Source organism: Cynocephalus volans, chromosome 4, assembly GCF_027409185.1.
Source record: "Cynocephalus volans isolate mCynVol1 chromosome 4, mCynVol1.pri, whole genome shotgun sequence".
In the NCBI taxonomy this organism is placed as follows: Eukaryota; Metazoa; Chordata; class Mammalia; order Dermoptera; family Cynocephalidae; genus Cynocephalus; species Cynocephalus volans.
The window spans coordinates 26625279-26697367 of NC_084463.1; the positions used below are offsets into that span (position 1 = coordinate 26625279).

General features: G+C 42.0%; 2 pseudogenes; both read left to right on the forward strand.

Annotated features, from left to right (window-relative positions):
* Nucleotides 1–10581: 10581 nt before the first annotated feature.
* LOC134375905 (uncharacterized) lies at nucleotides 10582–48801 on the forward strand (annotated as a pseudogene).
* A 15561-nt stretch (nucleotides 48802–64362) lies between these two features.
* LOC134375906 (large ribosomal subunit protein eL24-like) overlaps nucleotides 64363–72089 on the forward strand; it is a 22623-nt pseudogene continuing 14896 nt past the window's right edge.

Genomic DNA, 72089 nt, shown 5'->3' on the forward strand with positions numbered 1-72089 from the left:
CAGGATAAAGGAGCACCTGTGTGCCATACCAAAGAGTCACAGGTGGCTTATGTAGGTGACAGGAACCGATCAGAGAGCTTTAGGGAGAGACTGACACAATCAGATTGAGATCTGGAAAAGTCACCTTGAAGGACAGCCTGGAGAGGAGGCCAGCTGTGCATGAAGGGAGGGGACACATTAGGAGGTGATGGCAGTAACCTGGCGAGAGGGAGGTCTGTGTGCTGGACTCTTCCATGTTGGAGACCCAACAGCACATTCCACCTCTTCATCGTCCATCACACTGGACTGAGAATCCAACCACCTAATATGTCACAGGAGTTCAAGTAGGAGTTGAGAATAAAATTGGAATAAAAATGCAGAAACTCTAGGAAAAATAAATATGCAGCTGTGACAAGAGAGAGAGAGACTTGGAAGGACAAAAAGCCACTTTAGGAAGGAACTCAAGGGAAAAACACACTAAGGAATAGCCAAGCAGAGGTATCCCTCGTGTCCGTGAAGGACTTTGAGCTGTATTCCAGAAGAACGTTTTAGGATCCTCCAGGTATCTGATTGTTAGAGGCCTCAGGTCGAGTGGCCTCCGGGCTGGGGGTCACCTAACACTTTGCCCAAGAAGCTGCTCTTCCAGGGGATTCTAGCCCTGTGGGGTTTGTTCGTAACCAGCCCTGCTTGTCCTCCATGTAGGTCATGAACAGAACCGACCTCCCTGACTCAGAGGCTCAGACAAGATCTCTGCCTCAGGAGGCCAGGTCGCTGGCAAGCCCCGGCCCCCTCGCCACACCTGATGTCAGGAGAGAATGAGGCAGCCTCCTGAATGGACTGGGCTGAACTGGGAGACAAGCCCTTGTCAGTCAAACCCCAACAAGGCAGTTCTGAACCTGCCAGGCAGGGTGAGTCACCACCTTTATAAAACAAAATAGCCTAATAATTAATACAAAACAAATTAATTAAAGGAAGTGGGAGCATCATAGGGCCCACTATGAATTGGGTGATAATTATTAGCAAACACAGGAGGAGGTTTGGGAAGCGCCCCTGTCTTCTGCTTCATTGACAATAAACTAAGTCCTGAAATCCATGCATCTAAAGGTCAGGAAGAAACGCGGAGCAGGGCAGAGCCCACCTGATGGCACTTTGCACACGTGACCGAAACATACGAGGTGACACCTATGCTCAGTCCTTCTCCTGACCACTTTGTCCTGGGAATTTTCTAGCACCTCTGTCCCTCAGTCAGTTACAACTTCAGCCCTCCAGAGAAATAACCACATTTTTGATGAGGAAACAGAAAACCAGCTGGTACCTTCCCCCCTTTTCAGGTAGCACTTCCTAGCCTTGGAGTGATGACCCTAGCTCCCAGATGTGAATTCACATTTGTCTGGACCAAGTCTGAAGGGCCTCTGAATAAATCTTCACTGGTCTTTGGAAACAGGGACTATCTCTAATGTGTCCTGAGTCTGCTCTATTTTTTCTCTCTTGCCATATCACTCCCCCTCTCGCATATTACACCAAATACTTTATGTGCTCATTGGCTCTTCATGCTCTCTAGCCAGGTCATGAACAGACGGACCTGCCTGCAACAACAGTTCTACCCCAGGTTTCCTGACAAGCACTGGCTCTCTTGCCACACATGGTGTCAAGAGAGAAAGATACATCCTCCCGAATGGACTGGGCTGAATTTGGAGTCTAAGCCCTTTGAAGAGCCAAGATACTGCATCTCCCACTATAGTGAAAACTCCACCAGGTGGCAGGGGTCTTTGTTTTCTTGACAGATGTATTCCATGAACCTAGAGCAGTGCCTGGCACAGAGTAGGCACTCGGTAAGTATTTTGTTGAGTAAATCAATGAATATGATTGTGACAGTAATTTTTCAGGAGTACACTCTATAAATTCTGTAGATTTCTAGGGGTGAGACAGCACAAACAGCAGCACTTCTATTTCAGTCTGTGTCACTTTCTGCAGTGGGACCTGCTGGGAAGAAGGAAGGTGAGGGGAGATGTCTCCAGCAGCAGCTCACCAGAGCAGCCTGTGCACCACCCTAGCCCATGGGATCGCTGGGTGTCCTTGTGAACCTGCCAGAGCCTGCGAGGAGGTAAGAATAGACAGTCAGATCTGAGTTTATGACTCTGGGCAGATCTAGAGTTACAAGACGTGCACTTATACCTCCCCCAAGGGTCGCAAGACCATATCTCCAGCAAACTCAAGTTTTCTGTAGCCCAGGCCCCAGGCACTCTGAGTACAGACCAGCTCATCTTGCATTCCAGGAAAACCTGGCGGAAAACCCTTTGTTGGAATTCCAATCACTGGCCCTCTGACACAGCACTCCTCCTGGTCTCCTGTCCTCTGCGCCTCCGGTATTCTTCTGAGACTGTGCCATGCCTCCTGGCCAGAAGCAGCGAAGCCAGTTCTCCCAGTGGAAGAGGAGAACCCTCTTCTCCCAGTTCAAGACTCCAAGTGGCAAACGTGCTCTGCCACTATCTCCCGGGGAAACAGCTGGGCTGCAAAAAAATCGACAAATCACAGAAGAAAGTTTCTTTAATGGAGTTGAGAGACTTTTACCACCAGTCCCTGGTAATAGACACCATCACCTTAATCCAGGTCTCTGGCTACGGGCCAGAGTTTTATCTCTTTCTTCGGTGAGGCTGAAAGTGCCAGAGTATTTTAGTTGTGAAGCACACAGGGCCCCTGAGGTGCAGTGGTAGGTCTCTACGGTCACCTGTGCACACAGGTGCAGCAGTAGGACTCGGTGGGGGAGGAGGTCACAGCGGAAGCGTGCCTCCACGTTATCTGTATTGCTTGAGGGAAACACACCATTATTAATTTTCTTATTTGTCACAGAAGCCACAGACTTACTCTCTCCTAAATATCTCTCGATCCTCTTTGGGCGTCCACATGAACTTCACCTGGATGACTGCAACCACACCTAGCTGGTATCCCTGCCTACAGTCCTGCCCCCTTCCAATCCATTCTCCACGCCAGCTGGAAAGATCTCCCCCAGATCCCTTCCCAAAAACCTTCCAGTGGTTTCCATGGTCCTTAAGGTTGAGTCCAGTCTCCTTAACACGGTCTGATCCCTCCCAACCTCTCCAGCCTCGTTTCTTACCCACTTCTCCATCTCTCACTCATCTCTCATTCATCTCTCCTGCTGAGGAGAGAGTCCCGGGAGCCCACGCCGCCGCCCCCAGCACTCAGTTTCCCCCCCAGTGACCACTCAGGGTCTCCCCCGCTCCGTCCCCACTGCTTCCGCCCCGCCCCTCCCTCGCCAGCGCCTGGCTTTCTGTCCTTCTAGGCTGCCGCCTTCGCCTTCGGAGACCTGCTCTGCCCCGGACTACCTGTTAGCAGGTGCATGTGCCTGAACTCAGCGCTCCTAACGCCGTTCAAGCCCAGACGCAGGTGGTCACTACAAAGTGTGCCTTCACCTACGCCCAGCCCGGCACCAGACCAATAAACGTGTGCTGAATGAAAAAATAAACTAGTTTTCAGAACAGCTGTAAATCTCCACCTCTTCACTGCCACATCCTCAACCAAAACTCTTCTCCAATATTCGCCTTTAGTTCTAGGTTCATGTCATACCTGGGAGCCTTCTTTTATTCAATCTCTCTAGACCAGTTTACCTGTTCTACTCTTTTTTCTATGAAGTATCTGCTGTGGTCACCTCTCCTTATCCCCACGTTAGCTCAGCCTCAGATTCTTTCCCTAGACGTTAAATTCTGTTGCACCTAGGAACTCAGATTCCCAGAAGCACTGGAAATGCTGAAGAATTGGCTACTTCACTTTTCAAGGCTGTAGGGAGGCCTGGCACGCCCCCTGGAGGCCACGGGGAATACTTTTGTAAAACCCGCTGCGCCTCTTCCTGGAGCCCTGCCAGCAATCGTCAGCATCACCAGAATTAATTGCGGTAAATCTGCAAGGATTGTTAGGAGTCCTCTAGCCCAGCCGCCTATGTTTATAGATGAAAACTTGAGGCACCGAGATGTGAGGCGGCTTGACAGTGGTTGCACAGAGCAGGTCTAGAACCCAACCCAACAGTCTAGGTTTGCCGTGAAACATGAATGGCCTCTCAAAATAGAAATCCCATGGGCTTGCCAGGAAATGCCAACGGCTCCCATATGGGACTAGTTAGCTCTGCTTTCTGATGTGCGGGCTGGTGGTGAGAACATGTCTAGGGCCCCACACTTTCCACAGGATCTTGAGGAGGAGAGATGGTGAAAATGCTGGTCTGATATTGCTCCCTGTCCTCCCAGCCACCTCTGGTGTTCTAAATCCACCCACTAGAAATTCAAAGTGGGTCAGCCAAGACAAAGCCCCAGAATGGGCCCAAGTCTTTCTTTCCTTCCTGACAGACAGAGGTAAAGAGTTGTGACTGTCATAAGTTACACAGAATTATGCAAGATGGAACAGTGTTGCAAAATCTCATTTTTGCCAGACATCACTCACCTAGATGATAAAACACCTAGAACTTTCAGCATAAATTCAGTACTCACATGAAATGAGACGTATTTACTTAAAGACATTTTTGTGTCACCTACATAATAAACTGGGTGATATTTACAGATATTTTTCTTAAGTTATACGCAGCTCTACCCCACTACTGCTGAGTCTGAAATGAGATGAACCCATTTCACCATCAATTTCCTGGGGAACTACTAGGGCTTGAGAAAGGTGAAACAGGAGCTGTGGATTTAGTACATACTGATGTGCTGCAAAGTGTGATCTACAGACCACGAAGGGGTCTCTAGACCTCTTTTGGGGATCTGCAAGATCCAAACTGTTTTCAAAATAATATGAAGACATTATTTGTCTTTTTCACTGTGTTCACGTTTGCACTGATAGGGCAAAAGCTATAGTGGATAAAACCGCTGGTGCCTTAGCACAAATCAAAGCAGTAGCACCAAACTACTAGAAGTCGTATTCTTCTTTGCCATGTACTCATGATAAAACAAAAAAAAATGCCAGTTTCGCTTAAGAATGTTCTTGACAAAATAGTAAAAAAATAATAATTTTATTCAATCTCAATCATTGAGTATATACCTTTTTAAAATGTTACACAGTACACATAAAGCACTTTTGCTGCGTATTGAAGTACAGTGGCTGTCTAGAGGATAAACAATTGTGTGATTACTTCAATTGCAAGCTAAACTAGCCACCTTGTTCATGGAACACTGTTATGACTTAACAAACTATGCTTATTCAGACATGCATAGGTAGAGATATTTTGGCAAAAATAAGTAAAATGAGCCTGTCACTTCATAAAAACAATTGATCATATTTTTGCCAATGACAAAATCTGAGTTTTCAAGAATTACGGTCTTAGAAAACTTCTATCCACCACTGTAAACTTGATACCTTCCCACCCCTTAAAGATTTTTCAGTTGAGATCAGTGGCATTATTAATAAATGTGATCATTTTTATCTTGTATAATGAAATGTGTCAACATTTGGAAAATCTGCATAATTCAGTGCATCATTATTTTCTAAATAACCCATGCATGATGTTGCAAAATCGTACATGAGTAAAAGATTCATTCAAGTGCAAGATTGCCAATGGATTTTAAGGTAGCCAAGCATGAAGTTCATTAATGTGGCTTCAGATTCCACCTTGCAACTAAACTTTAAGAAACTTCTAATTGTCAGTTATTCATGTAGAAAAATATCCACAGTTATCTGCTAAATACTTCTCCCCTTTACAACTTCGTGTCTGTGTAAAGTCAGATTGTCTCCACATATTTCAACTAAAACAACACATCACAACACGTTTTATTCATAAGCAAACGAGATTTTGACTGTCTTACTTTAAGCCAACATTAGAAAGAGTTGCAAAAATTAAAAGTGTCATTCTTCTCAGTTAAAATTTTTTGCTTTGGGCGCTGGCCCCGTGGCTCACTTGGATGAGTGCGGTGCTGTTAGTGCCGAGGCCGCAGGTTCAGATCCTATATAGGGATGGCTGGTTCCTCACTGGCTGAGCATGGTGCAGATGACATCAAGCCGAGGGTTGTGATCCCCTTACCGGTCCAAAAAAAATTTTTTTTTTTTTTGCTTTGGAAAATATAGGGATTTGGGGGGATTTTTTTTGTTTGTTTTTTACAAAAATTATGTTATTTATGTCAACATATAATGGGTTTAATCAATATTATTTTTAATTGGCAATTTTTAAGTTTGTTTAATTTCCAATTTATCAGCAAAAGTATACTTTTTTCTCTCTCTAGTGCTAATTGCCACAGTAGATGTAACATAAATTAAGCTGCATCATTCCCCTGCTTAAAATCCTTCAATGGAGTCCAATTGCAATTAGAATAAAATCCAAACCTTTTTCTGCAGCCACCAGGGCACTGACCAAGGCCGCCGCCCACCCTCTGTGCTGTGCTGTGCCTCCACCTGAGCTCCAAGGCAGCCCTGTGTGTCTCGTTGCAGAGCACACCGAGACTGCTCCCATTTTGTGCCTTTGCTTTTGAGATACATATACATAGCCCCAGTGTGTAGAATAATTCCAGGCAAGTAACAGAATCTCAATAAATACGTTTGAATGAATAAATCTTTCCTGTGCTAACAGAGACCTTGGAAAGAGAGAAGGAAGCAAGAAGAACTGAGAGAAAGGACTCTGGAACAAAAGTTAGTTGATACCAGTGGGGAAGTGCTCCATAGATCGCCCTGCCTTCTGTAAACATCCTAGAGGAGAACTCAAGAGAAACCTCTTTACTGTGATACACAGGCATACAATCTCGCTATCTCACACTCAGACTCACACGCCCTGCATTTCACACACATGCACGTTCACACTAACACATTGACTAACGTGCATAAATGTACACGTATGAAAACACACCCACTTGTGTAAACATTCTTTTATTATTCTTTCCTCTTCCTTTCCTGAAATGTTGTCATCGTTTTTTGCTCCTTCCAGATTTATGAGTTTAAAAAAATTTTTTTTAATTAAAAAAATTTTTTAATTCCTTGGGTATTTCAGGTGTCACATTCTTGACAGAATGAACTCTCACGGTCTCAGGCAATGTTTTCTCTTCTCTCTGTCAGCATTCCAGTGAAGCAACCTTGTGTCTGCAAAAAGATGTCCTCCTTCCAAAAACAATAAAAATTGGTTTGATTTTATAAACCATTTTACATACCGATATAGCTTGTCACTGAATACCTTGCAATGTTAACAAAAGGTACAAATTAAAATAAAAACAACTGAAATGCCAACCAGGGTTTGCTTCATTTCCACTAAACTTCTATAGGAGAGGCCCCCACAATAAATTGCTGAAGCATGTGGTCATTGATGGATACCCAGGCTGGATTTAAGAAGTCAGCAAAAAGTAAGGACATTTGTCCAAAATAGATTGCAATTCTTTACCCAAAACCTTTAAAATGTATATAACTGTAGATGAAGAGAGAGGAAGGGAACATAAATGAGAAGGTCTGTACAAGGATCAGGCCAGAGACATGCACTGTGTGAATCGTGGTCTCTGATGAACGAGTGACCCCAAAGGGACAGCTGCCACTCGGAGCCAGCTGATTTTCTGTAACAGAATACAAGCTCTGTGTGACCAGACTTGACAAGATTTCAAGAGAAGCTAGATAACCAGATTTTTATGCAAAATTCCCCAATTTTTCAATGGCAGTTCATATTCTTTAAAAGCACTGTGTTTAAAAACCTACTTATCTGCAGGTCAGATCTGACCTGAAGATCATCAGTTTGTGACTTTTACTCCTGAAGTTCAGAGAACAAAGAAGAAGTACAAAAATTATGGGGGGATAGGAGTGGGGGAAAGAAAAGAAATAAGCTTTGAGCAAAGGTTTGAAATTTCAGGAGTGCAGAGAGGTCCTGAGCCAAGGAGCATGTGATTGTCTCTACCTTAATTCCGATATGATCAAACCTAGCTAGGTCTTTTCCAGGCTTCGTGGTGAAAAAGAGACATGAAGCACTTGAGACTTGAAAATGAGGCTTATGTAAACTCATAAAAAGAACTAGAGTTTAAGAAGTTTTATTGTTTCAGGGCGTATATTTAATTCTTTAATCCATTTTGAGTTGACTTTAGTGTATGGTGAAAGGTGTGGGTCTTCTGCACAGCAAAAGAAACAATTAACAGAGTTAAAAGACAACCAACAGAGTGGGAGAAAATATTTGCAAAATATACATCTGACAAAGGATTAATATCCAGAATATACAAGGAACTCAAACAACTTTACAAGAAAAAAACAAGCAACCCAATTAAAAAATGGGCAAAAGAGCTAAGTAGGCATTTCTCTAAGGAAGATATACAAATGGCCAACAGACATATGAAAAAATGCTCAACATCACTCAGCATCCGGGAAATGCAAATCAAAACCACACTGAGATACCATCTCACCCCAGTTAGGATGGCTAAAATCCAAAAGACTCTGAACGATAAATGCTGGCGAGGTTGCGGAGAAAAAGGAACTCTCATACATTGTTGGTGGGACTGCAAAATGGTGCAGCCTCTATGGAAAATGGTATGGAGGTTCCTCAAACAATTGCAGATAGATCTGCCATATGACCCAGCTATCCCACTGCTGGGAATATACCCAGAAGAATGGAAATCATCAAGTCGAAGGTATACCTGTTCTGCAATGTTCATCGCAGCACTCTTTACAATAGCCAAGAGTTGGAACCAGCCCAAATGTCCATCATCGGATGAGTGGATATGGAAAATGTGGTACATCTACACAATGGAATACTACTCAGCTATAAAAACGAATGAAATACTGCCATTTGCAACAACATGGATGGACCTTGAGAGAATTATATTAAGTGAAACAAGTCAGGCACAGAAAGAGAAATACCACATGTTCTCACTTATTGGTGGGAGCTAAAAATAAATAAATAAATTCACACACACACACACACACACACAAAAAAAAAAAAAAAAAAAAAAACCGGGGGGGGGGGAGACATAACAACTATAATTCCTTGAAGTTGATACGACAAGCAAACAGAAAGGACATTGCTGGGTGGGAGGGGGGAGAGGGAGGAGGGAGGAGGGTTTCGGTAATGAGCCACAATAATCAACCACATTGTATATCGACAAAATAAAATTAAGAAAAAAAAAAAAAAGAACTAGAGTTGGTCAGTCCAAAGGGTGGAGGGAGAACAAAGCTGAAAGATAATTTAATGACACATTTCACAAAGCCAGAATGTAGAAAGAATAGTCATGGACTTTTGTAGAACATGGAAGGAGATACCCTGATTCTCAAGATTTTGCAAGGGGAGTCAAGGGGCGGCGGGGAGGCGCCGAGAGGGCCTTGTCTGTACATTTGCAAAGCTAACTTAACACTTCCGTCTTCTACCGCAGCATTAGCTCTGAATCTCCAGGACAAGATGGAGACCAGTAGCTGCTTAGAGAGGTCCGGGGGGCCCAGCGATGGAATTCAGCCTCAGCAGCTCATCATTCCATCATGTTGAGGCTGGATGAGAAGGCTCCCTACCCCATCTCCCTTTGGCATTTGGAGATAGAATGGCAGCTGAAAATGACCGGGCTTTTGGAAGTGAGGGTAGTCTCCACTATAATTTTTCCTTCCTATTTTTTCCCCCCAGAGTAGACTTTTCCTTATTCAGTGATCTGACAACTTTTCTAGTCTTCTTGGTTCTTTGCAGAGAGAGATAAGTAGTGCTGGGGAGGTAATGGCCCCAAAAGCAGAGACTCGGAAAAATAAGAGCATCTGCTCCTTACTTCTATTGAAAAGTCAGCTGATATCCAAAAGACTTGAATACAGGTGGTCAAGGAAAACCTGTGCATGAATATTTATGACCTGTATACAAATGCTCATATCAGTACTATTCAATCTTGCTAAAAGTTGGAAACGGCCCAAATGTGCATGGACAAATGAATGGATAAATGAAACGTGGCCTATCCATACAATGGAATATTATTCAGCTGTAAAAAGGAATGCGATACTGATTGATACTACAACACAGATGAACTTCAAAAACATCATGCTGCGGGATAGAAGCCAGACACACAAAAGGTCACATAATGTATGATCCCATTTACATGAAATATCTAGAATAGGCAAATCCATAGACTGAGGAAGTAAAATAGAGATTGCCAGAGGCTGGGGGAGGGGAGAGTGAGGAATGACTGCTAATAGATGTGGGGTTTCCCTCCAGGGTGTTGAAAATGTTTTAGAACTTGATGGAAGTAACAGTTTACAAGTAACAGCATTTGAATGTACTAACTGTCACTCAACTGCACATTTCTAGATGGTTAATTTTATGTTATATGAATTTTACCTCAATTTTTAAAAAGCCAGCTTAGTGTGTTGGTTAAGTACTGACTGCCCTGTCTTGAGTCCTGGCTGCCACATGCCAGTTCAGTGACACTGGGCAAGTTGCTTAACCTCTCTGTGCCTCAGTTTTCTCATCTTAAATTGGGGATACCGAAAATGCCTTCCTCAGATTGTGATGAGGAGTAAATGAGTTCAAATTTGTAAAGCACCAGGCCAGTCCTTTCATATTCTAAGTGCCACATAAATGGTTTTTAGATAGGCCCATCAGCCCCATGGCCTACTCCAAGCAGGCCGCTCAGACCTGCGGCCGGCCGTGTCCTTGGGGTCTGTAGTTCTGGGTCTCGCAGAATGGCCTCTGAGGAGCCAGGCGCAGAGCAGAGGCTGCTGGGCTCAGCCGTGGTAACTGCTCATCTCTCTCTGGAGAGTCCCACAGGAAGGAAATGAACAAGAGCTTCCGATTAGGGTCCCAAATTCTCAAATACCTTAGAGTGTGGGATTCTTTGTGAGCAGAGCCTCCTTTTAAGGACTTGGGAGATTCCTGTGGAGAAAAGAAAAATGTGACAGCCTGCTCTGCAGAAGCCACACGAGAAAGCTTAAAGGCAAAAATGACCCAGGCTGGCACCCAGGAGGCTCCAGCTCACTGGTTCAGGCCCCCTTCCAGACTGATTAGGCTGAGAGGCTCTGGAAGGACTGGGCGCTGAGGAGGCACGCTATTCTTAGGCACTGGCCATTTGGAGCCCCAGCAGCGTCCCCACCTGGGAAGGGGCGGGGAATGTTCTTTGCTTCACGCCACCCAAAGCTGGGCATTGGAATGATGACCTCATCGCTGGGCTTGCAAAGTTTTTTCATTATGTTTCGTTTTCATTTCTTTTATATGAAGTGGCTTCTCTTTGTTTTGGAATAGGTTTTACATTGGTTCAAAAGTCAATGAACATAAAAAGGTATACAGTGAAATCTCACTACCAGCCCAGTTACTATCTACCCTCACCTCCACCCCCACAGCTAGTCCATTTTACTAGTATCTTGCATAATTTTTCCAGGAGTCTCTTCAAGGTAATGCAAACAGATATAGACATTTCCTTGTTTTCTCTCTTATTCACAGGAAGGGTAACATATTGTATGCACTCCATTGCACCTGAAATTTTTTCACTAATATATCTTGAAAATAAGTTCCTAGAAAGCTTGCTCTCTTTTTTACAGCTGTATAGTATTCCATTGTAGGAAAGTACTATAACTTGCTTAATCATTCCCCACTTGATAGATATGTGAATGGATTCCAATCTTTTACCATTAAAAACCACTGGTGATTAATATATTGTACACATCATTATGCAAGTGTGTAATATTCTATAAGGTAAATCTCCGAGAATGTTATTGCTGAGTCAAAGGTTACATGGCTTTGTAATTTCGACAGATATTGCCAAATTGATCTTCATTTTACCTGCCAACATTAATATGAGGTCTATTTCCTCACAGATACACCAACACAGTGTATTGTCAAACTCCTGGATTTTTTCCAATCTGATAGGCAGAAAATGGTATCTCAGAGTAATTTTAATTTGCATTGCTCCTATTATGAGTGAGGATAAACATTATTTTTATGTATTTAGGGGCCATTTCTATTTTCTACACTATGAACTGCCTGTTCACATCCTTTACCCATTTTTCTTTTAGATTTTTGGTCTTTTGCTAATAGGTGTCTATGAGTTCTTTATGAGGAAGATTAGCCATTTTCTATGATATGAGTTGCAAATATTTTCCCCAACTTATCATATTTGCAAATGGTATTTAGCCATACAGAATGTTTAATATTGTTTAATTTACCAATCTTCTCTGGCTTCTGTGACTTCTGAATTTCGAATCATAGTTAGAAATACATTATCTACGCCAAAGTTATAAAGGTTTTAACATGGAAATGCTCCCAAGTTTTCATCTAGTGCTTATGTGGATTTTTTTTTTTTTTCAGCTTTTTCTCACACAGGGTGAGTGGATTGTCTGTGTTTAGAAATACATTATCTACCCCAAAGTTGTAAAGGTTTTAACATGGAAATTCTCCCAAGTTTTCATCTAGTGCTTATGTGGATTTTTCTTTTTCTTTTCTTTTTTTTTTTTTTTTTCCAGCTTTTTCTCACACAGGGTGAGGGCACTGCCTGTGTCCTCTGTCCCCACCAGCCACCCTCCCCACACCCCTTCCGTCCCAGCCTGAACTTGGCCCCGGCCCTGTGCTCAGACATCCCAACAGCTGCCGCAGGGCAGACTCCGGGACAAGGCAGCGACCCCGAGACCCCTCCCCGAGTGATCAGAACCTCCCCGTGCGTCTGAGCTGTCTGGGATGAGACAGGGTTTGGGGGGGGATGGAAAGAGGCAACTGAAAGGAGCCCAGTGGCGGGGACCCGAACGGGGGTTGCCTCAGCCACTTAAAATTCTTGGAAGCGCCGAACAGAGTCGCCTGGAAAGGGAGCAGAAGGGAGTTAAAAGCATGTGTTCCCGGCTGGGGGGTCGGGAGGAGGCTGCGCGGGGCCCTGCGGGACTATCCGCTCGCCGCCCCTAATCCTCCCGGACCGCCGGGCTCTCCAGCTGTTGGTTCCTCAGATAAACCATTTGTTCAATCATTCTCGGCCTGGACGGCGCGGCTCGCCTCAAAGGCCCGGGGCCCCTTCCATGCCGAGGCTGCCCCCGGACACGGCCCGTTTGAAGCCGGCAGCGCCCCCCGCGAGTCCCCGCCGCGCCTTTTCATCTCCGCGCAGACGGGGCCGGGGCGGCGACACCTCCCCACGGCCCCGGTGGCGGGGAGCAGGGTCCGCCCCGGGAACGAGGCCGACTCAGAGCATCAAGGCGATACAATAATGACAAAGGGAAGGGGGCTTAGCAGGCACGGTCGGGACAAATGCTTCCAGAACGGTTCCTGACGTCTCAGAGGAGACGTGGCGCAGCTGCCGTCTCCATGGCGACGCGGAGGCGATGACAGCACCGGGTCACCTTCGCGTCGTGCACATGCACCGGTCATTCACTGCATTTCCTTCTGCCCGTTCGTCCGCTGCCGCCCGCTGCCCCCGGCTTCGGTGGGGCCCGGCTCATCCGCGGTTGGCAGCTGCTGAGAGGCGGGTCCGGGCCGCGCCGAGAACCGGGCTCCCGTGGGGTGCGGCGCCCCGCGCAGCTGGAGGGTCCTGAGCGGCCTGGCCGCCCCGTCTGCAGCCGAGACCTCGCCCCCACTCCCCCGCCCCAGCCGCGCCAGTTGCTGAGGTTTTCCCCAGACTTCATTTCAGTTTCTCAGGAGATCCCGAGGCAACACTAAGTGGCTTGGGATAACTACTCCATTTCTACCCCTAATCTCCGTCATTTCCCGAAGACCACCTCCAATAAGCACAGTCTAAGTCACAGCAATGGGGTGGCTGTGTAGCTGCATAGGCTCCCCGAGACACAGCCGCTCCTCGGAGTCTTCTGTATAAAGCCTCTATTAGCAGTGCCTCTCTGCCTAACAGGATATAGAATCTGAGACTCTCTCTTTACATTGCATAACCACGTCGGGCATATTTTATGGGGTACTTTTCCCAGAGGCAGTGGCCATCTCAGCCATCTAAGCAAAAGGTATGAAAAGGAGCTTTCTAAATATGACACAAATGACCCATCTTGAAATAATTAACGTCGTAGAGTTACTGAACTGGAGTCAAAGAAACCAGCCTCAAAGCGCAACTCCTCCACTCACAACTAAAACCCACTATGTGTGAGATTAAACTGTGCGCTCCCTTAGAGTAGAAACTACATAAAAATTTTGTGTATCTCCAATGCCTAGCAAAGTGCTCAGAGCAAATGTCAAAAAAAAATAAATAAATAAAATAAATAAAAAACAAGGAAGAAAAAGAGTTCTGTAAGGCAGGGTACTCCAAACTTGTCGAATCATGTTATCCTTATTAGTAAGTTTTTAACAGGCACCCTCAAAATAAGCATGTTTATTTTAAATAACATGGACTACTACTAACATAATGAGCATTATAGAACATACAGAAGATAGAAATTGAAAAGGGGAAAGATTAAAAATAAATAGAAGTTCTAATATTTCCTGTTATACTGCAATGGGTCACCTTGTCCTTCCCACTTTAGAGACCATTGTTACAGAGGACACACATTTTCTACACTCAAGAGGCTTGAAGTCTAGTTGAGAAGACCTAAAACAAAGAATAAGACTGTACTGCTGTAATAAATAAGTCTAGAGGAAGGAGTGATTTCCAAGTGCACAAATGGGTTTCATGGAGCCCACAAACCCCACTGAAATTGAACACCGAAGTTTATAGGTATCACCTATGTGCATTTTTCTAAGGAAAGGTCCATAAGTTTCACGTGATTCTCAAATGAATACGGAACACACAAAAATTAGAGAATAACTGGCTCAAAGGAAGAAAAGAACAGAGGAGCAAAAGGAAATACATAAGCATCTGTCCAAAGTTGTCCTGCTTTTGCACGTAGAACCACCTAGACCTGATGGAATACTGCTCTAAAAGTTACCCAAGGAGAGTAAGGTATTCCCAAGGACTGAAACTTTGTCTCCAGATTAGTGAATTTTTTCAACTTCCTTTAGAGTGGCCACTTTTCAAATCTAAATGGAACCCACATATATCAAGATAGGCCAACGTGAAGATGCTCTGGGTGGAGCTGGGTTAACCCCAGGTCCTCATGCCCTCAGCATCCCAACCTCAGCATCCTCACAGGGGCAACGCCAGAAGCTGTAGGTCCCATTCGAGTAGAGCTGGGAATCCCTGAGCTAGGCATCCTTGAGCCTGTGATCTGACGGTTTTCCTTAATTTATATCCTGAAGAGGATACAAATTAATCATTTCAGAACCATTCAAAATCACTCTCTGCTTCAGGTCCACCTTTGGCTATTTTCCTTCCTTTGCCTCCTTCGACAAAGTCCCCATTAACATACCCTCCAACTGTTCTCCACCAAGTGTGCTCCAAGTTCCACCCAGAATCACCTGACTTGCTTGTTAGAGGTGCAGATTCCTGGGCATCACCCCAGAGCTCCTGACGGAGAAGCACTGAGCATGAGGTCCCATCGTGTGCAACATTTTTTTTTTAATTAAAGCATAATTGATTATACATATTTGTGGGGTACAGAGTTAAATAGCAACACCTGTGTTCAATGTATGATGATAGAATCAGCATAATTAGCATGTTCTTCATTCCAAAATGTAATCGTTCTTTATGTCCATTAACCAATTTCTCACTAACCCTCCGCCCCCTCCCTCTTTCCCACCTCTAGTAACCACAGTTCTGTTCTCTCCTTCTGAAAGTCCAACATATAATTGGGATTGTTCTTTCTTTCTTTTCTTCCTTTCTTCCTTTTTTCTTTTATTTATTTTTTAGCTCCCACTGATGAGTAAAGACATGCAGTATTTCTCTTTCTGTGTCTGGCTTGTTTCATTTACATAATATTCTCCGAGTTCATCCACGCTGCTGCAAATGACAGTATTTCATTCTTTTTTGTGGCTGAGTAGTATTCCACTGTGCAAATATAACACATTTTTCTTATCCAATGGTCTATTGGTGGACATTTAAGTTGGTTCCATATTTTGGCTATTACAAATAGAGCTGCAGTGAATGTGGGAGTGCAGGCATCCCTTCAACAAGATAATTTCCATTCCTTTGGGTGTACGCCCAGTACTGGGATTGCTGGATTGTATGGTAGTTCTATCTGTAGTTGTTTGAAAAACCTCCATACTGTTTTCCATAGTGGCTGCACTAATTTATTCACATCCACAGTGTAGGAGGGTCCCCTTTTCTCTGCATCCTTGTTGGTATTTGTTATTCTCAGTCTTTTTGATAATAGCCAGTCTAATTGGGGTGAGACGATATCTCAATGTGGTTTTGATTTGCATTTCCCTGATGATTAGTGATACTGTGCACTTTTTCATGTACCAGTTGGCCATTTGTATGACTTCTTTTGAGAAATGTCTATTCAGCTCCTTTGCCATTTTTTAATGGGATTTTTTTTAACTGTTGTTTGAGTTCCTTGTATATTCTGGATATTAATCCTTTGTCGGATGTATAGTTTGCAAATATATTCTCTCAATCTGTAGATTGTCTTTTCACTCAGTTGATTGTTTCCTTTGCTGGACAGAAGCGTTTTAGTTTGATATAATTCCATTTGTTTATTTTTTCTTTTGTTGCCTGTGCTTTTGAGGTCTTGTTCATAAAGTCTTTGCCAGGTCCTACTTCCTGAAGTGCTTCCCCTGTGTTTTCTTCTAGGAGTTTTATAGTTTCGAGTCTTATATTTAAGTCTTTAACCCATTTTGAGTTGGTTTGGATAAATGGTGAGATGTAAGGGTCTAGTTTTATTCTTCTATGCATGGATATCCAGTTTTCCAGGAACCTTTTACTGAAGATGCTGTCTTTTCTCCAGTATATTTTCCTGCTGCCTTTGTTGAAGGTCAGTTGGCTGGCTGTAAGTGTATGGATTGACTTCTGGGTTATTATTCTGTTCATTTGGTCCATGTATCTGTTTTTATGCCAGTGCCATGCTGTTTTGGTTACAAATAGCTTTATAGTATAATTTGAAGTCAGGTAGTATAATGCCTCTGGCTTTATTTTATTTATTTCCTTGTTTACTCAGAATTGCTTTGGCTACTCAGGGTCATTTGTTGTTCCACATGAATGTTATGATTGTTTTTTCTATTTCTGTGAAGAAAGTCATTGGTATTTTGATGGGGATTGCATTGAATCTGTAGATAACTTTGGGTAGTATGGACATTTTCACAATGTTAATTCATACAATCCATGAACATAGAATGTCTTTCCATCTTTCGGTGTTTTCTTTAATTTCTTTCAGCAGTGTTTTGTAGTTCTCATTGTAGAGATTTTTCACCTCCTTGGCCAAATTTATTCCTAGGTATTTTACTATTTTGGGAGCTATTATAAATGGGCTTTCTTTCTCGATTTCTTTTTCTGCTAGTTCATTGTTAGTGTATAAAAATGCTACTGTTTTGTGTATATTGATTTTGTATCCTACAACTTTGCTGAATTCATTCATCATATCTAGGAGTTTTTTGGTAGAGGATTTAGGTTTTTCTATGTAGCATCATGTCATCTGCAAACAGGACCAATTTGACTTTGTCTTTTCCCATTTGGATGCCCTTTATTTCTTTCTCTTGCCTGGTTACTCTGACTAGTACTTCCAATACTATGTTGAATAAAAGTGGTGAGAGTGGGCATCTTTGCCTTGTTACTGGACTTAGAGGAAAAGCTTTCAGTTTCTCTCCATTCAGGATGATGTTGGTGGTGGGTTTGTCAAAGCATTGTGCTGAAATACTTTCCTTCTATACCTATTTTATTGAGTCTTTATCATGAAGGGATGTTGAATTTTGTCAGATGCTTTTTCTGCATCTATCAAGATAATCATATGGTTTTTGTCCTTGATTTTGTTGATGTGATGTGTCACATTTATTGACTTGTATATGTTGAACCATCCGTGCATCCCTGGGAGGAATCCCACTTGGTCAAGGTGTATAATTTTTTTGATGTGCTGTTTTATTCTGTTTGCTAATATTTTGTGAAGGATTTTTGCATCTATGTTTATCAATGATATTGTCCTGTAGTTTTCTTTTCTTTTTGTGTCTTTGTCTGATTTTGGTATCAGGGTGATGGTGGCCTCATAGAATGAATTTGGGAGAATGTCCTGTGTTTCAATTTTTTGGAAAAGGGATGGTGTTAATTCTTCCTTAAATGTTTAGTAGAACTCAGCAGTGAAGCCATCTGGTCCTGGGCTTTTCTTTGTTGGGAGACTGCTGATTACTGCATCAATCTGATTGCTCATTATTGGTCTGTTCGGGTTTTCTGTTTCTTCTTGATTCAGTAGTTTGTATGTGTCCAGAAATTAATCTATTTCCTCCAGATTTTCAAATTTGTTGGCATTATAGTTGTTCATAATAACCTCTAATGATTCTTTGTATTTCTGTGATATCAGTTGTGATGTCTCTTTTTTTCATTTTTGATTATTGTTATTTGGGTCTTCTGTTATTTTTTAGTTAATCTAAAAGCTAATGGTTTATCTGTTGTGTTTATCTTCTCAGAAAACCAACCCTTTGTTTTGTTGATATTTTGTATCTTTTTTTGGTCTCTATTTCATTTAGTTCTGCTCTGATCTTAATCATTTCTTTCCATCTACTAATTTGGAAATTGGATTGTTCTTGTTTTTCTAGTTCTATGAAGTATATGTTAGGTTGTTTATTTGAAGTTTTTCTATTCTTTTGATGTAAACCTTTATCGGAATAATCTTCCCTCTTAGCACTGCTTTTGCAGTATCCCATAAGTTTTGTTAAGTTGTGCCTGTATTTTCACTTGTAGCAAGACATTTTTTTATTTCTTGCTTTATTTGTCCTTTGTCCCATTGGTCATTCAAGAGCATGGCGTTTAATTTCCATGTATTTGTATAGTTTCCAAAGTTTAGTTTGTTGTTAATTTCTAATTTTATTCCATTGCGGTCTGAAAATATACTTGATATGATTTCAATCTTTTAAAATTTGTTGAGTCTTACATTGTGACCTAACATGTGGTCTGTCCTGGAGAATGGTCCATGTGCTGATGAAAAGAATGTATATTCTGTAGTTGTTGGATGAAATGTTCTGTAAATGTCTGTCAAATCCATTTGGTCTAAAGTGCTGTTTAAATGCAATATTTCTCTGCTAACTTTTTGTCTAGATTATCTGTCTATTGCTGAGAGCAACATGTTAAAGTCCCCAACTATTGTCGTGTTGGGGTCTAGCTCTCCCTTCAGATCCAGTAAAAGTTGCTTTATACATCTGGGTGTTCCAATGTTGGCATGTGCAACTTTAACAAGATCCTTAGGTGATTCCCATGAGCCATTAAATTTGGGATCTACCTAGGGCTCTGCCATAAAATGACAGTCAGCCAGCTGACTCCCATCAGCAGAGCCTTAACCTACCAAGAATCATCAAAAATGACTCCACTTTGTGTGAGCCTACCCAAAAGCTAAAGATAGAGCTAGGAGGAGATGAAAACTCCAGGACTGCATGTCCATGGCTCCAAGGTGAACAATAACTGGGTGTCCTCCGAGGTGACAATCCTCTTTCTCCAGTCTGGATGCACAGTGGCTGGGGTTAAATATAGTGCCTAATGCCCTGCAGACTTTTGGAGGGGAATGAAAGCAGCTCAGAGGAGTGGAATTTACTGACCTGGAAGTCAGTCATCTGTAGCCATTGTGTGTGCAGACATTGCAGATGCAGGGAGGGAAGCTAAAACAGAGTTGGACAGTTTGCTTTAGGAGTATTTATTTGATGGACTGAAACTATCCTGAACCTTTTGCATTTGTCCTGCAGTTAAAAAGACAGCAATGGCCTAAGCCTATGGGTAATCTGCCTGGTAAACTGGCACCATGAGAATTTCCCTGAGCTGAGTGGTGAAAGTATTTTTTGCCATATTGACATAGAAGCAAGAAAAATTCAGAGAACTGTAAATGGCAGAGTGTAAAGTCATAAAATCAATTCTCCGTATTCTGCCCCACTTTGGACCCAAATCAAGTTCTTCATCTTTCACAAAGCCTTCTCCAACTCATCCTATTCTCTCCCTCTTTTGAAATCCTGTGACACTTATATGTCAGTGGCATATATTTTAGCACAAACTTGTTTATTTTTAGTATTTTGCTTTTGTCTCCACATCTCCAGATCATAAGCCCCCTGAGAGCAGAGACCACGTCTAATCTTCGTCAACATCCCCTCTGTGCCTTTCACAGTGTTGGGCGCATAACATCAGTGAACACCTGTTGAAATGAACAGAGGCCACATTGAAGGGAGAGGGCTGGGAAAGGAGATGGCAATAATAAAAATAGCTAATGTTCACTGAGGACTAATACTGTGCCAGGTACTGTTGTAAGCATTTAACAGAGTTAATCTACTTAATTTTCATGAACACCTTATGAGGTGAACCCCACATTATGGAAGAGATGATTTAGTTATAGAGGAGTTAAGTGAATTGCTTGAGGTTGCTCACCTACTAAGAGGCAAAGCCAGGATTTGAACCCAAGGAGTCCAGCTCCAGAGTTCATGTTCTTCTACACGTCCTAATACTGCAGGAGGAGAGCTATCCCATATGGGTATGTGGGAAGTAAGGACATCAGAGAAATGGAATAAGTATATGCTTTCCAGAAAAAAGAGAATAGGCCCTAGAGTCCTTACCCCAACACAACTTGCAGTGACAAGCTAAGAAAGGATCTGACCAGCATAAGGACAGTGATTCTTTTCCCCATGTCTCAGCTCTGCTTCCAGCCACTGATAAGTCCATACAGATGGCAACTTTTCCCTCCACCACACTGACCACAGCCTCCAGCTCTCTCCCACCTGCCTCTGCATGAATTGGGGGAGGGGTGTTGGTGGAAAGAGTGTGGCACTTGCCAGTGGAGGGTGACTCCAGATCAGAGAGCCCAGCCTTGGATCTAGGAGTTGCCTGTTGAGGGGTAACCCCCAGCCAAGCTGCACCAAACCCCACCTTGGCAAGAGAATTCTCACTACCCTAGAAAAACAACTCCCCAAATTGAAACAATCCTTCACCCCACTTCTTGTCCCCTGACACAGGCTTTCTTTGCAACCTTACAATGCTAGGTAATTAAAAGACAATTTGATGTCCTACCCTTACACCCCAATCCTGGTTAGCCAAGTCCAAAGCCACAGAAGGTACTCCCACCTCTGGTCCACAGCCAGGGGACTAGGCAGCATCTACTGCCTCACCAGTTAGGACCTGGCAACATTAGCCCAAGGAAAGACTTTGAACGAGGAAAAAGGGAAAGTCTTCCTTTTAAAGGTAGTGACTATTTGAAGGATCTTATATATGAGGAAAAAGAAAACTTCCTGCTCTGGTAAGCATTTTTAAATGCAAACATGTTCATGGACATATACAGTAATGATGAAAAAAAGCACCAGACTAATCAACCAAGAATAAAATAGCAGTATGGTTGGTTTGGTTTTTATAAATCCCTGCATTATGTAAAGTCTTCCTAACTGCAAAGTGAAGCGTGCTTTTATTCATTGATCCGCTCAACACCTACCAAGTGTCTACCAGGTGCTGGACTCTGGTCCTAGGGCTTCATGCTGGAGATACAGAGAATATGCCCTCAAGAAGATGACAGCCCAGAAGACAGAGACAGATAAGTAAATAACCAATGTGCACTGAAGGTTTTGGATTCTGAGATAGACATATGTAAAGGAATCCATCGTGAAGGGAACCAGGAGGGAACTATTAGATTGACTGAGGGGCTCAGGAAGGGCACTATGGAGGGGGCAGTGCTTTTGGAAATCCTGAAGGGAATGTAGGTATTCACTGTCAGAGTAATTAATTGGGAAGCCTCGGCTCCTAGGTAAGCTAACCTGAATCCAACTCATGTAAACAGTAAAACGAAACTGAGACTTAATCAATCAGAAACCGCCAACTAACCTCTAACTAGAAATTTTCCACTGGAATGATCCAAATCCGGTACTGCTCCATTTTGACAATCAAATGCTTTCCTCACTCTGCTTCCACACACACCTGATAAAAGCCTTCCCCTCGTGCCCTTCTCTGGGGCCTGAACCACTTGCACTCCAGAGCCGTCCATCCACGAATCTGCTCAAACTCTAACATTTTAAGATGCCTCAGTTTATCTTTTGACACCACCAAGCACAGATTCAGGGAACTGTGAGTGGTGCAGCGAGGCTGGAGATGGGAGAGCAGAGTGAAAACTAACATTGGAGATGTAGACAGAAGTCAGATCAGGGAATTAAAGAATTATTCCACTAATTTGGCTCTTGTACGTGCCTCCATCTGAAGCAGCAGAGGACTTGATTCAAAGTCCTTTCTTTGGCCTGAATTGTCTGGAATTCTTCATGGGAGGAAACAAGCCCTGCAGACTCACAAAGGAAATGCCCAGCCATGTGGAACATGGTCCTTGGGGACCAACCATGGCCGTCACTCAGGAAGGGACAAGGAGCCTCGCCCGGCCCTGCAGGGGACAGGGCAGAGCAGGCTGCTGTCGACCCTCCATCCTGCTGCTTCACACACCTGATTTTGCCTAAAGTTCAAGGACTTTCTTTCTTCATTCTCCCCACAGTACTTAGTCCAATACTTTCCATTCCATAGGTATTAATTGGCCAAAAGTTTGATCGTTTTTCATGTGATCTCTTTTGGATAATAAGGCACGTGTCTTCTCTGAGTTGTTCTATAAAGGTGAGCAAAGGTACCATACTGAGGGAGAGAAATGTAATAATTGCTATATTAACTGTGTAACCATGGCTTTTTACAGGTATTTTTATTTGTCTCCTCTAATACTCACAACTTAGGAGGTAGACCTCACTGTGCACATCCCACAGATGAGAACATCAGCCTCAGCCTGCAGTTAAACCACGTGTAAGCAGCATCTCAGGGAGTCACACTCGGGCCGGCTGGACACGGGCTCTCTCCTCTCCCTGACAGCCCAGGCTGGCACGGGACCCACACAGGCCACAGAAAGCCTCGGTCACATGTCTAAGAAGTGAGCTGAGTGAATATCGCGTTCCCCTTCTTACCTCACCTTGCAAGTGGGGCAAAGGTTCAGGTAAGATATTTTCTAGAAGAAAAAAACTACCCTTTGCAACAACATAGAAGGACCTGGAGGACATCATGCTAAGTGAAATAAGCCCATCACAGGAGGACATGCACTACACGGCTCCACTTACACGAGGTACCCACAACCGTCAAACTCATCGAGGCAGGAGCTGGGATGGTGGATGCCAGGGGGTGGGGAGGGGGGAGATGGGAGGCGTTGTGCAGGTGGTGTGAAGTTACAGTTCCACAAGGTGAGTGTCAGAGAGCTGCTGCATGACGTAGTGCCTATAGTTAAAAATACAGTATTATACACTTAAAATTAAATTAAATTGTTAACAGGGTAGAACTCATGTTAAGTATTTCTACCATAAACAAATAAATAAAGGGACATAAGGAAACTTTGGGAGGTGATGGATGTGTCTGGTACCTCAGTTGTGGTGATGGTATCACAGGAGCGTGCATGTGTCCAAACTCATCAGATTGTACCCATTAAATATGTGCAGGTTTTTGTATATCAATTATACCTCGAAAAAGCTGTAAAAAAAAAAAAAAAGAAAGAAAGAAAGAAAGATATTTTCTTAGGTTTCTTTCCGTCCAAAAGTTCCTTCGCTCCTTCTCAACTTTCAGATTGGCCCAACCGCTAACAGGTTCACAGCCATTTATGTTCAATATTGGATTTTCCCTCTCCCCGCCTGCCCCTATCTGAGAGACATGAACTTCCTAGAAGTCAAAACCCAGTGGAGGGAAATAGAAAATCTTCTGTCCCCCATGAGGTTGCTGACTTGAGCAGGCACGATGCTGCTAAGCCTGTAGCGTTCTTTTCTCTGCCCGGGGCCTGGTGGAGAAGACAGTTTTGGAAAGTCCTGGATTCCGTGTCTCATGCAGCAGGCGTTCAGCATTCACCTCTGACTGAGGTCGTCCCTGATTTGACAGCCTCCCTCTCCCTGATGAAACTTTCATGCTGCCAACTTGGCAAGAACGGGGGGAAGGTGGTGGTGTGCTCTTTTTGCTCTTGAAAAGAATGATTTGCCAAAGAAACTCATATTTGCGCTGTGATGGCACATCCATAGATCCAGTTCTGTGTCTCCATAACAGTCTTCTGTGGACAGACACATGCCAGGGTGGAGCTGGGACGTCTCCACGGGTCGTTATGTCTGGCTTGTTCAGAATACCCTGCATGCCTCCGCTTTTTCCAAACCTGGCATCCTCTCACCTTTCAGAGTGACACTGTCGTGAAATGATCTCAAACCTGGGATGTGTAGGATCAAAGATATACCCCAGAAGACAAAGGGGAAAGAGAAGAGATGGACTTTTCCCAGTGGCTGGCGTGGGAGAGCTCTGCACAATTTAGTACTTTTCCACAATTGCTGTGCATAAACTGTAGAAGCTGGATGCATAGACTTAACTTGGTCAAGAAGCCCATAAACATAAGAGCCCTGGCTGGATGGAAGCACAGAAAGTTGCGACTGCAGCGTCCCGCCTGGAGGAGATGAATACACTGAGATTGATTCCTCTGCTCTCGCGCCGGCACTAGGGATCGAACTAAGGCGGCGAACTCTTGGTAATATTCGTCCGGGAGCAACACAGCGCCCCCTGGTGGCCGCATGGGTGTGTCTGTTATTACAATATTGTGGAAACAGCGCCACCTGCCGAACGCTCTGTGACATGCTGATTTGCCAACTTAAATCTTTTCTGTAGGTGCTTTCAATTTGTTTATGTAAATTAGGCAGTACTGAACCTGTTGGAGGTGTACTTGTGAAACTAGAAAAATGACAATGCAAGATTTTCCCTTGTGGAAAAACGAGGATCAAAGAAAAATAGGTAGCAATTATTTCGACAAGATGTGCTGCCTCTCTGTGCACTGGGCGTCAGGCGACTGAGACCAAATCCCCACCAGTTTTCTGAGTTTGGAAATCTACTCCACATCTCCGAACTTCTACTTCTCTTACCTGTGAAGGGAAGCTGTATTTGCCTTGCAGTATTCTAGCAAAAGTTAAATGAAATAACGTGCATAAAGTAAATCAGATAATATGTATAACGAATAGGCTTTAAAATATAACATAGAAATTTCAGATGGAATGTTTTAAATTGTTAGAATTTGGAAATATTCCTGAAATTGGTTTATCAAATGAGTAGATGGAATCTCTAAGGTGGTGTTTTTTTTTTTAATAGTCTAGATTTTCCTTTCTGTAGAACGATTGATTCTGACCCTTCTCCAAAAGACAAAGTATTTCTAGGCACAGGTTCTAGAAACAGACTTCTGCCAAATTAAGACTCCACTAACATTTATTGAATGTCTGCCACACGCTAGACGCCTTCAAAGCTGCTCTTTAATTATCATCAGTAAAACCTAAAGCTTCAGGATTCATCCCCTCTTTTCACCAGAAACGGTTTTGCCAAGAATATTAGAACCTCTTATTTTATAGCCTCTCACGTACTTTCAAGATTACTCAGAAAAGCCCAACACTGGAAACAACACAAATGCCCATTAATAGGGAAATCTATTCTAGCACTCGTGTATCCATACAATGAAATACCACTGAGCAATAAAAAGGACAAACAACCAGATAAACACAACAACACAGGTGAATCTCACATCTGAGCCAAAAAAACAAACAAAAAGAAAGCCAAACCAAAAAATATGCATACTGTATATTTTATAAAAAGTTCTGGAATATGAAAATCTAATCTATGGTGGTAGAAATCAGAAACAGTTTGTACAGGATGGGGGTGGGGATTGAATGCAGAGAGGCACTAGGGAACTTGTGGGGTGATGCAAATGTCCTGAATCTGGAGTCGGGTGATGGTTACATGAGTGTACACAGGCCGTGGTGTGCTGGAGCCCACTGGTGCCATCAAAAGAGCCAATTGCTAAATTTTCACGAGGTTTGCAAGCCTGCTGACATCACACTGGTAGCCTGGAGTCTACCGGGTGGAAGTATTTATTCCTCAGAAATTGGCAAACACCACAAAGCAGGGCTTTTTATCCCACTAGACAGCCAGTTGTTAAACATTATGAACATGCATCAAAGCTCATCAAACAATATATCTAAGATCTGTGTATCATATTGTATGAACATTATACCTCAAAAAATGGAGGAAGCTCTTCACCATCAAAGTGTGCAGGAGGACAGCTGGAGGCCAATGCTGAGCGGTCTGTTGAGAGAGAAAGATTGTAACCAGTCTTTTCTGGGATCAAAAAGCAAAAGTTAAGAAGTCTTTTTGCTCAGTCATAGCAGATCTAAAGCAAGACACCTGGGCTTCAGAGAAGAGGGCAAGGCTGGATCAGCGTCTGACAGCTGCTGCACAGGTTAGAGATCACCCCACCCTAGGAAGAGCTAGAGGCCCATGTCAGAACCCCACCATCCGTCTCTGTAAATTTATTAATTCTATTTTTTAAATCATCATACAAGATTTACTTTTTTGGTGTACAGTTTGTACAGATAACTCATGATAGGCTGTGTCTACAGGCCTGTGAAGTCAGAAGAAAATTAGAACGAGAAAGGGGAATCCACCTCTGTCCCCTTAGGACACACCTGCCCGTCTCCTCCATCACAGCACCTGTGAGAGCTGTTTCTGCCACTTCCATGGTACAGGGTCTGTGCAGTGCCTGACCACCTCTTAAGTAGCTAAAGATGGCAGGATGTCATCTGACTCGACATTAGGCTGCCTGTTAGTCATCACACCCCCTTGCTCCCACTTACTCTTCTGTCATCTCATGGAAGGTTCCTAACAGCTGTCCCCAAGTCCTCCCAGGCTATAGAAACTGCTTTTTACACAGTATGTCAAAACACCACTAGTGCCCCTCCACTCACGTCCTCACTTCCTCCCCTTCCTCTGTGAGCCCCCTCTCTCTTCTGTGTCTTCTGCCAGTTCTAACCACATTTATCTCTTCCTCCCTTCCCAAGCTGCTCTCCGACCTGTGCCCAACCCTCCCTACCCTTTCTCCACCTTCTTTCCCAGTCCCCACACCAAGATTGAACACTCGTCAGAAACCGTGTTACCCCTGCGCCCCGCCGAAACTCCTGCAGCACAATCCCCATAACTTCCTGTCCACCCCCAGCTCCCTGGTGGCCCTGGGCCCCCCTCCCGACAGCTGGGCCCTTCCTGGATCCCTGCACATCACCCCGCTAAGCCAGTGTTCCGAAATAGTCTCCTAAATGATGATGACAACTGCACAGTTATTTCAGAAGGTGTGTGGCCAGAGTCCCAGAACGCTGCAGAAAAGACCCTTGTCCCATGGTGAGCACAGGCAGCCCACCTGCTTTTCTTGTGCAGATACACTTGCAAGGCCTGCGTTCCTCCTGAAGGGTACAGAGAATGAGGGGCGCTCAGGACAACACTGACACAGGCTCCTCATACCCCCAAATACACAAGGACTCTACAGAGCTTCTTTCAAAATCGGCCTCATTATTCTTACAGGGTTGACAGGATACAGGGCTTGGACGGCAAGAGGTCAGGGCGTATTCTGAGCACCAGCTGTCTTCAAACTGCAGTTTCCAAAATAGCCCAGAATGAATCCGATCAATACAGGACAATATATTTCTTCTTTATTTTCTGTAAGTTTTATAAAACATACATCGAGAAATGTACTTCAGTCATAAGTTTACAGCTCAATGAACTTTCACAAAGTGAACACACCTACAAAAGCAGCACCCAGATAAAGGAAGAGAACACTGCAAGACCCCCAGAAGCCTTCCCCATCCCCACTGCAGTCATGTCTCCAACCCCTGGGTAACCGCTATCTTGACTTGTCACATTGTAGATTGGTTGTGCCTGTTCTTTGAACTATCTGTAGTAAAAATCATAGAATATGTACAATTTTGTGCCTGGCTTTTTCTCAGTCAACACTGTGTTTATGAGATTTATCCTTCTTGTATGTATGTAGTTCTGGTTAATTCATTCTCATTATTGTATAGTATTTGATTCAATAAATTTACCACAGTTTTTTCATCCATTCTACTCTTGGGCATTTGGGTAGTTTCCAGTTTGGGGGCATTAGTAATGGAAGTGTTGTGAATACTCTAGAACGTGTTTTTTGGTAAATAGAAGCATGTAGTTCTAACAGGTGGAATTGACCTTGGATTCACCACCACATTCAGCTTGGAGTGGGATTATAATTCTCAGAAATATAATTCAAAGAAAAAAACTCAAATCCAAGTTTGATACAGACTTGATTGTTGCAAGACATGGATTCTGTGGTTGTGGTCACAAAAGCTGGTCCTGAGCAGGGAAGGAGCGTGCTTGTTGAAAGGACAGTTATAATACTGGGAGACATGCACAGATCTCGAGGAGACTGTTCAAAGAAGTACCTAATTTATTTAAAATGGTGGGAAAGGGCTCTAAATAAAGGTCATGGAAGCATTCAGACAAAGGTTGATGGGAGGATAACTACCTTTGGAGACTATGTTTCAGGTCATATAGTTATCCTTCATTCTTACGTATGGAACTTCCTGGCAGCGACAGTGTGACACTCTGGTAATGGAACAAACAGGAGGTGGCCTGAGTTGTTATGCACACGTGGGTAATGTGGAGAGTGCGGTTGACTCTACCGCTCCATCTTGTGGTCAGAGCGGGTGACTGCATGTCTCCCGTGTACTCCACCAAGCATCGGTCGGGTGTTCAGTACTGAGCCCCACGCCTCATCACTGTGTCAGGCACAGGGCCTTCAGAGACTAATAAACCTGGGGACAAAAGTATGAAATTCACACAGTTTCTCAGAAGAGTAGTGTTAAGCCACATAAAGCATATAAATATTTGTCACTTAGTTATCACTCAACACGTGGTTACTACAAAGCATGACCCCTTACAGTGTTGTTGCGGGAGACATAGCAAGCGCAGAAAATACATGGTAAATACTAAAATAGAAATTAAAATGCCCAATGGAGATTTCGTACACATACACAAGCATCAAAGCTAATATTACTCTTACTTGTGACCTTTAGGTATTAAGCAGTAAGACCTCTTTGATCTCAGTCAAAAACTAGGTAAATAATAAAATAGCAAGGGACCTTTTGGTGTCCAGCAACTTTCAGGCATAAGTAGTAAGTTATCTAGCATCATTATGTCCTCAACTGATATTTCTCAAGCCTTAGTTGTTCCTTCCCATACATATTAACATTTCAGAATCTTAGTTCATCCATAACAGGTATTCTCTAAGCTCACTAACCTGAGAGGGTTAATATCAGAGAGTATGGTTAACAAAAATAATGGCATTTAAACAAAGTAGCATATCCTCTGGCTTGAGCCCACGCTAGGAAAGACTGTGAAATTTCAGTTTCCCCCCAATCTTGCCTATTTTTATCAGAGTTCCTGGATGGTTCAAGAATGATCCCTGCAGCCTGATACATGAACTACCAACAGCCTTCTTTGCAAACAGCCCGCCTCCTCTTTTCAATTAGTTCCTCCTCTGTTTAGTAAAGCTGCTTTCCTTTCTCTTCCATGGTTAGCTTTTCTGATACTGAATACACACATCACACATACCACACCCACCCACCCACACACACACACACACACACACACACACACACACACACCGCCATTGAGCACTTTTGTGTCCTGAGGCTGGGGCTGTGCTTCTTCCGTATCACTCCCTTTTCTAGTCCTCAGACCCTCAGCTAAGGCACAACATGCAAATGTGTGTCTCAGTCCAGAGTAGGGGCTGGAGGTGCTGCCTACACAAGAGGCAGCCTCGTGCCAGCTTCTCCAGCCACAGTGGTAGCCACCAAAACACTTCCTCTTCTACTGGCCTTTAGTGCAGCACCAAACAGGGTAAAAAACACAATGATTTGCATCCAATCAAAAATTACCAGGCATGCAAAAAAGCAGGAAAATAGAACCCATAATGAAGACAAAAGACAAGCATGAAAAACAACCCAAGAATAACACAGATTACAGGATTAGTGGACAAGGACATTAAAAGAGTTATTATAATTGCATCCTATATGTTTAAGAAGGTAGAGGAAAGACTGAACATGTTGGTAGAGACATAGAAGATGGAGAAAAAAAAAAAAAACAAATTGAGCTCCTGAAATTAAAACTATAATGCCTGACATGAAAATACACTGGATGAGATTAACAGCAGATTAGACATTGCAGAAAGAAGAGTAGTGAACTTGATGACATAGCAATGCAGTCCATCCAAACTGAAATACAGAGAAGAAAAATACTGAAAAGAAATGAAAAGAGCATCAGAGTGCCGTGGGACAACTTCAATCTGTCAAATCTATGAAGAGAAAGATACTAAAAATGTTTCCAAATGTAAAAAGGAATCCTCTAAATTGTCAGAGAGCCCATCAGAATTTTAAAACAGCTTTATCAGAGAAAAACATTTCATTTTGCTGCTTAAGACCCCAGCAAGGTCAATCTTTGTGATGAATCCCTTAGGGTACAGCCACTTCAGACAGGCTGCTGTCAGACTGACATGGCTGCCGTCCTGGGACTTTCCATCACATCACTCATTCGTTAATATTATTTTAATAATATAGAATAATGCTTGACTAAGAAGAGCTCCTTTAGAAATGCAAAAGTTAATTCACAGCAGGAATCCTATCTACATACATCATCACACCTATAAGTTAAAAAGAAAATATACATGATTTTATACATAAATACAAAAAAGGTTTTTCTCCCCTCATATTTGGTAGCATTCGAATAAAAACATCACAGTAGTCCCCCCTTATCCACGTTTTCACTTTCCATGGGCTAAGTTACCCACAGTTAACAGTGGTCCAAAAGGAGGCGAGCACAGTACAGTATGATATTTTGAGAAAGAGAGAGACCATATTCATATAACTTTTATTACAGTATATTTTTATAATTGTTTTATTTTATTATTAGTTACTGTTAATTTCTTACTGTGCCTAATTTATAAATTGAACTTTATCGTTGGTATGTATGCATAAGAAAAAACAGTGCCTACAGGGTTCAGAACTATCCATGTTTTCAGTCCCTCCCCAGATGAGGAGGGACTACTGTAACTAAAATAGGAATAGAAGGAAACTATTTAAACAAGACGAAAACTGTTTACCAGAATTTTAATTTCAATTCCAATGGAATAGCAGAGACCTGATTTACCCTCCCTCCTCTCACAACTAAATGCTGGACAAAATAAATGAGACAAAAGTTTGCACACATTAAACCACAGGCAACACAGGACAGTGATCCCTGAGAGAGAAACAAATGCAACGAGGCCTACAGCTGCCCCCAGCTCTCTACCTGGAGAATTTCCAGGCTGAACACAGGAAAGAGAAACCAAAACAGGGCCAAACAGTCTCAGTGATCAGGAGACAACACTCAGAGTTCCAGAGAGTGAGGTGACAAGAATTTACAGACAAAGTAGCAACACGAGGAACTGCAGAGAGGCCCCTTGAGTCTTTGGCTGAGCACTGCTTGTGCGTGCGTCAGGAAACGACTAAGGCTGGAGAAGAGAGAAGAAGAGGCTGACCAGTCTCAGGAGTGCACACAGGGCCAGAAATAGTGTTCTCACTAGCCAGACTGAGAAGATCTCTTAGTACGTGGAGCAGGGGCGACAGTCCTCGATAGCGTATTGCCTCAGTGGGGCCAAATTAACCCTTGATGAAAAGTTGTTTTAAAGATGCCTTATCAAAGCTTAAAAGCAAGCCTCAAAAAAATCAAATCGATTCCGAGTAACTTAATTGCATTCTAAACAAAGCCCAAAAGTATCTAAAGGAATTCAAAAAAATCAGCACCCAATAACATAAAATGTACAATATCTGGCATCTGATCAAACATTACCAGGTATGCCAATACACAGGAATATATGAACCAGAACCAGGAAAAAAAGTCAATCCACGAGCAGACCCAGATGCAACTCAGACATCAGAATTCGTAGACAAGGACATCAAAACAGTGATTATTAATAGACTCCATATGTTCAACAGGAAAGCATCGGTATGATCAGGAGAGAAATAAGATATGTTCACACATGCACACACATGCACACACGCACACTAAACTCCTAGAAATAAAAAAAAAAACACTGGAAGGATTAACAGCAGATTAAATGCTGTAGAAGAAAAGATTAGTGAACTCAATACAGCAATAGAAACTACCCAAAATGAAACACTGAGAAAAAGATAAAAGGCTGGAAGAAAACTAAACAAAGCAGCAGTTAAGATGTTGGGCAATATCAAGCAGCCTAACATACACGTAATTAGAGTATCCAGAAGAGAGGAAGGGAAAAAACTTGAAAACATGGCCATATTTTTCCAAATTTAATGAAAATGATTAACCCACATGTACTAGTGAGGGTTCTCCAGAGAAGCAGAATAAATAAGACATATACATTTTATTTATATTACTAATATATGATATTTACGAGTATACTTACAATATAAGTGTATTTGTGTATATATATTTGGGGGTACTTCAAAAAGTTTGTGGAAAAATAAAAGCAAAAGATAAAGTGAATCTTTCCATGAACTTTTTGATGTCCCCTCGTGTGTGTGTGAGAAGTGCCGTGATCTGCTGTCTGCAAGCTGGAGACCCAGGAATTCAGTGGTGGGACTCAGTCTGATCTGAAGGCCTGAGACCCAGGGCCACTAATGGGGTAAATCCCAGTCTGAGGATGGGAGAAGATGAGATGCCCCAGCTCCAGCAGCAAGGCAGAAAAAAGGGGACAAAAGCCTCTTTCCTCCACCTTTTTTTCCATCAACAGGTTGTATGCTGCCTACCCACACTGGGGAGGGCAATCCACTTCACAGAGTTCATGAGTTCAATTGCTAATCTCATCCAGAAACCCTCTCACAGACACACCCAGCAGTAATGTTTAATCTGGGCACCCACGGTTCAGTCAAGTAAACACATAAAATTAACCATCACAAGTCCATCTCTTGCGAACTTGGCACCCATACACATCTTCTTAAACCATACCTAATCTCCAAATAAAGACAGTAAAAAGGTTATAATTCCACCTAATTTGATGCAACTGTCATCCTGTGTACAATCGAAAATGCATTAACCTCTTCCCCAGAAGAGGAGGTAAAATTCTTGAGTGATGTTTACTCTTCTCCTAGATAGCCCATAACTTAATACTATGATGTAAAATTAACAGTACTTAAATAGTACAATATACAAGTAAAATCAATACATCTTATGTTCCATGATGAGAGAATAAGAGATGAAAGAAAACAACCACACACACACACACACACACACACACACACACACACACACACACGTATTCACAGCTAAATAAGGAGAACATACTCATGACGATTACTGTCCCCATTTCTGGAACTGGTCATGTGGTCACGGCTCGTATTTGTAACGACCTCCTTCTACTACCCATTCTGCATTCCCTTTGCCTTCAGCAAGCACTTCAGCAGGTCATGGTTCTTTACCTGCTTGGGTGACCTAAATCTTCATTTCTGAAGGACCTGAGCCATTAGCAACTCTGGCTGGTTGGGTTATGGTAGTTTTCCATTTTCCTTAGTTACGGGGCATGGTAATAGTAAAAGACACCCTAAAGGATCTTCTGTATTCTGGACATACTCTTCCTGATTTCCATTGTGGAACAGTAGTCCAATTTCCCCTTGGTAGGAAGGATCAGTCACTCCAGCCAACACTGTACCTCCCTTCTGTGCCTATTGATGGACAAGCATGAGGATCCCAAAGTGACCTGGTGCAAGTCTTAACTCCCATTAATGGAATCATTGCTGTGTCTCCTGGCAGAAGCACTTCTCCTTTTAGGTCGTGGGAACAAGAAGCAAAAAATCTTGCTGATGGGTCATAGGGGTAATAGTGAGTGATGACATTCCCATTTCCACCCCGTGATTCCTGGATTCATGAATCCTGGCTATGAGATAAATATACCATATCGCTGATTCAAAGCCCATACAGTCTCCTGAACAGCTAGGCCCCAGCCCTGCTAGCTGTTGCCACCTAGCTGGCACTGTGATTCTTCAAAAAGCCATGCCACCATTCTATTAAGCCAGCCACTCCAGGATGGTAAGAAACATGGTAAGTGAATTTCATGAGCATGGACCCATTGCCACACTTCCTTGCTGTGAAGTAAGTTCCTTAATCAAAAACAATGCTGTGCTGAATGCCGTGATAGTGGATAAGGCGTTCTGGAAGTCCATGGATGGTAGTTTCAGCAGAAGCGTTGCACGCAGGAAAGGCAAAGCCATATCCAGAGTGAGTGTTTATTACAATAAGAACAACACTCTGCCCCCTCTATGATGGTCCAGTGTAATCGACCTGCCACTGGGTAGCTTGCTGATTACCCTGGGAAATGGTGCCAATAGGAGGGACTCAGTTTTGGTCTCTGCTGCTGGCAGATTGGGCTCTCAGCAATGGCTGTAGCCAGGTAAGCTTTGGAGAATAAACGTTCCTGTTGTTTTGCCCATGAATAATCTGCCACCAAGGCCACTTTGTTCGAGAGCCCAGGGGGTGACGACAGGGGTGGCTGAGGAAAGAAGCTGACCGGTGCATTAAAATCCCCTTTGGTAAAAATTCACATTGGACACAAATATCTTTGTGTGTTTCACCCATTCAAAGAGTTCTAGCCACATATCTCTTCCCAAAATTTCTTTGTCACCAATTTCCCAGTCATGTCTTTTCCAAGTCCCTGAATATCGAGCCAAACCATTGAATCAATATATAATCGTAGGTCTGGCTATTTCTCCTTGCAAGCAAAGGGCACGGCCAGGTGCACCACTCAAAGTTCTGACCACTAGGAGGATGTCCCTTCACAGCTGCACTTCAGGGACGTCCCAGAAGGGGGCTGTAGTGCTGCAACTGTCCACCTCGGGGTAGTACATATTGTGCAGGACCCTCTGTTAACCAGGATGAGTCTTCTCATCCACTGTCAACTGATTGCAGGGAACTCCCTGTGCAGGAAAGTAAACACCGTGGGCATTTGGGCTGCTTCTTCACCTAACTTAATGTGTCTTCAGGGCCTGCTCCAGACCAATCACCAGTCATGCATATACCACTTCTATTTAATGATGTAGTGCTGTGCGTGCCAAACTTTATGGCTTAGGGGGTCAGATAACACCTAGTTTATGACGGGCAGCTCAGGTCACGTGGTGATTTGGTGGCCCATGGTTAAGCAGTTAGTCTCTACTAAGGCTCAGTATCAGACGAAGAGCTGTTTTTCAAAAGGAAGGAAGTTACCTGTAGATGATGGCAGAGCTTTTCTCCAAGATTCCAAAGGCCTGCGCTGCAATTCATTGATAAGTGCCTGCCAAAGGCTCCAAACACCATCTCTCCCTGCTACTGACACTTCGAGGACCATTGGGTCTGCTGGACCATATGGCCCAAGGGGCAGAGCAGCTTGCACAGCAGCCTGGACCTGTTGTAGAGACTTCTCTTGTTCTGGCCCCCACTCGAGATTAGCTTTCTAGATCACTGGGGAAATGGACCAGAGTAATACATCCAAATAAGGAATACGTTGCCTCCCAAATTCAAAGAGACCCACTAAGTGTTGTGCCTTTTTCTTGGTTATAGGAGGGGCCTGATGCAACAACTTATCCTTCACCTTAGAAGGAATATCTAGACACGCCCCACACTGCTGGGATTCTAGAAATTTCACTGAAGTAGAGGGTCCCTGAATTTTAGTCAGATTTATTCCCCACACTATGGCACACAAATGTTTCTCACCAATAAGTTACCAAATAGTTACTACTTCTTTCCCACTAGGTCCAATCGACATTAAAAAGGCTGGAAAGAAAGTAAACAGAGCGTTGCTGAGATGTGGGGCGATATCAGGTAGTCTACCACGCAGGTAACTGGAGTACTCAGAAGAGAGGAGAAAAAAATACTTCTAAAAAGTGGCCATTTTTTCCAGGTTTAATGAAAATTATTAGCCCACATATCCAAAAATACAAATTATACCCAAGTACAATAAACAAACAAAAAAACAAAAAAAGACCAAGGTACATCATAATCACATTGCTGGAAACCAGTGATAAAGAAAAAAAATTAAAAGTAGACAGCAAACTTCTTGTCAGGGTGAATATATGCCAAGATAACTTTAAGGGACTGAAAGAAACTGTCAACCTAGATTTTCTTTTCTTTTTTCTTTTTCTTTTTTTTTTTTTTGGTGGCTTGCCAGTATGGGGATCTGAACCCTGGACCTTGGTGTTACAACACCAATCTAGATCTCTACACCCAGTGTAATAGTTTGCTAGGCCTGCTGTAACAAAGTGCCACAAACTGAGTGACAACAGAAATTCATTGTCTCACCGTTCTAGAAGCTAGAATGGGAGAAGAAATGAACAGAAGCATGAAGGATCTTTAGGGCAGTGAGTGATACTGTAATGATACTGTTATGGTGGACAGAATGTCCACGAGAGTGAACTCCAGTATAGAGCATGGACTTGGGCAATAATGATGTGTCTTGTCATCTGATTTCTAATTTTTGAAAATCTGGGGTTAACTTTTTTAATACACTGTACATTTTTCTAATTACTAATGAGTTGGAATATCTCTTTATATCCTTTTCATTTGGGTTTCCCCATTTGAAAACTTCCTGTTTATATCACATGCTGGGTTTTTCCATCATGTTTCTCATTGTTAATTCACAAGAGTTGTTTGTATTTCCTAGCATTAGTCTCCTGTCAGTTTTAGATATTGCAAATACATCCTCCCAATCTATCATCTGACTACGGAGTCCTTCATTTAACAGAAGTCCACAGTTGAATGCAGTCAAATCCACTGTATTTTTTCTTTCTTTCTTTCTTTGGGGGGGGGGTGCTTATTCTTTATGTTTTTGGGGCCTTAAGTAGTCATAAAGATATTTTTATATCAGCTTTTAAAAATATGTACCTTTACTCAGATTTATTTCCCACACTCTGGCACACAAATGTTTCTTGCCAATAAGTTACCAAATAGGTACTACTTCTTGCCCACTAGGTCTAATCGACAATCGACAATCTGAAGTCCATTCTATAAATAAAGTAAAGATAAGATAGGAATTCAGTTTTGTGTTTCTATATATGGGCCAATTTTTCCAACATCATCTACTGAGCACTGGTTTATGGCCCCAACTTTATCATATAACAAGTTCATATAAACAGGTGGGTCTATCTCTGAACTGTCTGTTCTGTACCATTAAGCTATTCGTTAATCCCCACTGAATTGCCTTTCTCTAAAATCACATGAGTGTAAACGTAAGGGTTCATTTCAAAGCTCTCGATTCTGTTCCATTGGTCTATATGCCTATCCTTACACCAGTTTCACACTATCTTATTACTATATAAAATTTTAAAACCAGACAGTGTGAATCCTTCAACTTCGTTCATATGTAATAGAATTACTCCTAACTTTTAAAAAAACATTTTATGATGAAATTTTTTTCACATAGACATAAGCAGAAGAAACAGTAAAAGGAACTTCCATTACCCATCACTCAGCTTCAACAATCTTGTTTCACCTATTCCCTTACCCATTGCTGGTTATGATTTATAATACCTTTATCAAGGCCTCACTTAAGTACCATAAAATTCAATCATTGTAACTACACAATTCAATGACTTTTAGCAAATTTATAAAGATGTGCAAACATTACCACAATTCAGTTTTAGAATACTTCCATCATCCCAAATGTTCCATTTTACACAATTGCTGTCAATTTTCACTCTCTGCTCCCACCCAGACCCAGGCAACCATTCATCTGCTTTGTATCTCTATAGATCTGTCTTCTCTGAACATTCCTTATTTTACAGTATGTGGTCTTTTGCATCTGGATTCTTTTACTTGCTGTAATATTTTTTAGTCATCCGTGTTGTAGCATATATTAGTAGTTCGTTCATTTCTGTCATTAAATACCATTCCATTTTACAGATACACTATAATTTGATTATCCATTCACCAACTCTTTTCTGTTTGAATGTTTTACGTAGTGCTACTATGAATATTTGCATGTAAGTCTTCGTGTGAAACTATGTTTTCATTTCTCTTGGGTAAATACCTACAAGGAAATTGCTGGGTCATATGCTAAGTTTATGTTTAACTTTTTAAGATAATGCCAAGTCGTTATCCAAGGTGGCTGTACCACCCCACATTCCCATAAGCCATATTCCAGTTTATCCACATTCTCCCAATACCCTTGTAGGAGAGAATTTGCTTAGATCCTTACTCTATACCAACCAGGAGTTTTGGACAATCTAGCTTCCTATCTTTGTGCTTTTTTTTTTTTAATTGACTCAGCTATTTTTGGACTTTTATTCTTCATGTAAATTTTGAGATTTGTTAATTTCTCAAAATGGAATCTACCTAGATTATTGATTGGAATTGCACTGATTTTTATTAATGAATATGGGGGAAACTGTCCTCACTGGAATCTTCAATCATCTTATCGGCAAACATGGGATTATTCCTCCATTTATTTAGGTCTGCTTTTGAGCTCTGAAATATGGGTTTACATTTTTCTCTATAAAGGTCTAATAAAAAATCTGATAGCATACAGATTTTTTATGGTTTTATGTTGCTGTTTTGAATAGTTTCTTGTTTTCTATTATGTTTTGTTATTAAATAGTTAAATAAATAGATGATTTTATTTATTATTCCCATGCCTTATATTTTGTAGTCTTATTATGTATGTGTGTTCTATAAATAATATATACTATTTTATATATTTTAAGTTTACAGATTTGACATCATACTGCAAATCTGCATTCTCAACATTCAACATTATGCTTTTTGAGATTTATTCATGCTGATGTGTTTAAATCTGGAGTACAACTGGGAACTGGGTTGCCACCTCCTCCAGACCAAGACCATGCCATGCTGGGGAAGGAAAGGGTGGTAAGAGGAAGTAAAAATGCCACGGAACTTTTCCTATAGTTTTAAAGGTGGCTTTTTGTTGATTGGGAATTTGCTTAGTTGCTGTAAGCCTTTGACTGCTTTTCAGAACTCTTAGAAGGTTAGTTCAGTTAGTTTCTGGGGGCTTTGTTTGTTGATGGTTCCATGAGGCACAAGCGCTTGGAACTTCCTGGTTCACATTTTGCTGACATCACTGCAGGAGACCGATTTTTAAAAGGAAAAAAAAATCAAGAGATCAACCCAAAAATTATTCAGATGCTGGAATTAGTAGACAAGTGTAAAGCAACTATTATAATTTTTTCAATGTTATATTTAAAAACTCATCGATGTAGATGTGTGTAGTTGTATTTGTTTTTGTTGATGTATACTATTCCAATATAGGGAGACACCACGGTTTTTTATCCACACTACCCCTGATTGACAATCAGGTTGTTGCTGCTGTTTACAACGGCGGCCATTGTGTGGGAATGACGCTGTTATGAACGTCCTTATATAAGTATCCTGGGACACACAGGCCAGCAGTCTTCAGGGTATATAGCAGGGTCTTCAAAAAGTTCGTGGAAAGGTTCGTATTACCTTTTAATTCTATTCTTCCACAAACTTTTTGAAGCACCTTCATACACTTAGGAGTAAATTTACTAGAAGTACTAGATACTGTGAAGCTTTTACAGAAAATATTCATACTAATTTACATTCCCACCAGCAGTGTATGAGAGTTCTCATTAATCCATGTACTTGCAAATGCTTTTTCATCAGATTTTTTTCCCTCTCTAGTAGGTCTGGAGTAGATCTTATTGTGTACTACTACCTACTGTAGTAGTAGGTCTTACTGTGGTTTTAATTTGCATTTTTCTGATGCATAATGTCAAACACCTCTCATGCATTTATTGGCATTTGGATGTTTTCTTTCATGGAATGTCTAAGTCTTTTAAATCATTTTTTCTACCAATTTGTCCTATTTATTAGGAATATTTCTTTATGTTTTCTGGATTTTAACCTTGATAAATGACATATGATGTAAATATATTTTCCCACTCAGGTTTCCCACTCTGTAGTTTGCTTTGTCGCTCTTTTCTGATTTTAATTCAGTCAAATCAATCAATCTTTTCTTTTTTAAATCAGTGATTCATGTGTGTTATTTAGAGTTAGCTCACTTGGTTAGAGTGCAGTGTTGGTAACACCAAGGTCAGGGGTTCAGATCCCCGCACAAGCCAGCCACCAAACAAACAAACAAAACCTGTCTCTGTACGTAGGCCATAAAGAAATTATCTATCTTTTTTAGTACAAAAAAATTTTTCCTGACCATTTGAGAATAAGATGCTGACATGATACCAACTACTGATGAATGTTTTGGTATTTACATTCTACAAACAAGCACATTCTCCTATTTAACCTCAATACAACCATCAGACTCAGGAAACTAACACTGATATATCCCTAGCCCCATTCAATTTTCCCCATAAGGTTATTTACAGCAAAAGAATTCTGTTGAGAATGTTGTGCTTAGTTGCTATGCATTTTAAAACATAGAATCCTACCTCTCATTGGGAGAAAAGTTAAGGGATGTCACCTTCCATCAAGAGATGGTGTGTGTGCCCCTCCCCCTTGAATCTCAGTTGGCCTTAGTGACTTACTTGTAACCAACAGAATGCAGGGGAAATAACCCAGCATGATTTCCCAGGGTAGTTCAAACAAAAGTTGCACACCTTCTACCTTATTCTCTTGGAATGCTCACTTTGGGGAAAGCCAGCTGCAAGTAAGACATCCAACCTCTCTCAGACAGCCATGCTACAGGGGCCATGTGCTCCAGTCAAAGCCCCAGTCAAGCTCCCAATCAACATCCAAGTATCAACCACAGACCATGTAAGTAGATTATCTTGAACGTCCAACCTAATTAGCCCTCCAGATGACTGCAGCCCCAGCCAATGACTGATGATAGCCTCACAAGGGACCCCAATCAAGAAATGCCTTAACTCTTCCCAAATTGCTGACTCACAAAATTATAAGCCAAGTAAAAATGGTTGTGGTTTTATACCCCTTAATTGGGGGATAAATCTTTGTACAGCAGTGGTAATGAGAACAGTTGCCATGTCTCTTCAGTTTCCTTCAGTCTAGAAAAGTTCATGATCTTGACATTTTTTGACAGGCCAGCTATTTTGTACAATGTCCCTCAGTTTGGGTTTGTCCAATGTTTCTTCATGATTAGATTCAGGCTATGCATTTTTAGAGTAATATCACAGAGGTTATACCATGTTCTTCTAACTGTGTCCTGTCAGGAAATACATGGTTTTGATTGGTTCTATTTCTGGCCGTGTTCATTTGATCACGTTGAGTAAGGTGGTGTCCGCCAGACTTCACTGTAAAGTTACTCTTCTTCATCTTGTAGTTAACAAGTATTTTCTGAAGAGGTACTTTGAGACGGGCTAAATGACCCATTCTTCATCAAACTTCCTATTTATTTATTTATTTATTTATTTATTTATTTATTTATTTATTTATTTATATCATGATAAGCATTTATTCCGTGGGTGGTTATAACTATGATTATATATTTCGTTGTTCAAATTGTCCTCAATTTGGCCAGAGGGAGCCCTTTCGAGCTGATTTCTAGGTCATTTAATATATCCCTTTATCCTTTAAAGCTCTGTTGTTCTTTGTGACATAACAAGATTATTTCAGGCTCATCTTGTATTTTCCCAGCCTTAGAATCATTCATTTCTCCAAGAATCTCCTGGTTCTTTTTAGGGGAGAAAGGTATTTAGAATCCAAGACCTGGGCTCTATGTGTGCTTGTTGCTACTGAGGGGTCATTGCTCCCAAGCTCTTCTCAGTGGTTAGAGATAGAAAAAATATATATGTGTATAAAATACATACATATACACACATATAGGCACATGTTTACATTTATATTTATTTCTATGTCTGTATATATATTTAAAACCACAAGCACATATCAATACCATCAATTCCAATTCCTCACCATAGGGTTTGTCTCTATTTTCTTTCTTTTCATATTTGTTATTCCTTTCTCCCACAGTGCAAGACCCGACTGCCAATATCCTTAGTATATTTATTTATTTAATCCATCTCCCTGTTTGTAACCAATTGCACACTGATGCTGCCACTTCCTCACCTATGCCGAAGCCTCCCTCACTCCACCCAGTCTCCCACACCTGCCACCTAGTCAACCCTCCACAGGGATGGACCTATCAGCTTGTTCCCTGACACTCAGGCCTGACAGCCCTCCTGTGTGGACACATTTCTTACCCCATTCAGTCTCAGGCACCCTGCACTGAACACCCACCCATTCAGACACCTCCTCAACTTGCCAAGTTCCGACACCCTGCACCAGGTTGCCCTCCAACACAGAGGCTTGCTTCATCAAGTTCAGGCTCTGACATTTCACATCAGGCTACCCCTCCCCTTCCCCCACAGGGATGTCCCCTTCAACCAGGCTCCAGCACTGTACACCAGGCTTCTCCCATCTGGATACCCTCTTTCCCCAACACCAAGTCTGGGTCACTGCCAATCCCCCAGCCCCAGCAGTGAGACCTGCTTTACCCAGCCCCACCTAATGTCTTTGAAACAATTGTTCAAGAAAGAAAAGGAAGGGAAGGGAAATGATTATAATATAATCTTAAAAGTTTATTGTTTCCTATTTTATATTAAGGCCTATGATCTACCTGAAATTGGTTTTTGTGTTTGGTGTGAGGTAGGGTTTAATTTTCTTTTTTCATACGGATCACTAATCTTCCCAACATTATTTATTTAAAAGTCCATCTTTTCACAAGTGCTCTGCAATGCCACTTGTGTTATAAATGAAGTGTCCGTACATGCATGGGTTTGTTTCTGGGTTTCTGTCTTATTTTCTTTGTCAATTTGTCTATCCTCTGCCAAAACCACGCTATCTTGATTAATTACCATAACATTATGGTAAACCTTGATATCCAGTACAGCAAGTTATCTCACAACACTCATCAGGAGTGATTACATAGTTAGATAGAAGGAATAAGTTCTGGTGCCTAAAGATGACAACAGCTCATAATATTGTATTGTATATTTCAAGACAGCCAGAAAAGAGAATCTTGAATGTTATAATCACAAAGAAATGATAAATGTTTAGGTGATAGATATGCTAACTATTCTAATTAGATCATTACACAATATATGCATGTATGGAAACAGCATACTGTACCCGATAAACATACACAATGAAAAAAAAATTTTTTTAAGAGGGTCTTCTTCCATAGAACAATGCATTGGGATATAGATTGGGATTGAAATAGATCTAAAGATCAATTGGGGCAATTTTACATATTTTCAATAAAAGCCTCCCATGCATGAACATGATAAACCTCTCTATTTGATGAGATCTTCTCTAATTGCTCATAATAAAATGAAATTTTATAGTTTTCTCCAAAGGCCTAGCACTTCTTTTATTATGCTTATTACTACATGATTGATATTTTGAAGCTATTATAAGTGGTATCTTGTATAATTTTTATTTTCTAAATTTTGGTGCTATTCTACAATTTTTATTTTGTGTATTAATTCTACGGTAACCTTGATGAACTAATATTAATTATAAGAATATACTGTAGATTCTTTTGGGTTTTCTATATACATAATCATATCATCTGTGAATAATGACAATTTCATTTCTTCTTTCAAAAGTCTTACAAATTTCTTTTCCCTCTATTGCTTTCCTTTTTCTTTTTTTTTTTTTTTTAAAGATGACCGGTAAGGGGATCTTAACCCTTGACTTGGTGTTGTCAGCACCACACTCAGCCAGTGAGCGAACCGGCCATCCCTATATGGGATCCGAACCTGAGGCCTTGGTGTTATCAGCACCACACTCTCCCGAGTGAGCCACGGGCCGGCCCTCCCTCTATTGCTTTTCTAGAACTTTCAGTACAATGTTGAATAAAGGTGGTGATGATTGGCATCTTTGTTACTGATATTGAAGAAAAAGTTACCAGTGTTTCACCATAAAGAATAATGATTTTTGCAGGGTTTTTGTAGGTAACCTCCATGAGATTAAGGAAAATCCTTTTTATCCCTGTTTATAAAAAGCCTTTTTAAAATCATGAACTGTTGTGGACTTTTTAAAATTATTTTTATTTATTTTTTTCATTGCACATGTTTGTGGGGTACAGTTTGTTGTTTCAGTACACACATGTATATTGTATAATGATCTAATCAGAATAGTTAGCATATCTATCACCTAAACATGTATCATTTCCTTGTGGTTATAACATTCAAGTTCCTCTTTTCTGGCTCTCTTGAAATGTACGATACAATATTAGTAGCTATTGTCACCCTAGGGCTCCAGAACTTATTTTTCCTATCCAACTGTAACTTTGTAACTTTGTACCAGTCTACCAAACTTTCCCCCACACCTTCTCCCCCAAGTGTATAGTGCTTAAAGTTATATTTTTGTAATTAGCTCATATTAATTCCACTGTGGCCAGAAAACAGACCATATATTATTTCAGTCTTTGAAATTTGTTGAAACTTCATTTATAAGTCAGCATATGATCAGTTTTGAATAATGTTCCATGGGCTCTTGAAAACAACATGAATTCTATACTTGTTGGATGCAGTGCTCTTTACACATCGAAATTTTACTAAGTGTATAAATCATGTTGTTCAAATATTCAATATCCTTATTGTTTTTGGAATGCTTGTTTGATTCAATACTGTGATAAGGGTGTTAAATTGTTTCATTAAAATCTTGGATTTGTCCTTGCACTTCTGTCAATTTTTACGTTATATGTTTTGAAACTATATTTTTGAGTTCTTGAAAACTTACAATTGTTATATCTTCCTTTTTATCTTAAAGCCTACTTTGTTTAATATAACCACACCAACATTCCTTCAGTTATTTTGTATATCTTTTCAATGTTTTACTTTCAACCACATCTGCATTCACTTCAGTGACACCTGCGGAGTTTCCGAGGAAGGCCCTGGGCCGGGAGCTGGTGTCCTCAGCATCCAGGCCTTGGCTGGCCTCCTGCAGCATGGAGATCTGCTCCCAAAATAACAGGCTGCCCCTCTCTGGCCCACCGGCACAGGTCCAGCAGCTTCAGGAGGCCGAGGCCCCATGGCAGGAGGGGGCCTGTGCAGAGCCCAGGGCTGCAGGTCTCTCACTGGTGGCCCAGAGAAATGACATCTGGTCAGCCTTTCCGCAGTACAGGACAGGCCAACAATAGTATGGACACTCCTTCAGTGCAGCTCAATGCTTAACCTCCCCACAGACCTAGACTTTAGGGGCCCGTGGAGCGCTGGGTCCCTGCCACTTTCCCTTCAGCTATGGCCACCCCCAGGACCACAGAACAGGCCCAGTCCTGCACCCCACAGTAGCCCCATTACCAGGCCCTGCCTTGCCCACTGAAGGGTCACCATCAAGGCCCAAGTCAGCCCCCCAGCACGGCGGTCTCTCCATTCGACCTCATTCTGAAGGCAGGGACACACAGCCCCAAAGAAGCTGGAGCAGCACCCGGCAAGCTGCCCTGCAGCCCTAGATGGCTCCTCAACCAAAAACCAATGTCACTAGGGAGGCTGGACACTTATGGGCCACTAGAGAGGAGGGAGAGCATGGTGTCCTCCCAGTACCAGCCAGCTGGCAGTGCACCCTACATGCCCATTCTGGGTGACCTGAGGATTTGAGCTCACCTCTCCTGTGGGTTCCAACAAAATAAATTGTTGTCAGTTCCAATGTGCCTGTTTCTGTGGCTCCGAGAGCTCTGTAGGAAGCACAGGACACCCTAGGGCAGGAGAAAGGTCAGGGTCTTGCAGCCCAGGCCACAGACCAGCTTCTCCCAGCCTCCCCCTGGCAAGGTCCTCAGCAGGCCGATGCCACCCGGAGCCCAGGTTCCCACATACCTCATTAGAGGCCACAGGCCCACAGCCTCCCACTCTCAGCTGACACCAGGGTCAAGGCCATCAAGTGATTTACTGTGATTCATCCTTTGCCTGGTGAGGGTCCAGGGAGGACCGGTGGGGAAGTAAAGGATTACGGTGCCAGGTGAATATGGGACAGGGAATGACAATCTGTGTAAAGCATCCCTGGGATGATCTATAGTCACCTCTATTTCTGGGCTGATTGGGCTCTGAAGGAACTTCCTTCCCTCTTTTCCTCCTCCTCTTCCTCTCTATTCCTGCTCCTGGCATCTGGTACCCTTGCATCCTGAGCCTGTGAGGGGGCAGGTCACCATGGATGCTGCTGACCACTGGCCAAGGAAAAGGACAGGGAGGGAAGCGTGGTGGAGTCAGAGTCGGCAGCTCATCTGGCTGGTGGGGGTGGGGGCGCTGACCAGGAGCAGACTGAGACCTCGCACATGTGCATGTGCACATGTGTGCTTGTGTGCACGTGTGTGTGTGCACACCTGTCGTCCCTGGTTTCTGCTCTAAGACCCTGTCCATGACCCCAAGTGACCCCACCTGTACGCTTGCTGACATCTGCAGAGACCTATCAGGGCTCCCAGCTGGTGAATACTGGACTTGGTGATGCCATCCTCAAGGATGTCACCATTACATAAACAAATGAACTCCCTGAGGGTCTCCTCTCACACAGATCAGAAGGGTGACATGTTCTTGTCCTATTAGTATTTTCTCATCTCATCAATTCTTTTTATCCATCTTCCTCCTCTTACTGATTGAGTATGAAGGGGGTGCTTGATGTGCAGTGAAGGGAGTCAGGCCCAGGACAAACACCGCATGGTCTTGATGTCAGAGGTAGGGTCCAGGGGGCCCGGTTGTCAGCCTCAACACACCCAGTCCTCTGTCCAGGTTCGTGACTCTGCCCCAGGAAAGAATTCAAGGGCAGAGTCACAGTAGATGGTGAGAACTAGTTTAATGTGACAGATAAGAAATGCAGGTTGCACAGAGAGTGCGGCATGCTCCAGACACTGAGCAGGGCCCACACCAAGTCTAACACAGAAGTTCAGTGCAGACATCAAGTCTAAACAACTAAACTAAACAACAACAAAAATATGCTTAAAGGTCAGTACAGAGTGCAGGCTGGCTCAAGAGCGCAGCCTGAGCGGGCTGAGCAGCCACTTGCTGAAGTAAGGTGGATACAAAGTGAAATACACACAAATCAGCCAGCCAAGGGCGGTGGCCTCCAGAAGAGTGAGCTGCGACCCCACCTTCAGCTGGGATTCGGCTTTTATAGTTTATGTGATGAACATTCAGTTAAGGGGGTGGTTCCCAGTTACATGCACCAGGCATATTCAAGAATGTTCTGTGCTCTCTATCGAGCATGCCCAGCCACTGGATTTGCATAGCCAGCCCTGTGGTCTCATTTCCCCGGGTTGATGCTGAAAACAGGTCTAACTGGCAACAGTAACTTTCCTTTAGGGGAGAGCTCAGAGGAGGGGGCCTGAGACCTCAGGGAGTGGCTGGAAACCCAGAGGCGTGTCCTGAAACCCGAGCACAGGAAAGCGAGCACCTCTTGTATCAGTCTCACCTACGTGGGTAATCAAAAAAAAATTAGAAAGTGGTTCTCATAAAAGTAGAGTAACGGTTACCAGAGGCTGGGAGGGGACGGAGGTGGGGAGGAGGAGGTGTAGACTAATGGGTTCAAAACTGCCATCTACCCGAAGTGACTCAGTCTGCAGTATATGCACGTATGGAAACAGCACACTGTACCGCACAAAAACAAGTACAAATAAAATGGAATTTTTAAATAAAGCCATGACAGGATGCTCAGCACCGTCAGTCATAGGAATGGCAAATTGAAACCACAATCAAATCCCACCGCACACCTATTAGAATGTTTAAATAAAAATGAATGAAAACCGCAGGTGCGGGCAGGGATGTGGAGCGACATCACTGGTGGGAAAGCGACATGGCACAGCTGCGCTGGAAAGCAGTTCACAGTTTCTTACATAAGGGTCGGCACAGGCTCCGAGATGACACCCCTGGTCCTTACCCTGAACAAACACAAGCTTGAGCAGGGGGACGGGAGGAGGGGGCGGTGGTGTAAGGGTCCACTCGGACCCCCTGTGCACAGGGCCGGGAGGGGAGGGGAGGAACTGCTGAGGGAGGCACTGACCTTGCCCTCGTGCTCGTGACAGCGTGTGGCCCTGTGCATTTGGTGGCGGAGGCTGCAGCCCCAGCCCTGCTCCTGTCCTGGTGCTGAAGCCACTGCACGCGGCCGCCGCCTGGGGGTGTCGCTGCAGCCTGGAGCTGCTGCTGAGCCATGAGCGGACCCCATGCTGCACCACCAGGTCGCACTCCTGCCGCTGGAACTGGCCATGCAGCAGGGACACGGGGACTGTGCGTGCATCCAGCGGGAGCTCCACACGCGGACCAAGGCCCGGACCCGGACTGAAGCTCCACGTGCGGGCCGAGATCAAGGAGCCCAAGACTGAGCCTGCCAGCCTGACTCTGACTTGGTCGGATGCTGCAGCTTCCAGTCCTCCGCCTCCTCCACGTCCCTCCTGGGCAGGAGTCCATCCCGTAGACCCCCACAGAACTCACTGCCCGGACCCCCCGACTTCCACTTCCTGACAGATGACCAGATGTCCCTCTGTAAGTGACCCAGCCGCTCTCTGGCTGACAGAGGATGGAGAGCTACACAGGTTGCAGGGACCCCTCTTGCTGTCACCTGCAAGTCCCCGCTGTGTCTGATCTGGAGCTGCTGCAGAAACTCCGAGTGCTTGGTGAGAGTCCTGGCCCCATCACAGCCTTCACACGGCAGCTGGAAGAAGCCCAGGCTGCTCCTGTTTCCCTTCCCAGGCTCAGACTTTTAAGGGCACAGCCCAGAACTGGCCAAGGCCCTGCAGACAGGCCACATCCCAGACACCCAGGCATACGAGGATGTGCTTGCCCAGAAGTATGAGCGACCTCATCCCGCCAGGAGGTAGTGGGAAGGGGTGGTGAAGTCCAGCTTCACGTATCTACTGCTGGACCCCAGGCCTGCTCAAAGGTGCAACAGATCTTGGACATCTGGGCCAGCGGTCATGGTGTCATCTCCCTGCGTTGCTCCCAATACATGTTAGCTGCGGAGGCTTATGCACCAGCGGCTGTCTTGTGGCTGCCCTAGGGATCCAGACACTGACCACACAGAAGCAAGGGCACTGCTATGGAGTGGAGGCAGGCTGACCACCCGCTGGGGGCGGGTGCTTGTGGGTGCACCTGCTGCACGGCGCCCTCCTGCCAAGGGCAAGTGAGAACTGAAGCTCCAGGACATCCAGGCTGGTGGCTGAGTGCTGGGGAACTGGATGTCCAGCCTGGGTAGAGATCCAGGTGTTTAAGTGTCCCAACTGCCCCATGCTGAGAGCAGCCCTCATCTCTGGCTTCAGAAGGGTGTGTGTGTGTGTGTGTGTGTGTGTGTGTGTGTGTGTGTGTGTGCGCGCCCTAGGGCAGATCCCCCTCCAGGCTGTTAAATATCATATTCCTGGAGAGGTAGTGAGCTTCCCGTCATGGGAGGAAGCCAAGTGGGGAACCAGAAGGTGCTCCGGAACACTTCAGTGCTTTGGCAGTTTGGTCCTATGTGGATAGAGTCCACTTTTATCTCCCAAACACAGGGGACCCACACTGTGGGGTGGACTGAGGCTTCCTCAGGTACATGCAGGGTATCTGCCAAGTGCAAGGGTGGAACCCTGGGCCTCGGTGTTAACAGCACCACGCTCTCGCCATCTGAGTTAACTGACCAGCCTGAACCCGACTCTTGAGCTGGCAGCCACCAACAAACAAAAAAGAGTCAGGTTTGCTGATTCCCAGCTTTGGGACCTCGGACCAGGAATCTATCTGCCTGCGCCTCAGCTTCCCTAGTTGTACAATGGGGCAGTGACCTAGAATGACCTCAGGGGGTCATTCTAGGTCATGTGTGTAAAGTGTGAGGCTTAGAGCCCCGCATGGAGGCCCGAGTGGAAAATCTTCTGGGGAAGGAGAGGTGGGCCGGGCTCTCAAGGGGCCAGCGGTGTGGTGATGTGTGACTTTGTGAGACACCAGCCTCCCTCGGGATCACTGTGCAACCCCAGCCTTCTGGAGTTGCTTCTCTCAACCTGTTTCTTCCACTATAAAACAAGATGAATACCCCCAATTTCCCAGCAATGCTATGAGACTTCAGACTATGCACATATGCAAAAAGTAAATCCCAAGCCACCCAATAAATAAATTAACAAACAAACAAAAAAACAAATAAATATATTAATAAATAAAAGCTTACGTCCACGCAGACACCTGTACCCAAATGCGTATAGAGACCTCAGTCATAATAAGGAAACCTGAAAGCAACCTAAATATGTTTTAAGAAATAAACAGAAAAAATACTGTGGTACATCATGTAATGAAATACTACTCCATGAAAAATATACTTTATAAGTACATACAAGAGCACACACACACCCTCACACACACATGCACACTCACGTATGTACATCCTAGTGTTAGCAGAAATGTTTAAATGTACAATTCAGCACTAACTACAGGCAGGATGCTGTGCAGCAGATCTCTTGAACTTACTCATCTACCATAATTAGAATTTCATACCTTTTCCACAGCAACTCCCTATTTACCCCTCTCTTACCCCTAATGGCCACCATTCTACTCTCTGCTTTGATGAGTGTGACTAGTTTAGGCACCTTGTCTCAGCGGAATCATATAGTATTTGTCGTTTTGTGACTGGCTTATTTCACTTAGCACGACATCCTCAAGGCTCATCCATGTTGTTGGAAATGGCAGGTTTTCCTTCTTTTTGAAGGTTGAACCCTGTCCTGTGGTATAGATAAAACCTGTTTTCTTTATCTATTTATCCCTCAAAAAAACTCCTGGAAGAGTCCTAGGGAGCCTGAGCCCTGAGGGAGCTCCTCTTTCCGGGAGACACACCCCTCTGATATGAGTTGCTGCAGGACCGTGTCTCAGGCAGCCTCATGGAGAATCTCCTCCCTGCACCCATGGTTGGAGAGAATGACAGACGAATGCAGAGAATCCTGGCTTGCCAGAGCGGAAACCCATGAGCACAAACTTGTGTGAGAACCCCTGCCGAAGCAGGGCAACCTAAACCATATCGCTGAAGGTTCAGTGTGGACAAGGCTGCAAGATACAAACTCCACAGGGACCCACTCATCAGAGACCACATGCTTTTATGAATTTTGCCTCCAGGAGATCAATCAGGCTCTCACGGTGAATATCTGAGAAAAATATCAAATGAAAATCAATGGAAATCGTTGTCTGTTGCCTGCCTTGCAAGAAATGTTAAAAGAAATCTTTTAGAGAAAAGGAAAATGACAGAGGTCAAAACTTCGGTTCGAAGTGAAATTTTTTAAATAATTATTTTTCATCTTCTTAAACCCACAAGGTAACTTTGTTCAAAACAACAGCAACAGTATATTGTTATATGTGGTTATGTAAATATACTACCTATGCTTATGTATAAGCAAAAAGAAAGACAGCAATGATACAAGGCATGGGAAAGAGGAAATAGGATTATTTCATTATTATAAGGTACTTGCACTACCCATGATGTGGTAGAATTTTATGTAAAAGTAGACTTGCATTAATTGTAAATGTGTATTGCAAACTCCAGGGCATCCACTAAAAAAAGTTTTTTTTTACAAACGCATGATATGCCAATAAAGGAGAGTAAATTTTATATGGAAAGGCAAAGAACCAGGATAACCAACACAGTAGCAAAGAACAAGAACAAAGCGGAAGGACTGACACTACCCAACTTTAGCACTTACTATAGATCAAGACAAATAAATCAGTAGAACAGAATAGAAGGCCCAGAAATAGACCCACATAAATATAGTCAATTGAACTTTCCCAAAGTGCCAAAGCAACACAATGGAAAAAAAGATAATCTTTTCAAGAAATGGTATTGGAACAACTGGACATCACATGGAAAAAAATTAATCTAGACACAGACTTTACACCCTTCAGAAAAATGAATTCAAAGTGAATAATAAACCTAAATGTAAAATGCAAAACTATGAAACACCTACAATATAACATAGGACAAATTCTAAATGACCTCGCATTAGGCAATGACTTTTTAGTTACAACACCAAAGGCCTAATCTTTGAAAGAAAGAATTGGTATGGTGGACTTCAGCAAAATTAGGAATTCGTCAAGAGAATGAAAAGATAAACCACAGACTGGGAGAAAATATTTGCAAAAGGCATATCTGATAAAGGCCCGCTCTCCAAAATGTTCAAATAATTCTTGAAACTCAACAATAACAGTCCAATATTTTAAATGGGCCAAAGACCTTGACAGATTCCTCACCAAAGAAGATGTACAGATGGCAAATAAGCTCATGAAAAGATGTTCAACATCACACATCGTCAGGGAACTGCAAATTAAAATGACAAAATACCACTACACACCTATTAGGAATGGCCAAAATCCTCCAGCCACCAAGAAAAAAAAGAATGGCTGAAGTCAGTCCAAAGCACTGACACATACCAAACGCAGGAAAGGATGTGAAGCAGCAGGAGCTCTCACTCATTGCTGATGGGAACGTAAAATTGTACAGCCACTTTGGAAAACAGTTTGGAGGCTTCTTACAAAACTAACACACACCGGTACTTCAAAAAATTCATTGAAGGATTTGTATAATCTTTTAATTCTATTTTCCACAATTTTTTTGAAGTGCCCTCATAGTCTCACAAAGGATCCAGCCTGTATTCAACCAAAGCAGTTGAAAACATGTCCACACAAAAACGTGCACATGAATGCCTGTAGCAGCTTCATTCATAATTGCCAAAACTTGGAAGCAATCAGTGTCCTTCAGTAGGTGAATGAATAAATAAATGGTGGTTCATCCAGGTAATGGAATATTATTCAGTGCTAAAAAGAAAGGAATTATTGAGCCATGAATTAATAATTCATGAGATCAATTATTAATGACATGAAGAAAACTTAAATGCATATTACTAAGGGAAAGAAGCCAGTCTGAAAAGATTACATACTGTATGATTTCAACTATATGACATTCTAGAAAGGCAAAACTATGGAAAAAGTAAAAATATCAGTGATTGCCAGAGGGTAGAGAGAAGGAAAGTATAAATAGGCAGAGCACAGATTGTCAGGGCAGTGAAAATATTCTGTGATACTACAATGGTCGCTGCATGTCATTATACATTTTCCAAACCTATAGAATCTACAATGCCAAGAGTGAAACTTAATGTAAACTATGAATTTCGAGTGATTATAATGTGTCGATGTAGGTTCATCAATTTTAAATATCCCACTCTGGTGGGGGATGTTGATAATGGGGAGGCACTGCGTGTGTGAGGGCAGAGTATATGGGAAATCTCTGTACCTTCTGCTGTGAACCTAAAATTGCTCTAAAAACATAGTCTATTAAAAAATAAATTTAAAAAAACTACTAGTATCCCAAAAGCTCTTCTCCTTTCCCTTTCTAGTCACTATCTCCCAAGATAACCACTATCAAAACTTCTAACACTGAATTTTACACGAATGGGATCATATAGAATGTACTCTATTGCACAGGCTCTTTTTTAGATTCTTACGTGTCAGTACATGCACCAATAGTACTTTCATTCTCACTGCTGAATAATATCCAATTGTATGAATATGTACCAATTATTAATAAATATATCCATTCTACTGGTAGTGACATTTGGATTCTTTCCACTTTGAGCTTTGATGAATACTGTTGCTTTGAACATCCTTGTATATGTCCTTGGGGAATCAACCGAATTCATTTCTTTGGGTATGTACTTAGAGGTTGGAATTCATTTCTGTTATTTGGTATATGTGCATTCATATCTCATTGTGTTCTACATTTGTATTTGTGGATGAATAGCAAGACTGAGAATGTTTAAATATTTTATTGGCTATTATTCCTTTAAGTGGTTATTCATCTCCTTTGCCTGTTTTTCTAGTGGGTCTTCTGCCTATTTATCACTGGTTTGCAGGAGTTGTTATGTATTCTAGATATGAATCCTTTACCAGACATCCATTACAAATATTTTCTCCCAATCTGTGGCTCACCCTCTCACTTTCTTAGCGTTACCCTTTTATGAACATAAGTTCTTAATTATAGTGTTTTATTTATGAATATTTTATTTTACGGTTAGTGCCTTTTATACCCTTTGTAGGAAACATTTTCCTATCCCAGGTAATAAAGATATTCTTCTGTATTGTCTTCTAAAATCTTTACTCTTTTGCCTCTCACAATTAGATTTACAATCCACTTTAACTGATTTTGTGTACCACTATGGGTACACTGATAGAGGCGTGAAGATATAAAATTTCCTATATGGATATACAATTCACCCAGCTCCATTTATTAAAAGACTATCCTTCCTCACTGCCGAGCACAGCAAACTTTGTCATAAATCAAGGAACTGTATATTTGTAGGTCACTTCCTATACTATTTCTTCTGTTCTTTTTGTTAACTGGTGTATTTCTATGCTAATTCCCACACTACCTTGGCAACTGCAACTTTTATAATGTCTCGATATCTGATCACGTAAGTACTCCAGATTTGTTCTTGTTCAAGTTTGTCTTAGCTATTCTTAACCCTTTTATGTTTCCATATTTGTTTTAAAATCAGCTTATTGTCTATCACACACACACAGTAAAATCCTCCAGTGATTGAGTTCACATTGAACCTGTAGATCAACTTGGAAAGCATTAAAATCATTACTATATTGAATCTTTCAATACACAAACATGACATCTCTCCTTTACATGGGTCTTCTTTAAGTTCTCTCAATATTGTCTTACAGATTTCAGTGTAAAACTCTTGCACATCTTTTATTAGATTTACTTTATTAATCATCATCACCTGAATCAGTTGTTTCATTAGGCATTGTCAAATGGTGATTTTCTGATTCTACCACTAATTATGCATTTATTAGCTAAAATTCTTCTACAAATAAAAACTCTCCCTCATCCTCTAAGACTATTTAATTTCCTTGATACACAATTGATACCAGAAAGGCAAGGTAAATACTTAATTTCTTCCTTTTAATTAATAGTTCTTAGATTAATAATTTGGTATCCCAGCAATATCCAAAATTGTCTAATTAGTTTTGTTTTACTCATCTTTCTCTTTTGAATATTATTATGAATTAATGGTTTTTAACACATTCAATATATTTTTATAAGGTGTTGGCAGTCTATTGGATTTTCAAATTGTCCCATCATTAGACAGAATGTCACTTCAGGCTAGCTCCAGAGTCCCTTTGACAAATCCCTGTCTTTACCTAGGTTCCCCCAGTCAAAGCCTGAGAAAAGGGCTTGTGCCTAGGTAGTATACTTGGCAAGGGGATTCCAGAGAGCAGGAGTGAATGAATGTCAGAGGGAAGGAGGGACAAGTTGGCCACTAGGTCTTTTTCTCTTTTTTTCTAAGTGGTACTTTTTTCAGGAGCTTTAAACAATATGTCTCAGAATTATCTGCCTACGGGCACAAAAGGGTAAAGCATTTATCGATTGGCTACTATTTCTCACTGATCAAGAGTGGCCTCATGGGCATTTATTCCCCCAAATTCTCAGTAGTACATGCATGACCATTGAGTGGGCTCCTACCCAGTTTCTACACCTGCAAAGCCTCAGAGATGACCCAGGGAAGCAAGCAAGACATCTTCTTGCACAAGCAGACAGGAAGCACTCTCTGAGTGTACCTGTACGAAGCCTGTCAAAGCTTGCATGCACTATGTACCACAGTGACTGAAAGAAGAGGTGGGGTGCCTCTTATTCAGCTTATTCAGTGCCAGGATGCTGAAGTGTTACACAAGAGGTGTCCAGTGCTTTCGTCTTGAGCCACTCATGCCTCTCGAAAGTCCAGCCCCTCACAGAGCCTTCTCCAATGTAGTGGTCAGCCACAATTTCTGCAAAGATTCCATGTAAAAGGACTAGTGGAACAAACTACAGTCCCCACTGCTAAGCTGATCTTGAGGTCATGCTTGAGGTAGTCCTCGTGCACCACCTGTCTAGATTCCCTCATCCTCACCCTCTCTTCATCCTGTAACACATTTCTGAAAAGAAGCTAACAAGGTAGCTTCTCATACCTTCTATTTATGCTCACACATGTAACACAAATATGTAAAATTAAGAAAACATGTATGCATATGTAGTATGATCTCATTATTGTGAAACAAATTAACAAACAAAAAGAAGAGAAAAAACAAACCAACTAGATCTAACAGACATATATAGAACACCACACCCAACAACAACAGAATACACATTCTTCTGAAATGCACATTCTTCTGAAATGCAGGGCTGGCCGTATACAAAGGTACTTCAAAAAGTTCACAGAAAAATAAAATTGAAAAATAATATGAACTTCTCCGTGTACTTTTTGAAGTACTCTCATATTAAATCTCAGTAGCTTTAAAAAAAATAGACCTCATGCAAAGTATCTTCTCTGACCGAAACAGGATGAAGTTAGGAACCAATAGTAGAAGGAAAACTCGAAAAAATCACAAATTTGTAGAAATTAAATGACACACTCTTAAAGAAGAAATCACAAAGGAAATTAGAAAATACTTAGAGATGAGTGAAATCGAGAACACAAAGTACCGAACTTACGGGCTGCGACAAAAGCCGTGCTAGAAGGGAAATTTATAGCTGAAAATGCTTATATTTTAAAAAGTACAAAGATCTCTAATCCACAACCTAACTTTACAACTTAAGGAGCTAGACAAAAAAAAAAGAACAAACTAAACCCAAAGCTAGCAGAAGGAAGGAAATAATAATTACAGGAGAAATAAATAAAATAAAGAACAGAAAAATGACAGAGAAAACCAACAAATCCAAAAGTTAATTCTTTGAAAAGGTTAGTAAAATTGCTGAACGTTTAGCTACATTTACTAAGAAAAAGAGAGAGAAGGCTCAAATTGCTAAAATCAGAAATTAAAGTGCAGATACTCCCACTGATTGTGTAGAAATAAAAAAGGATTATAAGAGAATACTATGAACAGTTGTACTCCAACAAATTGGATAAATCCTATGGTTTGGATGTTTTTGTCCCCTCTAAAATTCACGGTGAAACTTAATCTCCAATGCAACAGTATTAACAGGTGTGGCCTTTAGGAAGTAATTGAGTCATGCAGGCAGAGAGTCCTCATAAAAGGGCTTGACAGAGGGAGTTTGCCCCGTTTTTCTTTTCCATTCCTCCTGCCACTTGAGGACACAGTGTTCGCCCCCTCCAGAGGACACAGCAACAAAGCATCATCTTGGAAAAAGAGACCCAGTCCCTTACCAGACACCAAACCTACTGGCACCTTGATCTTGAAATTCTCAGCCTTCAGAACTGGGAGCAATAAACTGCTGTTCTTTATAAATTATCAGTTATTTTGTTATAGCAGCACAAACAAACTAAGACAATAACCTGGACGAGATGAACAAATTTCTAGAAACACACAACCTACCAAAACTGATTCATCCATTTGTGAAGAAATAGAAAATCTGAATAGACCTATAACTAGTGAGATTGAACTATTAATTAATAACTTCCCAATAAAGAAAAGCCCTGAGTCTAATGGCTTCATTGGTGAACTCCACCAAACAGTTAAAAAACTAACACCAATTCTTCTCCAACTTATCCAAAAAATTGAAGAAGAGCAAATACCTCCTGACTCATTCTATGAGGCTAGCATTGCCTGATGCCAAAGCCAGACAAAGACACTACAAGAAAAGAAAACTACATTGATGCAAAATACTAATAAATTGAATTCAGTGCCATATTAAAAGGATTATATAAACCATGACCAAGTGGGATTTATTACTGGAATGCAAGGATGTCTCAACATATGAAAACTGATCAATGTAATATACAACTGTGTTAGTCAGTTTTCTGTCACTGATAACAGAATACCTGAAAAGAGGTTTATTTCTTACAGCTTTGGTGGCTGGGAAGTCCACGGTCCAGGGGGCACAAGTAGTGATGGCCTTGTTCTTGTGTTCTTGGTTGGGACTCTGTACAGAGTCCTGTGGCAATGCAGGACCTCACATACCAAGAGGGAGGTGAGAGAGCTTGTTAACTTGCTCAATTGCTGTCATCATAAAGCCACCAGAGTCACTCCCTGATAACTCACCAAAGCATTACTCCATTAGTCCGTGAATGGATTAGTCCATTTATGGAAATATAGTTCTCACAATTCAATCACCTCTTTAAAAACTCACCTTTCAAATACCATATTGGAAATTAAGTACCAACATCAGCTGTGTAGGGGACAAACCTTCAAACCACAGCAACCACATTAATAGCATAAAAGGAAAATCACCTCAATTGATGCAAAAAAAAAAAAAAAAAAAAAGGGCATTTGACAAATTTCAACACCCTTTCGTGCTAAGAACATTCAGCAAACTAGGAACAGAAGAAAACTATCTCAATATGATAAAGGCTCTATTTGAAAAATCGGCAACTGGCATCATACTCAATAGTGAAAACTGAAAGCTTTTCTCTAAGATAAGAAACAAGACAAGGATGCCTGCTTTTGCTGCTTCTATTCAACATAGTATTGGAATAATATTGCTCTGCCAGAGCATTTAAGCAAGAAAAAGAAACAAAAGATATCCAAATTGAAAAGGAAGAAATAAAAGGATCTTGGTTCACAGACAATATGATGTTATATGTAGAAAACCCTGAACTATTACCCCCCCACACACACACACAAACACATACTGTTAGAAGTAATAAACGAGTTCAGCAAAGTAGCAGGATACAAAAATCAACATCTGAAAATCGGTTGTGTTTCTGTTTACTAAAAATGAACAACAATCTAAAAAGGAAATTAAGGGCCGGGCCCGTGGCGCACTCAGTAGAGTGCAGCGCTGGGAGCACAGCAACGCTCCTGCCGCGGGTTCAGATCCTATATAGGAACGACCGGTGCACTCACTGGCTGAGTGCCCGTCACAAAAAAACGACAAAAAAAATAAAAATAAAATAAAATAAAAATAAAAATAAAAAGGAAATTAAGAAAACAACTCCACTTATAATAGCATCAAAAAGAATAAAATACTTAGGAATAAACTTAACCAAGGAGGTAATAATACTTGTACACTTTATTAAAAATACAAAACATTGCTAAATAAGTTAAGAAAGACATATGTATCCCACCTTTTCCCTTTGATGGTTTTGCTTCATAACCTTTCACTATAATAAATCATAGCCAGGAATATGGCTATAGGCTGAGTCCTGTCACTCTTCCAGTGAATCATCAAACTAGGAGGTGGTGTTGGGGACCAACCCAGGGCACAAGCGGGACTTCTTGGGTGTTGATAGTGTTCTCTTTCTCAATCTGGGTGCTGTTTACATGTGGTGTGTTCAGTTTGTGGAAATTCACTAAGCTTTACAATTATGATATGTACACTTTTTCTGTAAATACATTAAATTTCAATTAGAAGTTAACATAGAAGATTTTTTAAAAAGAAAGACATAAATAAATGGGAAAATATTTTGTGTTCATGGATTGGAAGACAATACTGTCAAGATGTCAGCACTACCCAAAGTAGTATATAGAGTCAATGCAATCCCTATCAAAATCCCAATGACTTTTTTTTCAGAAGTAGAAAAATTCATCCTAAAATTCATATGGTCTCTCAATGGACCCCAAGTGGCCAAAAAAATCTTGAAACAGAACAAAGTTGGAGGACTCATACTTCCTGATTTTAAAATTTACTACAAAGCTACAATAATAAGAACAGTATGGTACTGACAGAATAGAGATCCCAGAAATAAATTCCTTTCATATACAGTCAAATAATTTTTGACAAGGCATCAGAACAGTTCAATGGGGAAAGGACAGTCTTTTCAATTAGTGATGCTGGGGAAACTTGATATCCACATGCAAAAGAATGAAGTTGGATCCTTACCTAATACCACATACAAAAATTAAATGTAAGAGCTAAAACTATAAACCTCTTAGAAAAAAAACACAGGGAAAAAGCTTCGTGACACTGGATTTCACAATGATTTCTTGAACATGACACTAAAGCATAGGCAACAAAAGCAAAAATAGCAAATTGGATTTCATCAAAATTAAAACTTTACATCAAAGGACACTATCAACAGAGTAAAAAAGCAACCCATAAAATGGGAGAAAATATTTGCGAATTACAGTCTGATAAGGGATTAATGTCCAGAACATACAGAGAACTTTTAAAACTCAACAACAATAGCAACAACAAATAAATACCAAATTCAAAAGTGGGCAAAAGACTTGAATAGACATTCTCCAGAGTATATATGGCAACTGCCAACAAGCACCTGAAAAGATGTTCAAAAGCACTAATCATAAGGGAAATGCAAATAAAAACCACAGTGAGATACCGCTGTATACCCATTACGGTGGCTATTATCTAAAAAACACAAAACGGCAAATGCCAGTATGGATGTAGAAAAATTGGAACCTTTGCGTATTGCTTGTGGGAATGTAAAATAATGCAGCTGCTGGTGAAAACATTATGCTGGCTCCTCAAAAATTTAAACATAGAATTATCATTTGACCCAGCAATTCCACATCTGGGTACATACACAAAAATGAAAGCAGGGACTCAAACAGATGTTTATTTACCAATTTATAGCACCAATATTCCCAATAGCCAAAATGTAGAACCATTGTGAAGAATACAGAATGGAAAAAAAACGTGGAAACAATCCAAATGTCCATCAAGAGATGAATGGATACAGGAGAATGAAACTAGACCGATACCTCTCACCATATACTAAAATCAACTCAAAATGGATTAAGGATTTAAATATACACCCTGAAACAATAAAATTTCTTAAAGAAAACATAGGAGAGACACTTCAGGAAATAGGACTGGACACAGACTTCATGAATATGACCCCAAAAGCACGGGCAACCAAAGGAAAAATAAACAAATGGGATTATATCAAACTAATAAGCTTCTGCACAGCAAAAGAAACAATTAACAGAGTTAAAAGACAACCAACAGAGTGGGAGAAAATATTTGCAAAATATACATCTGACAAAGGATTACTATCCAGAATATATAAGGAACTCAAACAACTTTACAAGAAAAAACAAGTAACCCAATTAAAAAATGGGCAAAAGAGCTAAGTAGGCATTTCTCTAAGGAAGATATACAAATGGCCAACAGACATATGAAAAAATGCTCAACATCACTCAGCATCCGGGAAATGCAAATCAAAACCACACTGAGATACCATCTAACCCCAGTTAGGATGGCTAAAATCCAAAAGACCCTGAACGATAAATGCTGGCGAGGTTGCGGAGAAAAAGGAACTCTCATACATTGTTGGTGGGACTGCAAAATGGTGCAGCCTCTATGGAAAATGGTATGGAGGTTCCTCAAACAATTGCAGATAGATCTACCATACGACCCAGCTATCCCACTGTTGGGAATATACCCAGAGGAATGGAAATCATCAAGTCGAAGGTATACCTGTTCTGCAATGTTCATCGCAGCACTCTTTACAATAGCCAAGAGTTGGAACCAGCCCAAATGTCCATCATCGGATGAGTGGATATGGAAAATGTGGTACATCTACACAATGGAATACTACTCAGCTATAAAAACGAATGAAATACTGCCATTTGCAACAACATGGATGGACCTTGAGAGAATTATATTAAGTGAAACAAGTCAGGCACAGAAAGAGAAATTCCACATGTTCTCACTTATTGGTGGGAGCTAAAAATTAATATATAAATTCACACACACACACACACACACAAAAAAAAAAAACTAGTGGGTGGGGAGAAGATATAACAACCACAATTACTTGTAGTTGATACGACAAGCAAACAGAAAGGACATTGTTGGGGGGAGGGGGGAGGGAGGAGGGAGGGAGGTTTTGGTGATGGGGAGCAATAATCAGCCAAAATGTATATCGACAAAATAAAATTTTAAAAAAACAAAAAAAAATTACAAATTATCTTTGTACCCATACTTTACAAAAAAAAATGTATTGAAAAAAAATAAAAAGAAATTGATTCAGGTTCATCAATGCCTTTCAGAAGCAGAGGTCTTTTTTTCCTTATATGCCTAGATTTCTCTGAGATCACCAACTGTGTAAGTTCTTCCTTCTCCTTTGGAGAGAAATGAGCTAAAAAAAAAAAAAAAAAGAGAGAGAGATGAATGGATAAACAAAATGTACAAGGATACTTCGAAAAGTTCAAGGAAAAATAGAATTAAAAGACAATACAAATCTTTGCGTGAACTTTGTACATACAATAGAATGTTATTCAGCCTTCAAAAGGAATAAAATTCTGGTACATGAAACAACATAAATAAACCTTGAAGATGCTATGCTAAGTGAAGTAAGCCAGACACAAATGGATGAATATTGTATAATTCTACTTACATGAGGTACCTCAAGTAGTCAAACCCACAGAGACAGAAAGTAGAAAGAGTGGTTACAAGGGCTGGTGGAAGGGAGGAATGTGGAATTACTGTTTAATGGGTACACAGTTTCAGTATGAGATGGCGAAAAAGTTCTAGAGATGGATGGATGGTTGCACACAATGTGAATATACTTAATGCCACTGTACAATTAAAAATGGCTAAAATGATAAATTTTATGTTATGTATATTTTAAGACAATTTTTTTAAAAATAAAAGCAAAATCCCTCGCAATTCTGCTACTTTCTAACTTTAAGAACACAACTATTTTCCTGGTCAATAAATATAAATCTTGTTCATCCGTTTATACAATACAACATAGAAATATACAATATATCATAGAAGGGCATGCTAGAATATATCTAACTACTCCCATATTGACAGACATTTGCTATGGTGAACAATGTTGCAATAAGAATCTTTAGGATTCCTATTATCTACTAGTTCTGCGCAGCGGAGTTCCCAAACTGTGATTACTAGGAAAGTGAATGGCAGATTTAGATTTTTCTTTAACCCATCTGTAATTTTTGTTTATGGTGTAAAGCAGGAAGGGAGGTTCTGCATTAGTTAGGATATGGCTTTAGCTGCATGTAATAAAAACCTCAAATAGCTGTGACTTACACAAGATACAATTTTGTTTCTCGTTCACATAAAAGTCCACTGGACATGCCCAGACTAGTGTGGAGACTACAGTGGAAGATCATCAAAACACCCAGTCTCCTTTCATCCTCTTACTCTACCGTTGGTGCAATATTGGCTCACCGCCACGTCCACATTCCAGCCAACAGGAGAGGGGACAGAGAGAAGATGGGCAAACCTCCTTCCTTTCAGGACACCACCCACGAGTTGCCTGAATCACTTCCACTCACAGCCCATTTGCCTGAACTTAGTCATGTAACCCCTCCTAGCTAAGAGGGAGGCTGAGAAAAATAGTATTATTCTGGGTGGTCACGTGCCCAACTAGTACCATGATGGCCAATGGGAAATTGGATAATGTGCAACTTTATGATGTAATCTTCGAAAAGAATAGTCAATTATACCAGCAACGTTTATAAAATAAACCACTTCCCTTTGAATTAAAATACCATCCTTGTGTTAACTAAGGTCTGCACATAATCAGATCTATTTCTAGACATGAATTTGTTCTACTATTATATTAAAATAGCTTGATAATAATTGTTAGCTGGTATTATTGCATCATTTTATAGTTGATTTATTAGTAACTTACCTTTTATTAACTACTTGATCGAAGCTGTTTGATTTAGGTTATTTTTACAGATCAAGTTAAAGACAGCCAAACTTTTTTTTTTTTTTAAACCGGTCTGTCCTGGCACCTGGATATTATAATGTGGAAGCACAGATAATTTTCTCAGTTCCAGTTTTTGAAGTGTCACATTTGATTCATCGTCCTAGCCACAGAGGAAAAGAAACATTACTAAAGAGAAATCCTGCCCCTAACAGGAATCCGGTGACAGAGAACAGCCTCTCCCAGTGGGACGGGCACCCAGGACTCCACCCTACCGTCCATTTGGAAGACAACGCGGAGGAGCAAGTGCCAGGAGGAGGCTTGTGGTTAAATAAATTCCTGGGTTGATGGGAAATTTAAAAGAGGTGCTCTCCTGGCTCTGACAGCATCCCAGGTGATGGCCCTATTATCCTTATAACTGATCACACTGCCTCCTGGCCATTGTCCCCTGCCGCCAGGTCCCATCCCTTCTGTGTTACTGAGAAAAGACCTGCTCAGGTCAATAATGCCTTATCCTCCAAAGTGACTTTCTTTGACTTTATAAAAGGAAAAGCTGTTTGACCCAAAGAATCTACACTTGGGATCCTGCGCCCTCCCGCGCTGCTAGTGTATGTCCTTTGCCTTGCTTTAGACCCCGAACAGGCACATCTCTTCCATGAAGTCTTTCCCGTTGCCATTGCCCCCAACAATGGAATGGGTCGCAAGGCGTCTTACAGATCGCGACTCGTTCTCTACGTGACTTCCGCCGGTCGCCTGCGAAGCTTTTGGTGGGTACATGTGCCCGCACCCTTCCTCTCCCGGATCATCAGTAGGTTGGAGATAGAGCCTTAGTCTTGCGTTCCTGAACGAACGAACGAACGATGTGACCAAGTTATTCACCAGACTTAAACTAGAAAAACTGGATTCTGGTCCTGGATGTACCCATCCTGGAGCCTCCCTTTGCTGGAGGGTGCTTGCGTGGCTCAGTCAACAGTCTCCGAGCGACAAACTCTGCTCGGAGTCCTGTGATTGTTTTGCATCGCAGCTGGTCACGGTTGGTCGCAGTCCGCCTGGGTGACCCAGGAACCGGCCTCTGCTGAAGCACACACCTTAGGCAGTGCCAGGGCCGGGACATCTCCAGGGGGGGGTCAGGGGCGTGGAGGGAAGTGCTGGCCGGCGACGAGGGGCCCCGCACGCCGGCAGGGGCGGGAGGGGCGGTCAGGGATGGGGAGGACCCGCGGCAGCGGCGGGGCCCGGGCGGGGCGGGGCGGGGCGGGGCGGGCGCTGCACCTGCTCCGGGCGGCTGCACTCGGCTCGCGGCGGCGCGGGCCGCGGACGGCTCGGAGGTGCTCGGCGCAGGTCAGACGCCCGCGGGGGGCAGGGGGTTGGCGGGGAGGGGCACGGACGGGGAGGGGCGGGAGGCGGCCGGAGAGCCCTAGTGTCGCGGAAGCCCACCTGAGAGTCCCCTCGGGGATGGGAGTGGGCGCGCCGCACGGCCCCCACCGCTGCCCCGCGCGGCCCTGGACGCCCTGGGACGAATGCAGTGTGACCGGTGTCCCCAGCGAGTGGGGTCGACCGCGTTGTCCGGCGAGAGGAAGGCGTAAGCCCCTGGAGGGTCCGAGGACCCCGCCCGCGGTGACGAGCGCGTGTGGCCCGGGAGCCCGCGAGCTGTTTTCGGTGTGCTCGCATGTCTGTGGGTCCCTGCACCCCGGCTGTCTGTCCTCGTTAGCTCCTACCCACAAATACACGAAGCAGACACTTTGCTTAGGCCGGCAAGCTTGGAATCTAGTAATACGAGGTGACTGAGAAGCATGTCGAGCCGTTGCTCTGCTTCCGCTAGTGGAGCAGTGGACAGACAGGGACGTCCGAGCAGAGGGGTGAGACCAGCAGCGGGAGGGGCGGCTGGAGTCGGTGACCGCGTCTGGGTCCAGAGGGCTGAGCTCTGCAGATGCGACCCAGCACTAGACGGGAGAAAGACGTGTGTTCCATGCAGCGAAACCTAGCGCTTTGCGAGGTAGATATCACTTTAGAATATGAGGGCAGGCGCCTCTCCTAAAAGGCCATTTCCTTAGAAATGGTCTTTGGCCATTTTCCTCTTCACCCACCCACCACTCTGGCTCATTAAGTGGCATATCGTTCTAAGAGGACAGGCCTGCAGCACTTTACCTGTAATTTTACATGCCTTTTACAGGTAGCATGTCTTGTTTGCAAGAAACGCGTACTGTTTTTAACAGAGGTGCCATATGCTCGCATTCGATGTAATCTGGGTTTTGTACCACGACAAGCACGATGGGGGAGAATCATGATACATTATGAGATCTGGGCCCAGTGCCGCTTCAGACTTATTTCTTCATGACAGAGTTTCTTGGCTTAATAACGATATGGTCACCCTCTGTTCCTAGAGTTTCTGGAAAAGATAAGAAACTGATATAAAGGCTGTATTGAATACAGCCCCATGGTTTTACAAGAGGGAGTGGCTGAGATAAGCAGAGGGTGCAGGATTATCTCTGGTTGTGCATTATTTGATTTGGTATTACAGGAGCCGAGCATTCAATTGCCTTCTTTCTAAAGATCTTTGATTTCCTCTCACCTCTTCCACAAAAGGTGGAATCACTACCACCACTTATTCTCCCTTATATTCTGTGGGTTCCTGCCTCACCCTTCTGGTAGATGTTGGTTGTGAAAGACAAGGTAAAGCTATTGACTCACATCTGGCACCAGTTATTCTATTTGGGGTCTCCCCAGTATGTTCTTGGCTGTGGCTCTGGCTTAAATAGCAAATGACAGTTTGAGATAGGAATTGGCAAGGGCTGGAGGAGAAAAGCGGTAAAAAGAAGGACTTCTGTTCCTTATCACCTTACCACCTTCAAGGTAACATCAGCTGCCATGCTGAACGGTTCAAAGTACGGATATTACCTATGTGAGATATAATCAAAGGATTATCTCTTTTTCTCAACTGCGTTTGGGTAATGCATTTAGATAGTTTTACCATATGTCGAACCACTCCCATAACCAAAGTCCCTGCTATTGCAAAAATTTTTATTGTGGGCAAGAGAACTGAAGTCACTGGTGTGTCATCAACTAATGGGTGCATATGTAGACTCAGTTAATATCTATATTTTTATCTATGGACAGGTCATAAGACACATACTAAATTACTCACAATGCTAGACCATAATGAGTCTCAGCAGAGGCCACAGATACGTGCTGTGATCCCCACACTTCATCTGAAATCCTAGCTTTTACTCTTTTAACCCCAGCCCTCGCCCCCAAACCTTCACTGGAACTAAAAACACAAAGAGACGATTTGAATTTTAGCTGGTTTTATTTCTCTTATCTGTTCTCTTGTGTAAAAATTAAGTTGGGGCTGGCCAGTTAGCTCAGTTGGTTAGAGTGTGGTGCTGCTAAGACCAAGGCCCAGGAATCAATCTCTGTACCAGCCAGCTGCCAAAAATAATAATAATAACAATTTAAAATAAATAAATTAATAAAAATTAAATGGCCACAAGGTGCAGTGTTGGAAGGAGAAGGAAAATCAAAAGAACTATAAGTCTCCTGTACACGATGCCAAATTAAACTCGTTTTAATAAATAACATGGCTTATTAATAATAAGAAACATATCAAAGCACTCCCTCTTGATTCTCATGGCCAGGAAATGATATTATAACCCATTATCAATGTCTTGCTGGTCGTCAAATCATAATCGGGTTTTACAGAGCACAGGGTGATTTCTGTTAGCAACACTGTGAGGTAAGAGCAGTATCCCTATTTCATAAATGCAGGAGATGAAACAGGGCCATTGCTTATCTGGCCCAGGGTTACCCAGCTGTTAAATGGCAGGGCCAGAACTCAAACAAGCATTTCCTCCAGAACACCACAGCTCCCTCCAAGTTGTCTGCTGTTGTAGTTGTTGATCGTTTATTTAATCTTGTGGTGAAGGATTTCTGATGTGTTTTTCCTGAACATGTATTTAATATATTCTCTGACTCTCTTAGAATCTAAATTTAGAAACACTCTTGTACAGTATATTTCATGCGCATCTTTGTACAATGGAATCACAAAAATATTTTAGATCTGGGTATATAGCCTTATAGATGATCAAGTCCAATCTTGTTTTTCAAAGAAGAAAATGGGTTTTAAGAAAAATTAAGCAAGTGCCCCATGTTGCTTCCACAAATCTACTTCATTGAAAAACTACAGCTAAAACCTAGAAAAATTACAGCTAAAAACAATCTCCTGATGTTCAGATTTTTGCTCTTTCTGGCATATGGTCCCTTGAGAATTTCCTGAATATGTCTATCAAGTGACTTATTTTGATTTATTCTATTGGTTTGAGGTCTGTGACAGCAAACCATAGCCTCCTCGAATCCTGGACTCACGTACTTACAGATCTTTCTGTTCTAACAGGCAAGTTGCCTTATTTGTCGGGCACACTATATTATCCTAGCACAGTGTCCATAGTAGGCTCCCTCTACACACACACACACACACACACACACACACACACACACACACACACACACACACACACATCTTATATGTCAAATAAATGTTTGAACAAATAGGAGATGTCATTGGAATTTCCTCCAGCTAAAAGTAGCAGAAAACACTACAGTGGCTTAAACAAGAGAGGAATTGGCTTTTCTCACATACTAGGAGTCTGGAGGTAAGAAGTTTGGTACTGGGAAATCTGTCCCTGAATGTCATCTTGAACAAGTTCCTCCTGCCTTCCTGAACCACCAGCCTTAGCATGTGACTTTCAGCCTCACCTCACTGAGCTGCTTACCTCTTGTATTTCAGCAGAAAGGACAGAAAGCATGTATCAGCTAAGTCTGTCCTTTTTTATATAATAAATAATAATAATAACAAGAGCTTTCCTGGAAGCTCCACTCAGTACGTTTCTTATATATCATTGTCCAGAACTATGTCCCAAAGCCACTGCTAACTGCAAGGGAGTTTGAGAAAATCTAATGTTTTAGTTGGACATGTTGCCAATACAACAAAATAGGAATTCTGTTAATAAGAAAGAGGGAGAATAGATATTGGGTAGGCAACTAGCAGTACGTGCCATTGTATGGTTATGAGTCATAGACTCTTAGTTTATAAATAGGTTGGTTTTTTATTTTTATTTGTTTTACTAAAAAGCAATAGATAATGCAGTGAGTCTAGAAGAACTTTCTAAATTGTAGATTCCTACAAATGCTGATTATTTAGATCTGGGACAGGTCTGTAAATCTGAATTATAGACTGGCACTACAGGTTATTTGAATGCAGGTGGTTACAGGACCACATTTTGAGAAACGCTGAATTTGGGGTAGTTTAGCAGAGGCACCTTCATTTATTTCCAATAACTTTCTGCTTCACTCCTCTTGAGGCTATTTACTTTCTTCTTAAATTTTCTACTTTGACCAACATAAATCAATATATAGTCTTAGAAGTCATTAGTTTTTAAAAGTTTTTATTGAGTTTATACTGACTACTTTCGATACTTTTTGGCTGCATTTTTCTGATATTTACCACCATTTTTCTAAATAACATGCTGATACTGGCCATTTCTTTTTTCTACTTCTCGATAACATCCAGCGACATCCTACCTTTGTGGATGAGGGTTTAGCTCTTTACACCCCATCATTCCATCTCACATTCACTCTCCTTTCTTATAAGCTCCCAATATGGTTATATCCCAGTTTTTTAATATGCCAATGTTTAGTGTTTATATTATTATGTCTATGTAAATATTATTCCCAACTGAGCCATGTGATATACACTTCCTTTCTTAACCAGCCTTTTTTAAACCTGGAGTTAGGAATTGCTACGTTTTCTTTGGTTACTTAGTTTTCCTCTGTTTTTTCTGTTCTCTCTGAACCTTACTGTATGAGTCCATTTTTGTTGCTTGTAACATAAATACCTTTTTATGTCACCTCCTCTTGGAGGATGCTACCTCCTCAAATTTGATGGTATGGAACAACTGTAAGGAAATGGACTTCAAAGATCTCAAACTACTAAGACTCTAAGAATTTCTATGAGTGGAGACTCCCCATATCACCATACTAAATATGTAGTTATGTGTTAAGTTATCACCAACTGCCCTGCATCGGGCTCCATTTTGGCCGCTGTTCTCTGAATTCGCGTCTCTCCTGCTCCATGCCGTGAATGCAGTACCCTTCACGTCCCTCCTCTCTCTTTGATCTGGACCCCACTTTGATCCAAACCTTCTCTTTGATGTATTCCAATGTCATTTTTTTGCCTCCTCCTCCTAACTTTATCTACCATCTGGTAAATTTTATACAAAGCACCATGTTGTACTAATTTCAGAATACCTACCCTGCCAATCAAACCTGACTCAGAGCCAGGATGAAAGTCCCTCTCATCTGGCTGTTCTTGAGCTCATTCCTGCTTTGGTCTCACTAAAACTGTTTATTGTTACATGGGAGGCTCTAGAACAAGAACTAAACTACATTATATAGCAATGATCTCTAGATTACTGTTTCTCAATCATTACCGCTAATAGGATCTGTACTCCCAAGGATGTGGAGGCTTGGCTGAGAACAGCCTGGCATAAACTGAAGTCTCTTTTAATGCTAAATATTTATGCTACCCCAAAATACATCAATATCTGTTTTATCATGAAAATCATTTTTCCCAAAATCTTCAGGTAAAATTGATACTCCAGGATGATGTACCATGTTGGTCCTGTGATTTCAGATATCCTTTGAGGGGAGAGGGGCTCGCCATACACCAGTCTATGAGGCACAGTAGTAGGTGTGATCAAAGGACTTCGCTAGCTTTAAAAATTATATGAAAAAAGTGATGGTGACAGCAACCTTACCAATGACTAGATTTAGGAGAGAGTGTCCTCATGACTCAGGATTAATGCTGTTACATCAATTCAGTTCAGTTCAAGAACTATATTACATATCAAGCTTGTGCTAGGTCATGAGAAGTTTACAATGAAGAAGAAAATATCTCTGCTTTTGAGGAACCTATAGACTAATCGTCAAGACATATATAAGAATGTAATTTTAATATAACACATTAGCTGATAAAAATCAAGGTATGTACAAGGTACTATAGAAGGACACCTAGCCCAGCCTGGAGGTTCACAGAGGCTTTCTAGAGGAGACAAGACCTCAGTATTGAAAACTGAGTGTAAAGGTGAGTCAGGTGAAGAGAAATGAGAAGGGCATATAAGGTGGAGGGACTAATATGGGCAAAGGGTACACTGTAAGGCTTGTGTTAGGGAGAGATGGGAGGTGAGGCTGGAGAGGAGCCAAGCCTTGATATTTGCAATGCAAAGTGGTGTGGGCCACCACCTTCATGTGGTGTTTAGCCGATGAAATTGTCTACATTCTGTAGTAGTACAGCAGTCCTGCTTATCCACAGTTTCACTTTCCATGGTTTCAGTTACCCATGGTCAACCACAGTCCAAAAATATTAAATGGAAAATTCCAGAAATAAACAATTCAGAAGTTTAAAATTGTGCACCATTCTAAGTAGCGTGATGAAATCCTGTGCCATCAGATTAACTGTGGTGGTATTGCAGGGCTTGTGTTCAAGTAACCCTTATTTTACTTCTATTACAGTATATTGTTATAATTGTTCTATTTTATTACTAGTTATTGTTGTTAGTCTGTTATTGTGCCTAATTTATACATTAAACTTTATCATAGGTATGTATGTATAGGGGAAAACATAGGGTTTGGTACCATCAGCAGTTTCAGGCGTCCACTGGGGGGTCTTAAAATGTATCCTGAGGAGAAGGGAGACTACTGTACAGTGGAAGTTATGCTGTAGGTAGATGACTCTGGACCCAGGGTGGATGAAAGATGCATGGACAGCAGAACCAGAGGCACCACAGCTGCCCAGGAAAAAGAGAGTGAGACCCTAAAGGACATATTTTTGCAGTAATACAAGGGTACTTCAAAAAGTTCGTGTTAAAGTAGAATTAAAAGACAATGCAAATACTTCCAGGAACTTTTTGAAGTAAATTCTTAGAAAGAATATCAGAATGTTCAGGGAAGCAAAATAAGCAGAATTTTCAGTGTCTTGACGAACTGGGACACTGCAGGAAATGGTGAGGGAAGAAGAGAGAAGTCCAGATGACTCCCAGGAATCTGGCTTCATGAGTGACTGGGTGTTAAGTTGTCACCCAAATTTGGGATATGAGAAGAGAAGCCAATCTGGTGGGGAAGGAAGATGGTGAGTTTAGTTTTGGACATGCTGACTTTGTGGTGTCTAAGAAACATTTTTGTGTTTACATGTGTGTCTGTGTATTCATCAGGTTGTTGGACGAGGTCAGGATACAGATAAAGTTATGGGAGTCATCAGCATGCAAGTGGTAATTAATCCATGGGTGTGTATGTGTTCTTGCAAGGAGAAGAGGTTAAGAGAATTAAGGGCTTGCACGTCACAAGCAGGACAGTTGAGTGACATGGAAGGCCACTTTGTTCACTAATATAAGTGCTGAACAAGTTCATAGATGTTGCAGGCAGGAAGGAAGGAAGGAAGGAAGGAATCTGTAGGCCTGAGCACTTTTTCTAAGAATTGGAGAAGACAGAGAGCCCGAGCCTTAGAGAAATGTTCCTAGTGTCCTGGCATCTTGGAAATCTGCTGCAATGACCTTGAAGAGATCTTTCAGTTATTATCGCCCTTGAGAATTCTGAACTGAATGTATTCTTTGGCTTGCCTGAGTTGGGGATAGTGTTAATTACTGAAAAGTATATGGGGTTTTTTTCTTGTTGCTTGAAAAATAAGCCAAACTTTCAAGTGCAGAGATGCCCCCTTTTACTCTAATGGGTGCTGAAGTGGCAACTGGTAACTGCTTCTTCGTAGGTGATATCCATAACCTTAGTTGCATTCTCCCCTCACCATGACTGAACTCACTGTAATTTCAGCAAAGACATAAAGGGATTTTAGAACTAGGAAGGGCCATAGAGATTTCTTCTTCCAA